This window comes from Bos javanicus, chromosome 6, assembly GCF_032452875.1.
Source record: "Bos javanicus breed banteng chromosome 6, ARS-OSU_banteng_1.0, whole genome shotgun sequence".
NCBI classification, from domain to species: Eukaryota; Metazoa; Chordata; class Mammalia; order Artiodactyla; family Bovidae; genus Bos; species Bos javanicus.
In genome coordinates this window covers 1-67,714 of record NC_083873.1, presented here as the reverse complement: position 1 = coordinate 67,714, position 67,714 = coordinate 1, and the positions used below count along the sequence as shown (strand labels likewise).

Sequence of the window (67,714 nt, the reverse complement as noted above, 5' to 3'; positions counted from 1 at the left end):
GTACTAGATATTCAAAAGACTCGTATCAAATGAAAATGATTTCAGTGGGTCTCAAAATAACTTGTCTTTAAAAACCATTGGTGCCATTTTAAGTAGATATTAGGTTTCCATTTTCTCATCAATGATTCGTTTCATTGGTTTTGTCATTTCAGATAACTTTCTTGAACATCAGATCATGGAAGATAGAAATAATGTTACTGAATTTATCCTCTTAGAACTTTCTATGGCCAAGAAAGTCCAGATCCTCTGCTTTTTATTTTTCTTATTCTGTTACCTGGCTATTTGGTTGGGGAATTTGATCATTGTGATTTCTATTACACACAGTCAGCTAATCATCCAGCCCATGTACTTCTTCCTTAACTGCCTTGCACTCTCAGATCTCTTCTACACCTCCACTGTGACACCCAAACTCATGACTGACTTACTGATGGAGAAAAAGGCCATTTCCTATAAAAACTGCATGACACAGCTTTTCACCACCCACTTCTTTGGAGGGGGATTGAGGTCTTCATCCTCACAGGGATGGCCTGTGACCGCTATGCGGCCGTCAGCAAACGTCTCCACAACGCCATCACCATGAACAGGCAAAAACGTCACTCAATTCTCATAGCATCGTGTGCAGGGGGACTTCTTCATTCTCTTGGTCTCTTTCTTCTTGCGATTGTTTTACCTTTCTGTGGCCCCAGTGAAATAGATCACTATTTCTGTGATGCATATCTTTTGTTGAAACTAGCCTGCAATGATACACACAAAATTGGCTTTTTTGTCATTGCCAATTCTGGCTTGATGGGACTGGTGCTCTTTGTGGTTTTGATGGCCTCCTACATTTTGATTCTGTATAATGTGTGCAAATATTCTGCAGAAAGCCACCATAAAGCACTTTCAACCTGTAGTTCCCACATCACAGTCCATGATCTTCTTTTTCACACCTGTCATCTTTGTTTACATTAGACCTGCCACAACATTACCAGAAGATAAAGTGTTTACGCTCTTCTACACAATTATTGTCCCCATGCTCAACCCGCTTATCTACACACTTAGAAACATGGAGATGAAAAATTCCATAAGAAGAGGTTGGTGCAATAAAAGGTTCTGGGAAGGGAGGTTAATGATTTGAAGGTCATTCGTCTCTGACGCCAGTGACTGTCTTCTCATCACTCCCTCTGTTGCTGATTCTCTCCTGCTAATGGGAAAATCAGTCAGAATGCGTAAAAGCCAAGCCTCCAACAACAGCTTGCCTTCAGTGGTTCCTTCTTTATTTTCCTCTCAATGCGTTTTCCTTGATTTCACTTTTCACTAATAATCTCCTTTGTTTAAAAAAAAAAAAAAAAAGAAAACTTTTTACAGAGTAAAAACACACTGAAAAATCTGGAGGGAGAGTGATCCTGCCTGTATTGAAGGCTAAACCTGGGGGAGACCTAGCTCTCAAAATACTTGGCCTCAAGGTATAAAAGGTAATAATATGTTAAAAAGTAAAAGACAGTTAAAGAATCCACCTGCTAATGCAGGAGACACAGGTTCAATCCTTGGGCCAGGAAGATCCTCTGGAGAAGGAAATGGCTACCCACTCCAGTGTTTTTGCCTGGGAAATCCCATGGAGAGAGGAATCTGGTGGGCTACAGCCCATGGGGATGCAAAACAGCTGGACATGATTCAGCGACTAAACAAAAACAAAAAGGCAGTTATAGGAAAATAAGAACAATCACATACTGCAAACTCCTTTCAGAACTATATACCTAGCCTCGTATCCTACAACTCTAGATTTCTTTTAATCAAGTACCTAGAGATTTTTTTTTGTGTATTTGTGAACTGCTATTATTTTACTTAAGTGAAAAGAATATATAGATCTAAATACAACATAGTGTAAAGTCCAGCCTTATAGTCTACATGGCAAGTCTTACAGTCTGAAAAGCAAGTCACTGTGTGATCTGTTTGTGAAGTAACATTGTAAGTATTGGGGAAAACATATGTGTTTATATATATATACAAACTCATGCTATTTTAACTGGGTTTGACATTAAGTATATATGATCAAGGAATAAATAAACTACAACTGATTTTGCTACAAAAAAGAAGAAAATATAAATCCTTTAGTTCCTCAAAATAGATGATTTATCTCAAAGTAAAAGACTTTCACTTACTATCTAAATTCAAGTGTAGAATAATCCTAAAATAATATTTGACAAAATATAGATCAGACTCAGTGATGGGAATATATATACATATTCTGCTGCTGTGCTTAGGTGTTTCTGACTCTGTGGCCACATGGACTGTAGCCCACCAGGCTTCTCTATCCATGGAGATTCTCCAGGCACAAATATCAGAGTGGGTTGCCATGTTCTCCTCCAGGGGATCTTCCCAAGCCAGGGACTGAACCCAGGTCTCCCACATTGCAGGCAGACTCTTTACCAACTGAGCCATCAGGGAAGCCCAAGTATACTGGAGTGGGTAGCCTATCTCTTCTCCAGGGGATTTTCCTGACCCATGAATCAACCAGGGGTCTCCCATTGCAGGTGGATTCTTTACCAGTTGAGCTACCAGGGAAGTCTAATGTGTATACATCCATACCTATAGGATTTTCATGATTTTTATAATGCAAAGTATACATTTTGTTTGAAATACATTTTTGATTGCTGCATTTTCTTATGAAAATGTGCATAATTTTGGATATAAAATGTAACTATTAATAGTATAGATTTGTATTCTATATAATGAGTTAAACTATATTTAATATTATAGATTTATTTTAGGTAATAGGATATTTTCTAATGTTTCTCTCTCAAATAATGTAATATTTTTTAGAATTAATAGGACAGATTATGAATTTTAAAGAATCATATTATTAATATGTCATAAAAATGTTGTTAACTGTTCTCCACACAAAGATAGGCCATATTAATATTTGGCTATATTATGTGTGTGTCTCCTTCAGAATTTTCCACAGTTTATTGTGATCCACACAGTCAAAGGCTATGGCATAGTCAATAAAGCAGAAATAGAAGTTTTTCTGGAACTCTCTTGCTTTTTCGATGGTCCAGCAGATGTTGGCAATTTGATCTCTGGTTCCTCTGCCTTTTCTAAAACCAGCTTGAACATCTGGAAGTTCATGGTGCACGTATTGCTGAAGCCTGGCTTGGAGAATTTTGAGCATTACTTTACTAGTAACAAAGATCTGTCCAGTCAAAGCTATAGTTTTTCCAGCAGTCATGTATGGATGTGAGAGCTGGACTATAAAGAAAGCTGAGTGCCAAAGAATTGATGCTTTTGAACTATGGTGTTGGAGAAGACTCTTGAGAGTCCCTTGGACTGCAAGGAGATCCAACTAGTCCATCCTAAAGGAGATCAGTCCTGGGTGTTCATTGGAAGGACTGATGTTGAAGCTAAAACTCCAATACTTTGGCCACCTGATGAGAAGAGCTGACACATTTGAAAAGACCCTGATGCTTGGAAAGGTTGAGGGGAGGAGGAGAAGGGGACAACAGAGGATGAGATGGCTGGATGGCATCACTGACTCAATGAACATGGGTTTGGGTGGATTCCGGGAGTTGCTGATGGACGGGGAGGCCTGGTGTGCTGCAGTACATGGGGTCTCAAAGAGTCAGACACGACTGAGGGGCTGAACTGAACTGAATATGTATGTGTCTTATTTTTGTACTTGCAAGATACTTTGCAAATATTATTTTGCATATTTTGCTTAATATTTAAATGTCAAAAAAGAATGGTGTTTCAGAATTGTAAATAATAATCTTAAGGAGGCAGAAGTTATCAAAGTAACTGAAAGAATATGTTGTAAATAATGTAAATTAACCAAATCTTACTTATTTTCCCAATTGAATTATCTCCTCAAGTGGATCAGTTGTTTGGAGTTACATTTTCATAAAGATCATCCATTAAACTTCCCAGATAGTTGCAAATATCTGGTAATAACTGATATTTTTCAATATCCCCATCTCTGTGTTTGCTTATAGTGTTTAATAGCCTTCCATAGAGACCTCAGCTCTGCCTTCATGTGTAAATTAAGCATAAACTATAATCCATGACCTTCAGCCATGAACTAGAGTTTAATACCAGATATTTTGAGTGAGGAATTTTTTAAAAAGATGCTTACAATATATGCCATTCTTATCTCTCTTGTTAATAAATACAAGTACTAGGAAATAAAGAGGCCAGAACATATTGCTTCATTTCACAGAGACATGATTCATACAAATCTCTCTCTCTCTGAATGAGGCTTAAAATAAGACATTATTCTGCCTGCCTTATTCAGTCTGGATTCATGAGCAATTCAGGTTGTGGGGTGGTGGTTGCTTTTCGGTAGTAAATCACACTGTATGAGAAAACTCATATATTGATTTTAATTCCTATTACGTGGGGATTTCTTATGTTATGTCAGTTCAGTTCAGTTCAGTCGCTCAGTCGTGTCTGATTCTGTGCGACCCCATGAATCGCAGCATGCCAGGCCTCCCTGTCCAGCACCAACTCCTGGACTTCACTCAGACTCACGTCCATCAAGTCAGTGATGCCATCCAGCCATCTCATCCTCTGTTGTCCCCTTCTCCTCTTGCCCCCAATCCCTCCCAGCATCAGAGTCTTTTCCAATGAGTCAACTCTTCGCATGAGGAGGCCAAAGTACTGCAGTTTCAGCTTTAGCATCATTCGTTCCAAAGAAATCCCAGGGCTGATCTCCTTTAGAATGGACTAGTTGGATCTCCTTGCAGTCCAAGGGACTCTCAGGTGTCTTCTCCAACACCACAGTTCAAAAGCATCAATGCTTCGGTGCTCAGCCTTCTTCACAGTCCAACTCTCACATCCATACATGACTACAGGAAAAACCATAGCCTTGACTAGATGGACCTTTGTTGGCAAAGTAATGTCTCTGCTTTTCAATATGCTATCTAGGTTGGTCATAACTTTTCTTCCAAGGAGTAAGTGTCTTTTTAATTTCATGGCTGCAGTCACCATCTGCAGTGATTTTGGAGCCCCCAAAAATAAAGTCTGACACTGCTTTCACTGTTTCCCCATCTATTTCCCATGAAGTGATGGGACCAGATGCCATGATCTTCATTTTCTGAATGTTGAGTTTTAAGCCAACTTTTTCACTCTCTTCTTTCACCTTCATCAAGAGGCTTTATAGTTCCTCTTCACTTTCTGCCATAAGGGTGGTGTCATCTGCATATCTGAGGTTATTAATATTTCTCCCGGCAATCTTGATTCCAGTTTGTGCTTCTTCCAACCCAACGTTTCTCATGATGTACTCTGCATAGAAGTTAAATAAGCAGAGTGACAATATACAGCCTTGAAGTACTCCTTTTCCTATTTGGAACCAGTCTGTTGTTCCATGTCCAGTTCTAACTGTTGCTTCCTGACCTGCATACAGGTTTCTCAAGAGGCAGGTCAGGTGGTCTGGTATTCCCATCTCTTTCAGAATTTTCCACAGTTTATTGTGATCCACACAGTCAAAGGCTTTGGCATAGTCAATAAAGCAGAAATAGATGTTTTTCTGTAGCTCTCTTGCTTTTTCGATGATCAGGTGGATGTTGGCAATTTGATCTCTGGTTCCTCTGCCTTTTCTAAAACCAGCTTGAACATCAGGAAGTTCACCGTACACATATTGCTGAAGCCTGGCTTGGAGAATTTTGAGCATTACTTTACTAGCGTGTGAGATGAGTGCAACTGTGCAGTAGTTTGAGCATTCTTTGACATTGCCTTTCTTTGGGATTGGAATGAAAACTGACCTTTTCCAGTCCTGTGGCCACTGCTGAGTTTTCCACATTTGCTGGCTTATTGAGTGCAGCACTTTCACAGCATCATCTTTCAGGATTTGAAGTAGCTCCTCTGGAATTCCATCACCTCCACTAGCTTTGTTTGTGGTGATGCTTTCTAAGGCCCACTTGACTTCACATTCCAGGATGTCTGGCTCTAGGTCAGTGATCACACCATCGTGATTATCTGGGTCGTGAAGATCTTTTTGTACAGTTCTTCTGTGTATTCTTGCCATCTCTTCTTAATATCTGCTGCTTCTGTTAGGTCCATACCATTTCTGTCCTTTATGGAGCCCATCTTTGCATGAAATGTCCCCTTGGTATCTCTAATTTTCTTGAAGAGATCTCTAGTCTTCCCCATTCTGTTGTTTTCCTCTATTTCTTTGCATTTGTCACTGAGGAAGGCTATCTTATCTCTTCTTGCTATTCTTTGGAACTCTGCATTCAGATGCTTATATCTTTCCTTATCTCCTTTGCTTTTCACTTCTCTTCTTTTTACAGCTAAGTCATACAGTGACTCACTTAGTGGCTCAGTCACACACTTGATAATGTAAGGAACACACTTCTTGAAACAGGCAATATAGAAAACAATACAGTTAGCAGTAATAGTAGAATCATAAGTAAGAACTTAAGTCAAGAACTTCTATTAGGTGTAGCCCAGTGACATCTCCATGTCATCTGACTTAGTTTGCTAAATGACTATAGCTTGCTGTTGATCTCCTGGTTGTAGATCCTGAGCATCTGATCTTTATTCAAAGACTGGTTATTGAGATAAGCTTTAGAAACAAACTCAGAATGTCCTTTTTAACAACTTAATTAAACCTCTTAGCAATGTAACATAACCACAAGGAACTATCTAAGGAGTGAGTCTTAGTAAATACAGACCTTATTTAAAAAAACTGGAACTTAATATTCAATGTAACATAATAGATGCCATAGGCCTGACATCAGTTAGGTGGATTTTTTTTTTAGAGCTCCCCAGTATATGTTGAGATTTCTGTATATGTCGGGAGACAGTCTTTTTATTTACCTGATAAGGCTGTTCAGAACCCAAGTGTCTCCAGTTTCTGGAGGGATGAGGCAGAGAGAAAAAAGGTATAATTTTACCCATAGGAGTAAATCACTAGATTGTTTTAAATGATCAGTAACTCGGGGAGAAGTGCTTCTTTATATCTGAAAACACAGATTAAAAGTCAATATGTCAGACAAAAAGTCATGAAAATTGTGGTCATATTTAGCAGTCTACTCCATCCCATGCAATTGATCCCTTTATTCTGCTGTCCTTGCCCAATGACCAAGGACATCAGTGAAAGCAATAGTCTCGAAGAAACTCATGAAGTTTTTGTGAATGTCTGTATGACCTGTCCAGCAAAGTGGGTGCCCTGATCACTGGAGATTGTGGAAAGCACCTTTTAACCATTTTTTCTATTCTGAGATATTAATCCTGAAGCCAGGAAAGACATTATCAAATAAAAATGAGGTTTGTCAGGGAGCCAGGAAAAGCCAAGCAGCCATCTTGGACCTCTCATAGCCCCAACTCTTTGGTTTATGGCCATTTTTAATCCATTTTAAATTCCCTGAAGAGGTGTTAACTTTTGTAGAAGCAGAATGAGCTTTGTTCATATGTGCTGTAGTCTGTTATCAAAAGCCACATTCCAAGAAAACTTTGTTCTTTTAATCAGTGAGAGAAAACCAAATTCCAGTTTGGTAACAGCTTATATTCACTGTGAAACAATAGTTATTCACTTAGTCATAGTAACAATAAGACTTCAAAGGCAGTTTAATGTCTTAACAAACTTGTACCATGTACAAAACTCTTCTTTCACTTGCAACACACCTTTTTACACTTTCTGTATTCACCACTTCATTTGTCCATTTAGAGGACAGCCACCTGTACGTTTAGACTTACTTTGCTTTTCCTTAATACAATGTAATTCCATTCCTTATTACTTTTTATTAAAAACACACATCTTACTTTTCTTCAGAAACCATGACTTGTACTTTACATCATCATTCTGTAGATTGGTAAGGATAAATCATCCAAAGTTATGTCATTTATAAAAGTATCTTCACAATGTGTCTGTTAATTAGATCAATAAACAAACATCAATATCATGTATCAATTCAATAATGATTATTTCCCAGTTCACACAAGCCTCAAATTCATTTACTTTAATTTTCTTGAATTTAGAATTGTTTGATTTGTAAGCACTGACTTCTCTTTAGACCAATTAATTAGAGCTCATTGAACCACTTAGCCTTTAGCAATTTTTTCCAAGGATGGAGACATACACCGAGACACACACAAATCTGGACAGACAGAAACCTCACAGTTTTCCGCCTGAAATTTAAAATATCTCTTTGTCCCTTTTATTTTCTTGGCTTGAGTTCCAGCTCATGGCTGGAGTCCCAGATAGAGTGGGCTGTGTATCTCAAGGACATGATAAGAGTTAACTCAGGTTTTTCCCCAGGCATGTTTCTGTTTCTCAGGCAGGATCAGAGCTCCCCAAAAGAGTCCTTTCACAAGTCAAACTTTTAGTAATTACATGTGCAAAAAGAACCAGTTTTGCAATTTCAAAAAGATTCCATTTTAACTAGTTTTCTCTGGAGTCTAAAGAATACACATGGCCATTCAGGGTTTAAAATGTCATTTCTCCTTCATGTAGTCATAGCTTCATAGCTAAAATTTAAACCAGAGAGTGCTCAAATTGGCTCTGATGACAGGGGTAGACTGATTGATAAGATGTCCCAGCAGGGATTATCTCTGGGCAGGTGAGGTCTTCTCTTAAAGCAAAGAAACCCCGTATATAAGGGATTTTTAGGCCTTGAGGATCAAAATTATCCCAGTTTTTCAAGATATTATTCAAGGGGGGTGGTTCTGGACTGTTAGGCCCCATCTGTAAGAGAGAAAAAAGCAGTGCCCAGTGCCATGGCTTTTTTCTACCAGAGGTGTCTGCCCCTGCTCTAGACGGGGTTGGAGACTGATTTTCCACCTAAGCTTCCTTCCCTGGATAGAGCTAACCTGTCTCTTATAGATGAAGGTGTCCTACTCCCAACCTGCCTCGTTCTACCACCCAGGCATGGTGGAGATGCACCAGGGTTAGACCTGATGGCATCCCAGATTGATGTCCAGGTCCTCACCATTAAAACCTTGGTTTGATTTCCCTTTTATTCTGGCACCACCTGGGGTGGAACAGAGTAGTTTTCCGGATGCTTGCCGAGCCAAGACCACTAGGGGAAGCACCCAACTTCTGTGTACCAGCGCACATTCCTCATAACAGTATACATGGCAAGTCATAAAGGGATGAACAGAAAACCCAAGACATCCTCCTGAGAGTGGCCATACGAGTCTATTTAATAACAAAGGAGGCGATGGAGGGACTGCCTGCGAGAGAAAACTAATCCTTCATATTCATGGAGTGCCAACATCATCCTTTTTATTCCTGTCCATCAGACTGTACAAAAAGAATACCTAAGGAGTTGAGACAAGAGCCACTGGAGGGCTTTGTCTGCTCTTCTAAGAGCTAGCACTACTAAGTAAAGAAGCCCAATGCATTTTCAATCTACCCAAATCTGGGGTGTCCCAATTTGTGTCCTCAGGAATCTCATGCTCACCAGCAATGCCTCAATCCATATAGTCCAGAGGCATAGCCATGACAAGAACTTGCCTGTGTGTCTGTGGGGTCAGGATGGTGATTTCTAGTCTGAGAGATGACCCTGGAGCTAAAGCTCCAGCTAGATCCCTAAAGTGCTCCTGTCTGCAGTGTCCTGTAAAACTTGGAATGGGGGCCTGGCTAGAAAAACCCAATAACAGCATGGATTGCAAGTCCCTTGAAAGTCTACAATCCAGCACACAAAGTTAATAACTTTAATTCCCCAAGCAGATATGAAATGGTCAGAGGGACCAGGAAAAGCTGACTGGGGAAAAAAATTTCAATCCACATGCTTCTGATTTAGTAAAGTAGCTGCTGCTGCTGCTGCTGCTAAGTCGCTTCAGTCATGTCTGACTCTGTGAGACCCCAGAGTTGGCAGCTCACCAGGCTCCCCCACCCCTAGGATTCTCCAGGCAAGAGTACTGTAGTGGGTTGCCCTTTCCTTCTCCAATGCATGAAAGTGAAAAGGGAAAGTGAAGTCACTCAGTCGTGTCCAACTCTTAATGACCCCACAGACTGCAGCCTACCAGGCTCCTCTGCCCATGGGATTTTCCAGGCAAGAGTACTGGAGTGGGGTGCCATTGCCTTCTCCGTAGTAAAGTAGAGACCACAGTAAAAGAGCAAAAGAATCTCAACTCTGAGTGTTCTTACCTTGTCTTGAAGATCTTGGACAAGCCCCCAAGATGATAACCTAGCAGTCAACGGTGACCTATGCCACTGGATTCATGGTGTCTGAAGAAGAAGATATTACTCTGGGGCCAAAGACAGTCTCAGTCACTCAGAGCTTTGTGTATATTTTATTTAAAGTGAAGGTGACAGAAAAAGCTTCTGACAGACATCAGAAGCGGGTAGGAGTATACCCACCTCACTAATTTAAATGGGGCCATATATACTTCTCAACTAGCCTCTGAGAATAGACAAAAAACATCTCAAGGATGTGAGCATTTTGCTCAGACCCTTTCCTATATAACATACATCCAAAGCTCAAAAAGAGGAATGTCCTTGAACCTGAGATACTGCTCCCTACAATGCCTACTTGTCTTAGGCAAAAGAATGTGAAAAAGAAAGCAAGCTTGCCTCCTCCTTAAAGGGGCTTTAGGCTTGGATTCTTTATCAACCTGCTGGGACAGGTAAGTATACAGTTAAAATCAGAAAATTCTAATGTTGTAATGGTGGTGAGTAAAGCATTTGTATAACATACCACTGATAACTCATATAAGTATATCACTTATAAATTCAGTATGAAGGTCAAAAGATAAAATATCAAAATAATGATAACTACAAAATGAAATAATGGAACCATGTTTGAAGAATTAGATGAAAGTATGATACTAAGTCAACAAACAGAAAGACTCAATGAAGAGCTACAGATTATTTTTTTTTAAAGGAAACTAACATAAATTCTGGATTTGAAAACTAAAATAATTGAAATGAAAAATTGATAGGTTCAGTAGCACATTTGAGATGCTGGCAGAAATAATCCATGAACTTGAAGATGAATTCATAGAAATCAATGTAAAAATAAAGAGGAAATAATGTTGAGGGAAAATGATCTAAGGCATCCATTCATTACACCAAAACAAGTATGGAAGGAGAGAGACTCTCAGAAAGCAGGAAGAGAAAGGGGAGGGAGTAAAATTACTTGTAGACAGAATGGCTGACCGGCAGGTCAGAGCGAAAGGGAGGCGCAGCACAGGGCTCTTAGGGTGCCGGGCGGCAGCAGCCTCCATCTAAGGCCATAAGCACCCTGAACGCGCCCTATCTCGTCTGATCTCGGAAGCTAAGCAGGGTCGGGCCTGGTTAGTACTTGGGTGGGAGACCGCCTGGGAATACCGGGTGCTGTAGGCTCTTTGCCTTCCCTCTCCTTTAGCCCCCGCCCCACGTCCCAACTCTTGGGTTGCCGCAGCCCCAGCCCCTCCTGGGGGGTGGGTGGCTGGGGCACCGACTCCCGCTGCAGACCCGGGTTGCCTCCACGCGGCCCGGGAGCCCCTCCGCATTTAGCTTCCAGGAAACCAGAAGACCATCCCGCGGGTCTCCATCTGGGGCTCCCTTGGCGTGCCTCAGGCAATCCCGGGGGCTGCACCAGCTCCAGCCCCAGCCCCAGCCCCAGCCCCAGCCCTACCCCCAGCCCCACCCCAACGCCCCATCTTCTCAGGCGAACGCCCGAGCTCGAGCGCACCCGGGCGCACACACAGATATATGTGCACAGACGGTGCATGTATCTTGTTCAGTTATACTTTTGGTGGGTATATGCCTGGGAGTGGGACTGCTGAATCATATGGTACTTCTAGTTTTAGTTCCTTCAGGAACCTCCATACTCTTTTCCATAGTGGCTCTACCAACTCACATTCCTACTAACGGTGGAGGCGAGTTCCCTTTTCTCCACATCCTCTCCAGCGTTTGTTATCTACAGACTTTTCCATGAGGACCATTCTGACTAATGTGAAGTGGTACCTCGTTGTAGTTTGGAGTTGAGTCTGTCCAATCATGAGTGATGTTGAGAAAGATGACCTTTTTAAAATGCAGATCCAATTCTATCACCTCCCTGCTCCAACTGCTCTTGTATTTTCCCATCATAGTGAAGATAGGACCAAATCCCTTCATTGCTTGGTCCCCACTTTCTTCTCTGATTTCTTTTCACTGGAATGCCCTCTGCACTCTTTTGGTTCCATCCCATAGGGCATTTTTCATTTCTTGAATGTACTAAGGTTCCCTTGTCATGTAGCCTTCCAAGATGCTGTTTTACCTGCCTGAAATTCTTCCTGCATCTCAACCTATGGATCTCAACTCAATTATTAGTCTGAAAAGCCTTCTCTGACACCCAGTTTTTGATGAGGGAAGAGGCCCCTATAGAAGTTCTCAAAGTATCTGCCTGTTATTTATCATTAGATTAGTCTCAGTGAAAGAAGGAATTGTGTGTCTTCTTCTCTCAGGATTCTATTTCCAGAAACATATTACATGCCTACTCGCTTATAGTAGGTGCTCAATATTTATTCAGTGTGTGAAAGACAGAAAAGTTCTGTGAAGCCTCAACTTTTCACTTGGCTCAGCACATTTGATCTCTTTGTATCTTTGTCGATTCAGTTCTTTTCTTTCTTCTGTTGATGTGCACACTATATTCAAGGCACGATCTAAGGCATGAAGACATATCAATAAATATAGGTTCTTGCTTTCCAGGAACTCATACATCAGATTTCTGTAATTTAGGGTTTTTTTTTTTTAATGCTCTAGAACAATGTGAACTTTTAGTATTATCCATTTTCATTTCAAAGAAAGATCATTTTACTTACATAGCAAAGGTGGAGACCTTCCAACTTTCAGTCCAATACTTATACCTTTACCATTTCAGGTAACTCTTGTGGTTCCTTCTGTAGGTGTGTGGCTCTTCCAGAAATGTGAAGATCTTCCATAGTCCTCAGACTTTGGTGTGATTTGGAATCATCAAGAAAGTTTCCAGGTATAGGTTCCAGACCACCACCTCAAAGAGTCAGTAGCGAATGGAGTGGATTCCAGGAATATGCATTGTTAACCAGCATCACTGGTGATTCTGTTGCTACAGACTCAATGCAGTGGGCAGGGCCTGGACTGTCCACTGGGTCTGATGTGGAATGGAAAGAAGGGCTTCCCCCCTCCACTGTTTCTAGCCTTGTGACTAGAAACGGTCCCCAAACAAAAATCAGACAAACAAGATAATCCCAGATCGTAGTCCATGAGATGAAGGAACTAAGCAGCTGGTTGAGATGGAGCCAAGGGGAAAGGTTGCTCTTTTTTTCTCCACCTCTACTCCTTTCTTCCTTGATGCCTTAGTGATTCATCATGGAGATTTGAAATAAAGTTCACAAGAGTCATATTTGTTGAATAAAGATTTTGCCTTGAACCAACTCTAAAAAATGAAGAAAGTTTCACTTGCCACATGTTTCTTTTAAAAAGTCAATTGCTTTTCAACTCTGGGATTTCTTGATTGCCTTGTTCAAGTAGCCTTAATCGTAAAAATAAAATAAAACTAAATAAAGATTCAAATATACCAACAAAGGAAAGCTTCCGTTTCTTAAATTATCTTTCCACTTAGTAGAACATTAGCTCTTTTCTTTGTATTTTGTCTAGGCAATTAGTTGTATCGTGGCTCAGATGGGAAGGCATCTGCCTGCAGGAGACTCAGGTTTGATCCCTGGGTCGGGAAGATCCCCTGGAGAAAGAAATGGCAACCCACTCCAGTATTCTTGACTGGGAAATGCCACGGACAGAGGAGCCTGACGGGCCACAGTCCATGGGTAGCATAAAAGTTGGGCACAACTGAGCAACTAAGAACAGAAGTATTTCCAAGGACCACATTCAAGAGATTTGGAACTCTTGCTTGACTCCCTCATGTTGACCATGTTGACTAGGCAGCAGATAGAAGCTGATTCATCTGTACAATTAAAAAAGAATGTGTCATTCTGTTCTATACTTTTCTGTACTGTAGGAAGAGACTGTACAGAGCAGATGTCTGGACTTGTACAGGACTTTTGGTCCTTTAGAGGATTACAGTTGCACCATCAATGCTTGCCAGAGGTGGCAGGAAGGCGGCCCTGAAAGTTTGAGTCCAGACATGTCCAGTGTTTTAGGATATATCAGATGAGTAAGAGTGCATTTACCCTTCACTATGTCTTCATAGAAAGTTGCTTTGGGTTTGGAGGAACACACACACACACACACACACACACACCCTGCCGCCGAGACAGGTCAAGAGCTAGAAACCACAGGTAAGGGAGACGGAGAAAGAGGGAGAGAGAGACAGCAAGAGGACAAGCAAGCTTCCCAACCCCCAGCCTCCACACCCTCCCCCCTCCACTCTGGGTATCCACCCGGCCCCAAGTCGACCCGACCCCACCCTCACCCACCGACACACTCACACACACACTCACCCTCTGGCCTGGGGGTGGGGGCTGGGTCTCGCCTTAGGTAGCCAGCCCGAAGGGGACCTTTGAGACCTCGGCTTCGAGGAAGTCTTGGGGTCCCCACGGGTGACTGCCAGCCCCAGAGCACCGCGTTCAGCTGGGGCCCGGCCCAAGGCTGACGCCCCCTCCCTTGGGGAAGCTGCTTCTTCCGCGTGGCCTTCCTCTGAGGTGCGTCACCGTCTGTGCCAGTGTGTCTGTCTCAGCTCTGATGCCATCCTCTCTCCCCTGCCTCCTGTTTGCTGTCTCCCTGTCACTCGTTCTGTATCTCCTTCTGTCTCTGCCTCCGTGTGTGTGTGTGTGTGTGTGTGTGTGTGTGTGGACACGTGCGCACGCGCATCTGTCTGTATCTCCCTCTCTCAGTCTTGGAGTCTGTCTCTGAACTTTCATCTCTTTCTGCCTCTGTCTCTCCTGACACCCGGCGGCCCATCCGTTCCTCTGGCCCCGGCCTCTCACAGGTGCTATGGCTCTGGCTGACGAGCTTGCGACGGCGGGCTGTCGACTGTCTGTGTGTCTGTCCGTGTGCCTGCCTGTCGCTCGTCTGCTCTCTCAGGAAGGTCGTGTGCTTGGTGGGCGGCGTCGGGGAAAGGTGGTGGGGCTCGGTAGGGCGAAGGGGCGGGGCTGAGGTGCTCGGGTGGACTGCGCTTCCTTGGCTCCCGGTGGGTTTGGGCACTGGGCAGGTGTTGGGCAGGATGGGCGCTCAGGGCCCTGGCTGGGCTGCGCCTAGGCCCGCAGGAGGCTCAGAGGCCCGCGGGCCGTGCGGGGGGCGGGCGGCGGCAGGGCCGAAAGCCAGACACCTCCGGGCCGCATGGCCCTGAGCTGCGAACGGGATCGGGGGAGGCCCGGCTCGCGGAGCGCCGCAGGGCCTGGAGAGGCTAGGGGTGGGAGGGCGCGGACACCTCCGCGCCCCTCAGCCCACCCCCCAGGCCCGGTGCCCACGCACGCCGGGCATGCTGCTGGGGGTCCCGGAAGCCCTCCGGGCTGCCGAACCTGGCCAGGCGTTTGCTGGCCGCGGGGTGGCGGTGTTCGGGGGCGTGGCGGCATTGGCCGGCCGGAGTCTGGTCGCGGGTCGTTCGGCTCAAGTACAGCGCGCGCCCCCGTCGAGAGGCGCGGCCCGCTGGCCGGACCCGCAGGTCAGAGCGAAAGGGAGGCGCAGCGCAGGGCTCTTAGGGCGCCCGGCAGCAGCCGCCTCCTTCTATGGCCATACCACCCTGAACGCGCCTGATCTCATCTGATCTCGAGGTCTCACATTTGATGGTGGTCTTGTCATCTCGTACCTCTTTCTCCTAAAGCTGGCAGCTGAGGGAATGAGGTAAGTGTAAAATTCAATAACAATAGACTGTGTGGAATCTGTGAATCTGGAGCTCTGTGAATCCGTAGGTCTAAGGAGAGACTGGCAGCTGCTGACGTGGAGTATCTGTCCCCATGATGGCGTTTACGTCATCAAATGTGCCACTGACCGCCCTCCCCCCACCCCGGGTGGCAGGGACCCCCACGTGGCAGCCCCCAGGCTCGCTCTCTCCAGCTCATCCACCTTCTAGAAGTTTCCCCAGACCCTCAGTAGGAGTGGGTGCTGCTGCGGGTGTGCGTTGTGTGTCCTCGTGCCCCGTGTGACGTTGCACGACTAACCGCATTCTGTGTTTGCACCCTTCCTCCCGCGCTCATGGGACCAGGCAGCGTGGCGGGAACGCAGGGGCTGGATTCCGCTACAGTCAGGACTTGCTCCTGATGAGCTTTGGGGTGATTACAGGCCGGCCTGGTCCCGCGGGGGCACGGAGCCCACACCCCAGGGAGTGGAGGGTCAGTGGGTCTCCGGAGGTTAGCCTGGGAGAGCCCTCACAGCATAGAACGTGACCCTGGCGCCCCACTGCCGCTGGAGTGGTCAGAGCATGGCCTAGGCCCCTGGCATAGGGACACATGGGTATCCCTCCCACAGTAGCAGTGCTGCCGGCCACGCCCTGCATGCACGTTCTCGGAGGGAACAGGGCCCAGAGCTTCAGGGTTCACGAGGCTGCCCTGCCCTGGGCCTCTCCGTGCCAGCGTTTCACACGGAGGTGCACTGGCATCTGGAGCTCGGCCACCGCTGAGGGGCCACCCTCCCTTGCAGGTGCTGCTCTGGGTGGTCCTCTGGTGGGTCCCGCCCTGGGGCCCAGCCCTGCTCCAGCGGCTCTGAGGGCAGGAGGCTGTCTGCTCTGTCCTGTTCACATCTCAGCTAGAAAGCTGGATTGGGCTTTTGAGTTTTTTTTACCAGCAGCTTTTAGCTATATGTCAGAATAGTCAGCCACAGAGTTCTCTCCTTGATCTGCTTGGTCCTCCATGTTTCTCTGAATTCTCAAAGCAGCTGAAGCCCCGAATGGGGTAGGGGGTGGGGGTGTCAGGAGGGGCAGGGGCTGGGGCACCAGCTGCCAACCCAGGACTGACTTGTCTGTGTGTTTGTTTCCAGTTTACCTGCACTAATTCTCCAGATGTTTATACAGCATCCAGTATACAACAAAGACTACATTTTGAACTCAGTGTAATCTTTACTCTGTTAATACTTGTTACATGGACCCGAAGATATTACAGGGTTTTTAATTAGTGAAAAATTCATGAATACCATAGAGAAAATATTTTAGAATTTAATGTTTCTGATATTTATGTAAACTTATGACTTCATTTATATAATTACTTCCTTTTTCTTGTATATTCAGGCTATGAATATCCTTTCAGATCAATTCATGTTCTGATACATGATTTCAGTCTTTCAAATGAATGTACTGTAGTGCTTGTCTGTATAAATCCTATGAACAAACACACAGCTTTTGTAAATGATGCATTTATTGTAATTATTCTTGTTTAATTTTTAAATGTTAAACCATGAGAGAAGGGGTTTTCCTGCGATTGTAAAATCATCATGACATGGTGTACATTATTATCCTTCCAGAATGTAACCAAGCTCTCCAACAATCACTCTGAAATAAGCAAACTTAATTTCAACCAATTGTTGTTGGATGTTAACGACTGGCCTAAACTGTACTTTTTCTAGCAAGAAATGCTTTTTGTCCACAGCGTGAAGTGATTTAAAAGTACTGGGTGTTAAACGTGAGCTAATGAAATTTGGGCTGAAAGGATGACTAGAAGAAGACTATGAAAATCTCTCCTGTAACCTAGTCTCGTGTGGACCCAGATCCCTCCTCTCTGGTGAGACTCTTTGGGGACCAATCGCGATGCCCTGCACCAGCTGTACAGCCATCGAGCTGGACAGTGAAGGTGTCACTTCCCAGACAGACAGGGTAGTGCAGCTCTGACAAAGGCCTTATTTTTATGTAAATCATCTTTTTACATCTGTTTGTAAACATGTTTAAAAAATGGACCTAAGCATACATTTTTAGATTGTGATGACATAGCCATTCTGGATTGTATAAGTAGCAAATGTAATTTTTACTTTTTCAGCGGCACATTAAAAAAGCCAGCAAGAGATGCGTTCAGGTCACAGTGTGATATTTATTATACAGCTGGTATCTTGGTAGACAGAGACAGCATGTCTCTTTACATGTGGGTTTCGCCTTTAATTGTACAATTCATTGTTATCATTCTATTTTCCTATTAATCTTTTGTGAACTTCCCGAATATGTGACAAAGTCTGTACAGTCTACTTTTGAACTATTTTTATCACAGTATTATTTATTGCTTTCTTTCAATAAAGTACTGAAGCAAAATTTCCCAGGGCCAATAAAGAGTGCAGAAGGTAAGCTGTACTCTCACTGAGAACAGGCCAGAGCTGGTAATGGGAGCCTGTGTCATCACATGGACATTCTGTTAAGAGAAACGGATGGATACAATGGAAAGGCCAGAAGGCGGAAGCATAGGTGTCCCTAGAGGATGACCGACGGTGTGTTCATGCCCTTGGCTCTGGAGACAAGAGGCTCCATCACTTCAGCATCTGCGGGGACAGGGACCCTCTGCTGCTGAGGTGTGGGCAGCGGGCCGAGGGTGGGAACAAAGTGCAGGTGTCAAGGCTCGTTTTCGGTCACAGGGCGGGGTGTCCGAGGGCAACCCTGACGGCGACCCGAATGATGCACCCTAGTCCAGCATCAGGTCCTCCCCCAGCATCAGACCCTAGTCCAGCATCAGACCCCAGTCCAGCATCACGGCCCTAGTCCAGCATCAGGCCCTCCCCAACCCTCAGACCCTCCCCCTACCTCCGACCCTTCCCCAGTATCAGGCCCCCCACCTCCAGTATGAGGTGTGGCAGCCCGACTTATCTGATACTGCTGAGCACACTCAGGCAGCCCCAGAGCAGCAGGACAATAGCTCTGGCAGGAGGTGCATCTTTAGGAATCACCTGCGGAGCAGCAGCAGCTGGGGTTTGTTTCAGGTCAAAGAGAGGCAAAGAAAAGGCACTTGTGCAGGAGGCAGTGGAGGCTGTGGGCACGTTCCCCAGTTCTGCTTCCTCCCCATGGGGGCTTTGCTCTCCTGCTCTCTCACAGGCCCCAGGGTGGTGTCCTTCCAGATTCATGGTCTCCTTGATATCTCAAGCCCAAGTCCTGAGTTGCGTCCCAGTCCGGTGTGGCAGAGGGCTGGGAACACCCAAGCTCAAGGGCTGAAAGGATCCCAGGGGGACAGCCGGGCCCCAGCAAGTGGCAGGGCAGGGGATGAGGGTGGCCGCCCACAGAGGGCGCCGGAGCAGCACTAGAAGGAGAGCAGTGATGCCTTAGCTCACTCAGGGACGCTGCCCGGCCTGGCACTCAGAGATGTTACTGCCAGCAGCTCTGGGGATACAGGAAGCCTGGTGAGTGACACCACGCCACCCAGGCCGTGTGGTGGGCACTGCTGACCATGGCCTCGGTTTTCATTCTGGTTCCAACTGTCCCTCCAAGGGCTGACGGGCTCCTCTTCCGAATGGCACAGATATTTTCTTTATGTGGGTGAACACATCCCTTGTTTCTGTTGGCGCTGTTGTCGCTCATCATGTGTTTTCCTCTTTACAACCTGTGCTTGCTGCTCTTCCAGTTTAACTTAGGAGCAGCCCTTATTTTCTGCATTTCTAGTTGTCAGCATTCACTGGGGCTTTCCAGGTGGTGCTAGGGGTAAAGATCCTGCCTGCCAATGCAATAGATAATGAGAGATGTGGGTTCGATCCCTGGGTTGAGAAGATGCCCTGGAAGAGAACATGGCAACCCACTCCAGTCTTCTTGCCTGGAGAATCCCATGGACAGAGGAGCTAGTGGGCTACAGTTCCTGGGGTCGCAGAGTCAGACACAACTGAAACAGGTTAGCACACACTCAGGTTTTAGTTCAGTCGCTCAGTTGTGTCCGACTCTTGTCACTCCTTGGATTGCAGCACTCCAGGCTTTCCTGTCCTTCACTATCTCCTGGAGTTTGCTCCAACTCATGTCCATTGAATCATCATGCCATAGAGCCATCTCATTCCTGTTTCATCCACGAGAGAGGTGGCTGGGGCTCGGCAAAGTGTCTGGTCCCACTGGGTGGGTGTGAACCTGCCCTAACTGCTCCCTAACCACGTGACTGTCACTGTGTCCTCCTCTGTAAATCGGGAGGGGGCAGCACCTGCTTGGTAAGGGGCACACACAGCATCTGGTACATAATCAATGCACCATCCATCTCAGCATTGTATTTACTACTAATAGGGATAGCATTTAATAATCTGCTCCTTTTTCTCTCTTGTCACTTAACTGTGCTCCAGACCACATCTGCTTTACTTACCCCTGTAAATCCCACACCCAGCACAAACGAGACTCAACACATTTGTGGCTGAAGAGGCAGGAACATACGCTGTCCTCAAGGAGAGGAAGCTGAGTGATATGGGGGCCTGATGATAACCCTGTGTGATGAGGGGACCCCAGGAGGACCTGTGTGGCTGTGGGGTGGGGTGAGGGGCATGGGCAGAACCCCTGATGAGCTCCTGGGGATGGGGAAGGTGGCAGGAAAGAGGGAGGGCTGTTCCTTGTGGGGTGTCCACAGATTGTACCTCACCCCTCACTGAGGAGCACTTAGGCCATTTCCAAACACATGTCACTGTTAGGATGAAACAATCATCGCCCAGCTCCTACTCAATCAATTTCATAGAATATGTTTCTAGCACTGGAGTACAATCATCTGCTTTATTCATTCCATGCTCCGTTCATCCACCCATCCAGCCAGCCATCTGTTCATCCATCCACCATTCACTAATCAATCCATCCATCCACTCTTAATTCATCCATCCATCCAACCATCCACTCATTAACTCAGCCGATCATCTCAGACCCATTGAGAAGACAGATGCCTCCTCCACTCCTGCTCCCAGGAGGACCCCCAGCATGATTGACAGGAGCCTCATGGGGACGACAGGGGAGACACAGAAGGGAGATGCCTGCAGGCCCTCCTCCCTCTGATTGGTGAAGCACCCACCTGGTCCTAACGTCTCCTTGCTGGGGTGTTCAGGCCGGCCCTTTTCCTTCTTGCGAAACAAGCGGCTGATGGAGGACTTGATGCCCTTCTTCTTTGGGGCTTTGTGCAGCGAGCCCTGGCTGCTGGTGCTGCTGCTGGGGTTATTCCCGGGGCTGTCCTGAGAGCCTGTGGAGCTTTGGGGAGAGAAAACGACCTTTAACTGGCAGCCTTGTGCAAACACACACCCCTCCAAAAGAGCTACTGATAGAAACGGGCACCCAGCAACACCCACGCCTCAACCTCGCAGCTGACAGTTGGAGTCTCCTTCACCAACCACATTCCACACAAGCAATGCAGGCTCGCGGCATAAGACAACTGCACCGGGAAGCTGAGATTCTCTGCCTCGAGCTCTCCCGCGAGGAGGGCTTGACTCCAGGCCAGCTGGTGCAGAGGGCGCTCTGACCCTCCCTTAGGGTCGCTGCTCGGCAGGTGATGACGCTCCAGGAGAAGACGAGCTCCCCTGCTCTGGGTAGGTCCCCCCGCCTCCCACAGGGTAACCGTCCCCGGCTGTGGCAGGTCACCGTGTAGGGCTGCTGGTCAGGTGACCACACGTGCCCCCCATCGAGTGCTGCCTGGCTCAGGACGGGAGCTCAGCAAGTAGTGGTCTGAATGAGGACAGTGTCAGTCACAGGAGGGGACAGGGTCTCCTGAGAGGAGACCCCTGCAGAAAAGGGAGGGACCCTCAAGAGCGAACCCAAGAGGCATGGGGCCGTGACCGTCAGGAACGTGCCCCAGGCCAGGCAGACCTCTACCAAGAGCAGGAAGAAAGCTCCCACAGGAGTCAATCTGTAGAGATGGACGTTTTCTAAAATCACTGAGGTCACTGAGCTCTTCTTCCCCAGCACCTGAAGTTCACCACTAAACACAGGCACCGAACTCAGTGGTATTCCTTTAAAATCATCCTTGCAAGTCTTTCAAGACAAGAGGCGCAGGGCTCCTGAAACTGACGACGCACACACAGGTCGCTTACTTGTGGGCGTCCCTGAGGTCCTCATGGGTGGCTGTGTGCAGCACCCCGGTGTGCAGGCGGCCCAGCTGAAGGGACCGCGGCCAGGCGAGGGTCGAGGTTTCACATTTGATGGAGGTCTTGTCATCTCCTACCTCTTCCCGTATAGCTGGCAGCTGAGGGAGTGAGGTAAGTGTCAAATTGGCTAACAATAGACTGTTCTGAAAAAGGTAATCACACAGGCTTTACATTATAACCAGAAACTTATTTGAAGATCTATTAGCTATGCTTTCCCCCAAGTACAAAAAAACCCTTGTTATAGCTTAATGCCATCTTAAAGGACTGTCTTGTTCAAAAAATGCGGGGCTATGGGGCAGTGAGAGCATCTGACTGAGTGCAGAGACCCCGGACAGGAGCCTCCCTGCAGCCTGCCTCGGCCCTCCCTGGAATCCAGCGACCAGATGGCCCTGCGGGGCAGGACAGCAGAGCGATGCTGGCACCATGAATCCTGCACGGCATGAACTGCCCTGATGAAAGGACTGTGCTCATCACCAGATGCTGCTCAGAAGCACCACAGCTAGAGTACAAAACCTCTCAGCAAAGCCGTCCAGACCTTTCTGTTTGAAGGAGAAAAAGACACAGCTTGTGCCACCATCCAAGATCATTTGTAGTGATGATGCAGGTTACTGGAACCCATGACAACAAGAGAAACACAGAAAAGGTAACTAACCCCTCCATGCGAACACCATGTGCCTGGATCGTATTTCTCGGTGACATACAGACTGGGGACTACCCACTGAAGTACTTACATGCAGTTCGAGTGTCATTCGCTCACAGTGGTTTCCATAAGGCACCCCCAGGTCTTCACTAAGAGATGATCTTGTATCACCCTAGAGCAGTGGGAAGTTCAAAAGGGAGGAGATATATGGGTACCTACGGCTGATTCATGTTGAGGTTTGACAGAAAAGAAAATTCTGTAAAGCAATTACCTTTCAATTAAAAAATAAACTAATTAAAAAAAGAAGAAGAAGAAGAAGAAGATGATCTCTCTTGGACTCCCAGCGTTTCCGCTGGTCCTGGGTGTGAGGAAAGGAAAGACAGTGTGGGAACAGATTAACCCTGCAGGGTCCAAACAGGTCTCACTGATACATTTCGGTGTGTGGTTAAACCAGGGGAGGTTTTAGGAAACATGCATGGCATGTATTGTTATAAACAATGAGTGCGTTGTTTTGACCAACTAACCTGTGCCTCTTTGGTGGGATTCTGTAAGGAATACTGATCCCGTGCAGCCCCACAGGAGCTTGGTGACAACAAAGTAACTTAGTGCAAAATACAGCTGAACTCATTTAACAGCAGCTGGATAAACTGGGCTCCCTCCCCTGAGCTCTAACAAGAAACCTCAGACAACAGAAGGCTACAAAGGCTAGAAATTTTCCACATGGAACTGAACAGGGATCAATCTCAAAGTCAAGTAAAAATAAGCATTTATAAAAATCAGAAAACAACAACGAACAGAGCAGGGAAGTGACACACCTGGGTTGACTATGGACTCAGTGGAGACAAACACCTGCCTCAGAGTCAGGGCCAGGCCAGCACCTTCCCCCGGGCCTCCTCCTGAGGAAGGCCTCTGGGTTTGCAGCCTGGCTGCCCTCCCCCAGGATGGGAGCTGCCCCACTGGTGCCACATGTGGCTAGGAAGGGCAGTGCCATGTCCTCGCTGAACAGGAGAGCAAAGCAGGCCACAGAGCAGGCGAGCGGCACACCCAGGTCACCAACCCCAGGGGTACAGCGCTGCTCTGCTGTGCTCAGCAGAAGGTCTCCTGGGCACTGAGCTGCCTGAACTGGAGCACGGCCACCCCAGTCCTGCGGGAAGGCCCAGGAGTGCTCGGTCAGTGTGCTGGGAGCAGGAGAGGGACAAGGAAGGACAGCCCTTGGGGCACTGGACTCCAACAACAGGGGCTTATCCAAGTGACCCAAGGGAGAGGCAGAGAGCTCCCTCCTGATGCTCCCTCCATCAGGGATGCCGTGATGGACACGAGAGCCTCTAGAGGAAAGCGGGCTGGACAGCACCATGGTTAAGTGTCCAGGCTCTGATCAGACCAGTCTGCACCACGCTGCTGGGTGTGAGAGCCTGGGCAGGGTGCCCGGCCTCGCTAAGCCTCAGTGTCTATGTCTGCTGAATGGGGATAGCAGCAGCCTGGACCTCACCTGAGGATGAGATGACAGACTCGGAAAGCACGTGCCCGGCACACAGAGTCTCCTGCACACTGCTACCCACCATCATTAAATTGGCTTCCTGCAAATCTAACATCTATGGCTCTGATTCAGTCATTTCTTACATGAAAACACTAAGCAGAAATTCCATGGTGGTCCAAAGGTTAAGACTTGGCACTTTCACTGCCGGCACACTGGTCTGATCCCTGCTTGGGGAACTAAGATCCCATAAGCTGTGCAGCATGGCCAAAAACATAAGTACAGAAATTTTTAAAAATAAGAAAAAATACTATGTCTATTATAAACAAGCATGAGATGATCAGAGGCAAACAAGTGGGAGAAAGGCAAACTGTTACAATTGTCCCAACAAATGACCTATTTCCAACAGAACCATCAGCACATTTTAAGTGGTGGGTGAGTTTCATCACTTCCATTAAAACGTCAATTATTCACCAGGACATAACCACACAGTGTTCATTCACGTTAAATGATAAGGACTCTTCAATACTTCACAGAGAAACAAAGGCGTGCTACATTACTAAATAGTTTACCTTTCGACACTGCTTCCTTAAATCACTAGGCTGATAGATGCATGCAAAGAAATGAAGAGAAACCAGATTTATTGCGACTTTGAAGCTAAAATTTCAAGAATCCGTACAGGCAAATACAGTAAAGCAAAAATGATGGCAAACATGTAAGTGACATGAAGATTTAGAGAACATGTGACTGGAAACAAAACATTTTTTTTTGACCACACAAGTTAAATAAGCTATTCAAGATTTACTAGAGAAACAGTATAAATTATTACTCAGGAAGATACAATTCTATTACAACATCATGATTTATTAAAGCATAGCATTCTGTACAACAAAGGGCCTTAACCTGTGTCTATTCTCAGCCAAATTTCTCTATAAGTTAGTTTCTCTTAATCAAAAACATGTTATACTTCAAATTATTCATTTAATTGATCAGGAAGTTACCATAATATCTATTTTAACATTGAACAAATCTAACCACCTCCTGGACATTAATGTAAAATCCTGACATAGAATTTGATTTAAAACTTCTCACAATAAATTCATTAAAGCAAGTTCCCTGTGAAAATATGTAAGAATGAAAGCTAGCATAATAGCAGGTGCAGTCTTTACATTTTATTAACCATAGAAGATACTTTCTTAACGAGTCTAATAGAGACATTAACTGTGCAAAAGCTGATGAGATTTACAGTCTTAAATACAAGCACCAAGACAGAAAAGATATTGTGTCAGTTCAGTTCAGTTCAGTTCAGTTGCTCAGTCGTGTCCGACTCTTTGTGACCCCATGAATCGCAGCATGCCAGGACCCCCTGTCCATCACCAACTCTTGGAGTTCACCCAAACTCATGTCCATTGAGTTGGTGATGCCATCCAGCCATTCATCCTCTGTCGTCCCCTTCTCCTCCTTCCCCCAATTCCTCCCAGCATGAGAGTCTTTTCCAATGCGTCAACTCTTCACTTGAGGTGGCCAAAGTGCTGGAGTTTCAGCTTTAGCATCAGTCCTTCCAATGAACACCCAGGACTGATCTCCTTTAGAATGGACTGGTTGCATCTCCTTGCAGTCCAAGGGACTCACTCTCAAGAGTCTTCTTCAACAGCACAGCTCAAAAGCATCAATTCTTTGATGCTCAGCTTTCTTCACAGTCCAACTTTCATATCCATACATGACAACTGGAAAAACCATAGCCTTGACTAGATGGACCTTTGGTGGCAAAGTAATGTCTCTGCTTTTGAATACGCTATCTATGTTGGTCATAACTTTGCTTCCAAGGAGTAAGCGCCTTTTAATTTCATGGCTGCAGTCACCATCTGCAGTGATTTTGGAGCCCCCAAAAAATAAAGTCTGACACTGTTTCCCCATCTATTTCCTATGAAGTGATGGGACCAGATACCATGATCTTAGTTTTCTGAATGGTGAGCTTTAAGCCAACTTTTTCACTCTCCTCTTTCACTTTCATCAAGAGGCTTTCTAGTTCCTCTCACTTTCTGCCTTAAGGGTGATGTCATCTGCATATCTAAAAGTCCATTAATTCTACACTTAAGAGGATCATTTCTTTATGTAAGCACAATCTCATTTATGAATTACACATGATATGTAGTTTAGGATCCATCTACATATATTATGCTTATAACTGCATGCTGCTGCTGCTAAGTCGCTTCAGTTGTGTCCGACTCTGTGCAACCCCATGGACTGCAGCCTACCAGGTTCCTCCGTCCATGGGATTTTCCAGGCAAGAGTACTGGAGTGGGTTGCCATTGCCTTCTCCTGTAACTGCACAGTGATACACCAATTCGACTTACTGCTATGGGGGAAAAACACCATTTAATGAGACATGAAGACAAAGCACAAACCCGACTAAGGGGACACATGCTGTGGACCACAGCACGGCTATGACCAGAGCAAGTGAGGGGACGGGGGAGGGGAGATGGATAGATAAACTACAGCCTCGGGGGCTGGTGGGGGATCTGGATTCATGACGACTAAGCAGACAACAGGATGAGAGAGGGAATCAAAAGCAATGATGAAAGCAGACACACTGTCAGAGAACTCCAACAGCAGGGAAAACATACAGAACTGTTCTTTTCCAAATATTTGGAAAGAAATCAAGCATGAATCCGCAGAGAAATCATCAAAGAATTTTAAATATCAACTAATTAGCCAATGATGCCAATTATAAAAACAGTGTCAAAAGACCACAAAATGGACTAGTTACCACTTCACAGGCCGCTAAAATGATTCACGGTTAATTTAATTATAAGCTGACTAACAATGCAGCTAACATGAAATGGGTGGTAACAGAAAAAAGAGACAATACAAGTCCAGTTACAAAGCAGAATGTTGCACACGTGATTTCATGGGGTAAACAGCAATACACTCACAACACCTAAGCTAAACACGCAAGAAAGCTGGAACATGTGCTTTAGAGCCGCACACTCTGTCACCAAAAGCCCTAGGTCGTCATCCCAGTTTTAGACTCGGAAAAGTGAGGCAGCCCGACGTCTTCCCTGGGGCCCTGGGGCCCTGGGCTTTTAACCTGGTTTCACACGCAGAGCTGGACTGAGCACGTGGCCAGGTCCATCAGCAAGCAGACCAGTGTAGATTCTTGGTTTTGTTCCCACCGCATGCCCTGCACCCTGCAGCCAGGCATCCCCAATGGAAAATCTGCTGTACGGCTTTCCCATGCCATGAGAGCTGCCTATGGTTACTTTCACGAAGCTGTCTGCTCCCTGAGAACAGAAACTTCCCTGCAGCTGCTGTGCCCAGCACAGGCCAGGTGCAACGTTACAGAGGCAGGCTCTGGCTGAGTTCATGATGACGTGCTAAGTAGTGGTCCAAATATCAAGACTAATTTGTCGCTGTGTCATTGTGGAATGATTAAAGACTAGGCAGTTTAAAAACTTTTAGACCTCTGAGCGTAGCAAATGTACCTGAGTTTCTTCTGGGTATAAAGAGAAAAAACAAAAAACAAACAGAAAACAGCGTGCTGGGGGAAGGATGCGGCAGGGAGGAGGCAGACACATACCAGAGTCATGATGCCCAGCTGGTCTCCCTCCTGCGCCAGGCTGGGCCGCCTCCTTCTGGGGTTGGGCAGGGGCGGGTAGGAGCCAGCATGCCAGGAGGTGGGAAGCAGGTTGAGGGAGCTCACTGATTTAAAACGACGGAGGCTGCCTAAGCTCCCCCTGCCCTCCCTGCTCTCAGTCTCCTCGGCCCACTGCTCCGTGTTCTCCTTCTCTTCTTCGATCAACCTAAAATAGAATAAAATGCATCACCTGCCTTTGTCAGCAGAGGAACCTGTCTGGACAATAAATTTGGGCTGGCATTCTGTGTCATGATTAGCAAATTCCAGAAACAGTTGCTCAATGAACATCTCAGCCAAAAGGTTCTACGTTTCCTCTTTTGAATATTCTCAAACTTAGAATAACTTAGCGTTGAGTCTTACAAACTGGCCCTGATCATTCATGCTTGATTTCACTTATTTACTCTAACATTCTGAAGGGGCCCTGGTGGCAACTCTCTTTCCTGTGAAGAGATACCTCAAGTTGACAACCCTTACCTCCCCTGCTCTCAGGGCAGAGATGCACGTCAGTGCCTCAAGTCTTTTCCACTGGGAATCAGGAACTCTGTATAATCAAAACAGCAATTCACAAACAAGCTGCAGTTTCTAAACACAAGTCTCCAGACCAGATGAAGTGCTGAGTTGATCTTTTTTTTTTTTTTTTTTTTTTTAGGTTGTGTATATACAGATGCATCACTTGATGAAGTTCTCCACCAGTTTTGTCTGAGTTTCTGGATTCATGTCAATGTGCTGCATTAACCTAGAATTCAGTTTCTGCTCTTCTCCCCTAATGTGTGGTGGATGTTTTTATATAGCAGTTTAAATACATGATTATGCAAATAAAATGATTTTCAAATTAAAATACAAGATTCTTACAGGAAGTAAACTCTCCAGCTTCACTTCTACTCATACATCTGGAAAGTTTTTCACTGTTGATAACAAGTTGATGGATAGAATTGACCATTTACATCAAGTCAACTTATCGAATAAGGAAAAATCACTTTTACTTGACAACTTGCTGTAAAAATAAAAATATTAATCTATAACCGTTCCATACTTCCTGCAGGAACACGGAAAGACCATCTTTCTGAGCTCATCTGTGCTCAAACACGGCCCACAAAGCTGTCTGTCTTGGCGTCAAATGGGCAGGTGACACCACCTGCGTTTGCTGGTTGTCCCGTACACCCCCTGCCTTTCCCCCGGAGCATCCCGCTCGGCCGACAGGAACGGGCACCTCGGCCTGGGCTGACGTGGCGAGAACAGTCTGAGCAGCAGCTCTGCCTGGTCCTGTGCAGGGTCACCGGCCTGCGGCCACTCTGAACATGGACTCGGGACACGGGCATAGCTGTGAGGGTGTGGCACCAGGCAGGCCTCGGGGCCCCCAGCCACCTGGCTGCACCCAGACCCAAGGCCCCCTGCTCACCACGAGGGAGGCCTTTGGATTCTATCCTGTTTTGAAAATTGTTATAACTGCCAAGATGGTGTCTAAAGAAAACATCTTAAATATACTGATGAGATGAGAAAAACTCAAACACATGTCCTTGGACCACTGTCTTACAACAAGCCAATCTTCACACTGCATTAAGTTAAAAAGGAAAATGCAGATCTGAGTGGGAATTTGCCAACCCCAAAACCCCAGCTTTCACCAGGTGGCTTTTCACCAGAACATGGGGGGCTCTGAGGGACACAGGAGGGTCCACGGGCCACAGGGGACACTGCCTCGGCACCTCACCCACCTTGGTGCTCAGAGCTGAGGGGGGACACCCCACAACGCCTCCTGCCACCCCCACAGAGTGCTGAAACCACACCATGGACAGAACGCCCTGGCTGACCGAGCTCTGTAATCAAGGGCCATCTCAAAACTGAAAATTCTTGAAGCAGACCTGAGGTCAGGTTTCTTACTATGGAACACTCAGACATCCCTAGAAGAAGACAGCTCCTCAGAGAAACCGAGTTTCTGGTGCTGAGTTAAGGATTACCCACCGGATCTCTTCATTGATGACGTCCAGCTGCTCCTGCATCATCACGGTCAGAGTCTTGGCATTGGCCTGCCTGCTGGGCGACAGCTGAGTGGCCGAGCTGAAGAGGGTGACCCTGTCGCCCTCGTCGTCAGACATGCCCTCGTCACTCTCAAATGCCTGGGCCACATCGGCCAGCATGCTGGCTTGCTGCGTGCGCTCGCAGTCCTGCTCCTTTGGGGTCTGCACCTGGGCACGAGAGGACCACGTCTCATCAGCGACATTCAGGGCAGCTCAAGTCTATCAGGAACTGAACCCAATTTTACATGGAAGCCCTGACTCTGGATAAATGGGCCATGCTCATGAGACACTGCCATCTCTTAAGCAAACAGGACTCAAGAAACAGGCAGGGGAAGAATCCAGTTCCTAGGTGGCCTGGTGACACTCAGGTCTCAGCGTGGATGGCAGGCAATCCTATGAGGTTATTCACAAGGGTGGGCTGATGGAGTCAGAGACAGAAACTGAAAATTACAAAAATACATCCATGCCTCCATCAGCCAGGCTGGAGGAAAATAAGAAAAAAGAACCTTTCAGCTTGGCAGCCGCTGGGTCCCTATCAGCGGTCATCACTGGTACCAGTTCACCAGAGTGTGCCGTCCTCCCAGGCTCCCAGACCTCCGTTTCCCAGGCTGGTCTGAACACCCACAGACAGGAGCGAGCAGGGGCAGCCAGGAGATGGGAGGGCCAGCCCCTCCGCGGCTCTCCTCTCGGGACACAGGCCCTTGGGTTGTTCTTGGGGATGGCTCCTCGCACCGCAAGGGTGGCTCTGTCATCAGAGACACATGGGATAGTGCTTGCAGGGCCTCGTGCCGCCCTCCCGCTCTCACACCTCACACCCTTCTCTCTGAAAACATCCCCCCTGCCACACTGTCACCCAGGTCCTGCCTTCTTTCCCAGACATGACCTCAAAGGAACTGAGGGGCAGCCTCGAGGTGCTGGCTTGCTGGCTCCCTACCCCTGTGGCCAGGGCCCTGGCCTCCTATCTTCATCACGACCCTGCCACAGGGCTGGGCTACCTCCTTCGCTGGCTCCAGGACCACCTGCCATCATTCCTGCTCCGCTCCAGCGAACCAGCTGCCTATGGGTTCACCCCCATCAGCCCAGTCGGCATGTCCTCTCCCTTCTCTCGCCTTCCAATCGCACAAGGGGAACCAGCAGATTCCTCCTCCAGGGCTCCCTGCAGCGCGCACTGCGGGTCTCTGAAAGCTCCTTGGGAGTGGCCTCTACGGTCCCCCTCCCCGCCAGGTCTCCACTTCTCTGCCAGCCAGGGCACGGGGCTCAAGGCCCATGGCCCCCCAGCATGTCTCTCCCTGGGCTCCAGGCCCTGCCTTCCCTTGGGGTTATTCCTCAGTCCCTTGTGCCCCTTCTCAACCTTGGAATGCAGGATGCCCCATACCTCTACCCTTGCACCCCATCTCTCTCCACCGGCACCCACCTGGTGACTTTACTGTGCTCGTGCCTTTAAATGCCATCTGTACGCCCATGACCCCAAGTCCACCCTGAGCTGAATGAGTTCTCTCCCGGATGCAGGCCGGAACACTCAGCTGTTCTCCTGACACATCCCCGGGACACCCAATGGGCTCATCCACCTCAACAGGGCTGAGGCCCGGCTCTTAGCTCCCCGCCCTGGCAGCCCTCCTCACCTCAGGAAACAGGCTCTGGCCTCGAGCTGCTCAGGCCTGAGCCCAGGCTCCTCCTTGATGTGGCCCACTCTCTCCCTTGTCCCTGCTGGTTGACATGACCCTTTTTCTTTCTCCAAGTGGCTACTTCTCTTCCTGCCTCCAGGTCTCTGGTTCAAGGTCACCCTCCTGGTGTCACCTCACTGGCCACCCTGTTTACACACGATCGTCCCATCGTCCTTGGACAACTCAGGCACTCTGGTCTCCTTTACCTGCTCATTACTGTTCAACAGGCTGCACGGGTTTAAAAAAGGGGTCCACAAATTCTTCCATCCTCCTCCCTTCAAGAGGCAGAAGGGGCAACTCCTGCTCAGCCCCTGAGCGAGGCAGGACTTTGCAGCTCACTCTCGCAAACAGAAGTGAAGGTGTGCGGCCTCGAGACCAGGGCGTGAAAGGCCCCGGGCTAAACCCCACGCTCTCGCTATCAGAGGGTATTCCAAGGAAAGCCAGGCCATGGGAAAGCCACACGGCAGGGACCTCAGCCTGTCCCCAGCAGCCAGGTGAGTCTGAAAGCCTGCCATCCAGCCCTGGGGGGCCTTCCCGTGTCTGTGCCCTCAGGAGGCCCTGAACCAGGCCCGCCTGCTACAATGCACAGGCACTGGGGACTGTGAGCTGCTCCCTGGGAAGTCACTAAGCTTTGCAATGATTCGTTACGTAGCAGTGGATAAAGGACACACACGGTTTTTAATTCACTGCTGGAGTCCTACTTCTGACCACGTCTGGCCCAAACTAACTGCTCACTGAATGTGGAAGCTCAAAACACAGACATGTATGAACAAATACATGGCATGAATGAGGTGAAAAGATAAAGGCACTTAAAGTTCCAATGAGAATTCTTCTCACTATAAGCTGATGGATATGTGTATCCATTTACTCGTAGGACGATTTCAAAACTGCTAATTAGTACCATGCTGGGCCTCACAGTAGGCCACAAATTATCAAAATTGGTTAAGGAAAAAAAGCATGCCTTCAAAGTAAACTCTTAGCCAGAAAAAGGAAAATGAGACGACGTAAAGCGACCTATCAGCGCTTTGTTCCAAACCCACCTCAGGACCACAGTGTGAGGGGGCAGGTGCCTCACAAGGTGCCCACCAGGGACGGGAAGGGGGCGGCGGGGTCCTTGCCTCGGATGGCTCATCGTGCAGCGCTGCCAGCCGGCCTTTCTGGGGGCACCGCAGCACCGCCCCGTTGCCCAAGGAGTCTGCCGGCCGGTCCGCCACAGGGAACCTGAGGTCCGGGGCCCTGCCCAAGTGGGGTCGGCTGAAACACACGGGGAAGAAGAGTGCTGTTAGAAGAAAAGAGAGCTCACTATGTCAGACGAGCCAAAGCCTGTCCATTTGGAAGATCGGCAATTTCACAGCAAAAGGGCCCCCGGGAGGGCACTGCCCTCCTGGCTCCAATAGCAACAGGCCACCCGCTGCTCCACAGACACTCAGGGCTCATCCCCAGCAGCTGGAAAACTCCCGTATGTGGGGAAGGCAGTGCTGACGCGAGGGTGTGGAGCTGACTAGGACAGGATCGGCTGTCTGGGGTTGGGGCGTCCAGGGTCCCCCTGGAGCCCACTCTCAGGTCCCAGGGCAGGGCCTGCACCTGCTCTGCTTTCCCCTTGGCACCCCACCTCCCCTTCGGCCCACGCCTGCTCTGACCTCCCTCTCCCACGGGAAGTCCGTGGATCACAATCACCGGTCTGCCTGGAACACTGTCTGCACCACTCTCAGTGCTTTTAAAGGCGCCTCAGACAACCCGCAGCAGAAAAGCCTCAGACCCACAGCTCGGAGCTGAGCACCATTGGTGTCTCCCATTAAAGCAGAGGTGAGCGTGTCACCAGAGTCTGGGCTGAACAAGCCCCAGCACAGATGCTCAGGCCCTGAGCACTAAGGCCTGGGTCTGCAGGTGCCAGGAGCTCACTCAGCAGGGGCCTGCTGGGAGGCAGGGCAGCCCCGCCTTGACTGTGAGCCGCCTGCACTGCAGGACTGCCCGGGCTCTGCTCAGTCTTGTCTCTGGGACAAGGGTGGTGCCTCCAAGTGCAGGAGTCCCTAAACCCAGGAGACAGGGCCTTCCTCCGAGGACAGGACACCCCATACGTCTGCAGAGTGGCCAGGGCCTATCACCAGCTCAGCCTGCTCGGGGTCACACCCTGCTCTGCTCGACGGTTTTGCAAACACTGTGCTGCACAGAAGATGGAAGTCTGGAATCTCCCGGAGCCACACCTGTCTTCCCTCACATCTCCCCTCCCTCCTGACATAACTGTTCCCTTCTCTGCTCCACTTCCACCCAAGGGCCTGGGGCTAGAGCACACTTGGGAACTGAGTGGGGGGTACGACACAGTCCCACTGTGGACTGAGGACCCTCAAGGGTCCTCTGAGGGCCACAGAGGCCTCCGGGTTGGGTCGACCCCCAACCATCACCTCCCAGTCCCCTCGCAGGGTGCAGCCTCCATCTCTCTCCCCCTCCTCACCCGAAGCTCTTTCCTCCGGGAGAAGGTCTCAGAGACAAGGTGACCAATTCCTCTGGGAGGTCCCACCAAATACGCCGTGCCTGCCCTGCCTGTGAGCCAGTTTTCAGTCCCCACTCCCTCCCTCCTGAGGCAGCACAGTGCCCCCCACCCAGCCCACACTGCCCAAAAGCCCCACTCTGAGGCCCCACCTGTGCTGCTAAGTCACTGCTGTGACCCCTCCAGAGCTGCCTCCTGGAGACACCCCTCCAGAGCTGCCTCCTGGAGACACCCCTCCCTCGCACCAGCTGCTGTGGCCCACTGTCTTCAGAGCACAGCGGCTCCTCCTGCCCCGCAGCTGCTTCCTCTTCTCGTCTCTCACTCTCACTGACACACACGGGACTGGTGACCAGGCCCCAGGCTTCTCCATCTGAAGCCCCCAATTGTGTCAGGCCTCGGTTCCTGGCACCAGGTCCCTCCTCGTTACCCAAAAACCCCCAAGAGGAGGAGGCCGTGTCCACCTCCTCTTCCTCCACTGTCTACGCAGTCCTCCTCACACTCACCTCGTCCACCCCGGGAGCAGGGGTTCCCCACCTCTGACAGCCCCAGCCCCTCACCCTGGAGGAGCTCTGCCACCAAGTCCGGCCACGTCCCCTCCTGTTCTACAGGGCACGTGCTCTCCTGGAACTCCACCCGCCATGGTTTCAGACACAGGACCAGTTTCTGGCTCTGCCTTTGTCTCAAATGACATCTCCTTTTCTCTAGAAGAAGGCTGGGTGGGGGCTCTGGACTGCGAGGATCCCCTAAGCACACAAACACAGAAATATGCGTATGGGCTCCAAACTGTCTCCTAAGTCAGGATTCAAGCAGTAGTCCATTTCCTACAGATGAATGAATGTCACCAGTAAGCACTTAATAACCTTTGCTAAAGTTTATCTCTCATTTGTGACCATTTTCCGTGAAGAAGCCAAAGAAACATTTAAATACTTATTAAGAATTACCACCCCTATAACAATGAGGAAGAAAAAATCAGGATGCTCATTAATCTGCTCTCCTCATTCACAAGCCAGGTGATTCCTCCCACCGAAGTCAAAAGACTACAGGTCATTAACCTCCTGCGACTCTTCAGAAACATCAGTGTCACAGTCTGTCAGGCCCCTCAAATGAATACGCCCAAATATCAACTGGTCGGCCCCCTACTTCCAAACCTCTGCCTGTGGTTTTGAGTGTTGTCAATCCTGTGATGACCACTCTGTGGTACCAAGTTTGACCCTAAGGAACGATGCTTGTCTCTTCCCTCTTGCTGGCCACGGAGCTACAGGCTCCCTGAGGTGCGACCATGAGCAACACCCAGTCATACTGTCCACACACCAGACAAGCCCTTGTCACACTCGACAGCGCTGAGGGGAGCTGCCCAGGGGAGCAGCCTACCTGTGGTGGAAGGGAGCCCCTCACAGTCTCGTCTGGTCCACTTCGGCTCTCAGGGTTTCCAGGTTTAGAATCAGCTGGTCCTATGAAACAGCAAATGACACAGCCTGCACTGCTTGCTTTCTGGATGTAAAGTGACTTGCACCAAAATGTGCAGAACAGGTTACATCAGTAGGTATCAACTCCCAACATTTTAATTCTGAGAAAATGTTCTCTAAGAGTCCCTAGCAAATAGAAACACTCAGAACAATATTAACCCTTATAAATCATAATGAAAAGGAAGTTCCATCTCAGATGTAGAAAGGATTCTCTGGAGGAAACATGGCAAGCCATTAACAATGATGAAGTCTGTAGAGAGAAGCTGGACTTCAGGCGGGGGGTTCGGGTCAGGGGGACACGACTCACTCTATTGCCCTCCCTCCTCTCACTGCTTTAAACTGTCTCCATGGAGCTCACCTGCATTCCTCACATTCATTCCTCTACAGCCCACTTCACTTGCTCATGGGGTAAAACAAGTCAAACGGGCCAAGTCTGTGAGTCACTCAACTCAACCTAGAAGCTCTGTGCTGTCGGCCATTGCAGTCACTCGCCTCGTGCAGCCCCTGAGCACGTGAGACAGGCTGGTGCAAAGCCCGATGTGGAAATCACACAGAGGATTTCAAGACTCGTGGTGAAAGAAGGACGTCGAGTAGCCCGTTGGTTTTTAGGAAATTTTAGATTGTGTAGGTGGCTCGTATTATCTTTCTGATGCACAGCATAGTCCACGTGAATGGCTCACGTTTTGTCTGAGCTTTTGGGTGATCCCTGAAAGGACTACTCAGAATTCTGAACCACACACAACAGCCACACACTCTAAATCCATCTATAATGCAAACACAGTCAGTGTTCAAAACCAGAAGTGCTATACGTGTTATAGCAGTGGATTAGCCATAAGGAAAATGTAACTCGACTTCTGCTAAGCATCTGCTCAAACTCATGTCCACTGAGTTGGTGATGCCGTCCAACCATCTCATCCTCTGCCATTCACTCTCTTCCTGACTTCAATCTTTCCCAGCATCAGGGTCTTTTCCAATATGAAAATTCATATTAAAAAACTGGAAATAATTACCTCAAGCAATTTTTAAATGCAATAACAAAGTTGCCAAGTCTGTGTTTTATAAAATAAGCATCAATTTCAAGGTTTAAAAAGCTGTTTTAGGACCTACTGTATTAAAAAAAAATGGAGAGAAGACAAAAGAATGATCTATTTGAGATTGGCTCTGTATGAGAAATTGCTGAGACTAATTGACGGGACGGGTCATGGGTATTTATTATACTACTCCATCCACTTTTGTGCATGTTTGCAATTCTCCATCATAATACATTTAAAAAGTTTATTTTCTGTTAAAGCAGAGTCTTCTCCAGCAACACAATTCCAAAGCATCAATTCTTCAGTGCTCAGCCTTCTTTATGGTCCAACTCTCACACCCATACGGTACTACCGGAAAAACCATAGTTTTGAGTATATGGTTTGTCATATATGGTTTGAGTATATGGTTTGTCGGCAAAGTGATGTCTCTACTTTTCAATATGCTGTCTATGTTTGTCATAGCTTTCCAAGGAGCAAGCATTTTTTAATCTCATGGCTGCAGTCACCGTCTGCAGTGATTTTTGAGCCCAAGGAAACAACACCTGTCACAGCTTCCACAATAAGGCATCGGCATTCAAAGATTTTTAAAGCAAAACAAAAGTTGACTTTGAATTGGCTTAGTCTAGTCATAAACAGCATCCCGATCTCAACAGCCTCTGAGCAGCAGTTATGAAAGTAAGAAGTGCACCCCTGATCAGGAGATATTGAGCTCTCTGCCTAAGCGGGGAGGGCGCCTCACCGCGGGTCTCACGATGGGAGTCAGAACCACTGCCCCCTGGAAGCCCGCCTGTGAGGCTCTGCAGTCCAGGCCCAAGAACACAGGTATGGTGGGGACAGTACTGACATGTGAGGCTGGACCCAGGATCCCCACTCCATTTCCTGGATGATCTGTATTGCCGTGTGGCCAACCTTTCCAGGAAACCTCTCTCTGGACTCCGTGATGCGAGCCTCCACCATCACCCTTTCCTGACGCACCTTCTGTCGCAGCGCAACTGCGGTTCTCCTGTCTAGAGGAGGCCATCCTACACACGCACCATGTCTGGACCAGCGGTTTGGCATGTGGGACTCCAGCGCCACGTCCGAGGCAAGGAGGCTCCACACCTGGGCGCCATGCCTTCAGTTTCATGGGCCCCGGGCTGGCACCCCCAGGTTTGTCTGAGGGGCAGTCGTGAGGTCCACCTGTATCCCAAGCAGCTCCCCGGACTGGCTGGTCAGAGCATCAAGCAGCCTCTTTGAATGTGGGGAAGCCCTGGCTCCTGCCCACTGCCTATGGGCGACCACCTCTGGCCCTGCTCCCAAGGAGGTGGGTGCCCGGATCAGCAGATGGGGCCACACAGGCACACACTCGATGCCAGAGACGGGAGTGGTGGAGAAAGGCAGTGCTCGCCCCCACCCAAGCCACGTCTCCTGCCCAGACGCCGCCTCCCCGTCAGCACAGGCACCCGCTGCAGCTCCTTGTTCTTTTCCTCCAGTTGGGCCTCCATCTGGCACAGCCTATCCTCGATGCTGCTGTGTCTCTCTCTCCTGCCTGTCGGCCAAGAACAGCGTCAGCTCCACTCACAACAACCCTGTCCTGACAGCACGCGGGCTGTGATCGCAGGGGCAGCAAGCGGGCCATGCTCTGTGCGAACCACGGGCCCTGGGTTCACCGGGGGCACGCCCGCATGCCTGCTCACACAGCCTGCGCGGCTTCGTGTGTGACACATGGCTCACGGAGGATGCTGGTGACCAGCTCGTGACAAGGGACGTGCTCTCCGTGCCCCAGGCCCCACACCCACGGCCGCTGCGCTCCCTCCTCGGACTGCCTGTGGCGAGCCCGCGCGGGCAGCAGACAGCGGCAAACCCGAGGCACACGTTCTACCTTCCTAAGCTGGGAAGGAAGTTCGAACCGTTTAGCCTCCTGAGTGGTAGAGCTCCCGGAAGACAAAAGGTCGGACTACAAGGCCAACTGGGGATGGACAGCAGAGATGCCAGGGGAGAGGAGAAACCAAGCCTGGAGAGGAAGATCACAGGCAGAAGGGTGCCCCCTGGCGGCTGTTAGTGAGCCTGCTCTGGGAGGGTCTATGAGCACCTGACACCGGCGGCCTCCCGCGACCTGATGGCCCCTCAGGCGCTCACTGAGCTCCTGGCAAGGCTTCCGACAGCCGCGTCAGCACAGACCCGGCCCAATTCTTTATGTTCAACCAGTGCCCACCGGCAGCGCAGGGCAACACCTTTCCCATCAGAAGGACAGGGTGGCTGGCTGGCTGGCAATGGGGTTGATGCCCCCAGCAGCGCCACATCCCAAGGACATGGCCTCTCACCCGCGGGCTCCTGGGGATGGCGAGTGGGGAGTGGGGCCTCGGGTCTGCATGTGCCCTGCTGGGACTTCTTTAACAAGGGTATGGATAATGACTTAAAACTGTGTTCATTACAGAGCTGTTTTGGCCATCTCTTAAAGGAGAATGGGATTTTTTGAGGTCTCTATCCTGCTAGGCTTTGAGTGGCTGACTGAACTCTGAGCAGCAGTCACTAGGAGCTGAAGCGTCCTAGGCATACACACAACTCGGGACAAAACTGGAGGGAAATTAACGTAGGGATGACGCAGAAGTGGGGCCTGCCTGACACTCAGGGAGCGCTCCCATCTCAGACGGGCAGCACGACCCCCGCGTCTGCGCTCCTGTGTGGACTGAGCAGCACGGGCAGGGGCGCGGTGGGAGAGCAGGGGAACAGGCCCTCCCTGCGCCCGCGCCCCAGGGACCCAGAGCAGCACCTTGGAGAGCGAGGCCACCCTCTGCGCCTGCTCCGCCTCCACCTCGGGCAGCGTCTCTGCCCTCTGCAGTCTCTGCTGCAGCTTCTCTACCAGCTCCAGGCGCTCCTGCAACTGGCGGTTCTTATCCTCTGTCTACAAAGGGAGAGCACAGGATCAACACAGGCCGAGAGGTGTAGCCACTGTCGCCTTAAGTAAGCTGAGACAAAACCTAAATGCACGTGTCTAGTGGATTCATTCTGTTTCAGAAGCTCCATCAGGGTAAATTTTCTCTCAGTGTTCCTGGGCTTGGTCTCAGTGAGCAGAACACCTCCTGCCAGAGTATTTGCTTTTCCTAAGCATTCCCCAAGGACATTTTAAAAGAAAAAAAAAAGTTCTTATATATTAAAGAAGATCTGTAGAATCTTATTCATTCTTATTGACAAGTTAAGGGAAGAAGGGTTCACTATGGACCCTTCTTAAAACATCACCAGAATCATCATTTAGAGGGAACCCTACCGACCACAGTTGGCTATGGGCATGTAAGCCAAAATATGGCTTTCATCTCCTCTGAAATACAGACCTGATAAGAGCATGCCTGGTGAAATGCCAGTCAACTAGTATTTGTAAATGCACGATTATTCTTTTAACAGATCTTCTTACTCTGAAAAACTTTCAATGTAGAACATTTAGACAGATTCTTTTTTTTTTTAATTTTAGCTTTAACATATATTTTTCTAATTTTATTTTATTTTTAAACTTTACATAATTGTATTAGTTTTGCCAAATATCAAAATGAATCCACCACAGGTATACATGTGTTCCCCATCCCGAACCCTCCTCCCTCCTCCCTCCCCATACCATCCCTCTGGGCCGTCCCAGTGCACCAGCCCCAAGCATCCAGCATCGTGCATCGAACCTGGACTGGCAACTCGTTTCCTACATGATATTTTACATGTTTCAATGCCACTCTCCCAAATCTTCCCACCCTCTCCCTCTCCCACAGAGTCCATAAGACTGTTCTATACATCAGTGTCTCTTTTGCTGTCTCGTACACTGGGTTATTGTTACCATCTTTCTAAATTCCATATATATGCGTTAGTATACTGTATTTATGTTTTTCCTTCTGGCTTACTTCACTCTGTATAATAGGCTCCAGTTTCATCCACCTCATTAGAACTGCTTCACATGTACTCTTTTTAATGGCTGAGTAATACTCCATTGTGTATATGTACCACTGCTTTCTTATCCATTCATCTGCTGATGGGCATCTAGGTTGCTTCCATGTCCTGGCTATTATAAACAGTGCTGCGATGAACATTGGGGTACACGTGTCTCTTTCCCTTCTGGTTTCCTCAGTGTGTATGCCCAGCAGTGGGATTGCTGGATCATAAGGCAGTTCTATTTCCAGTTTTTTAAGGAATCTCCACACTGTTCTCCATAGTGGCTGTACTAGTTTGCATTCCCACCAACAGTGTAAGAGGGTTCCCTTTTCTCCACACCCTCTCCAGCATTTATTATTTGTAGACTTTTGGATCGCAGCCATTCTGACTGGCGTGAAATGGTACCTCATAGTGGTTTTGATTTGCATTTCTCTGATAATGAGTGATGTTGAGCATCTTTTCATGTGTTTGTTAGCCATCTGTATGTCTTCTTTGGAGAAATGTCTATTTAGTGCTTTGGCCCATTTTTTGATTGGGTCGTTTATTTTTCTGGAGTTGAGCTGTAGGAGTTGCTTGTATATTTTTGAGATTAGTTGTTTGTCGGTTGCTTCATTTGCTATTATTTTCTCCCATTCTGAAGGCTGTCTTTTCACCTTGCTAATAGTTTCCTTTGATGTGCAGAAGCTTTTAAGGTTAATTAGGTCCCATTTGTTTATTTTTGCTTTTATTTCCAATATTCTGGGAGGTGGGTCATAGAGGATCCTGCTGTGATGTATGTCGGAGAGTGTTTTGCCTATGTTCTCCTCTAGGAGTTTTATAGTTTCTGGTCTTACGTTGAGATCTTTAATCCATTTTGAGTTTATTTTTGTGTATGGTGTTAGAAAGTGGTCTAGAAGAACCCCAGGGTTAGTAGAAGGAAAGAAATCTTAAAAATTAGAGCAGAAATAATGCAAAAGAAACAAAAGAGACCATAGCAAAAATCAACAAAACCAAAAGCTGGTTCTTTGAAAGGATAAATAAAATTGACAAACCATTTGCCAGACTCATCAAGAAACAAAAGGAGAAAAATCAAATCAACAAAATTAGAAATGAAAATGGAGAGATCACAACAGACAACACAGAAATACAAAGGATCATAAGAGACTACTATCAACAATTATATGCCAATAAAATGGACAACGTGGAAGAAATGGACAAATTCTTAGAAAAGTACAACTTTCCAAAACTCGACCAGGAAGAAATAGAAAATCTTAACAGACCCATCACAAGCATGGAAATTGAAACTGTAATCAAAAATCTTCCAGCAAACAAAAGCCCCAGTCCAGACAGCTTCACAGCTGAATTCTACCAAAAATTTAGAGAACAGCTAACACCTATCCTGCTCAAACTCTTCCAGAAAATTGCAGAGGAAAGTAAACTTCCAAACTCATTCTATGAGGCCACCATCACCCTAATACCAAAACCTGACAAAGATCCCACAAAAAAAGAAAACTACAGGCCAATATCACTTATGAACATAGATGCAAAAATCCTTAACAAAATTCTAGCAATCAGAATCCAACAACACATTAAAAAGATCATACACCATGATCAAGTGGGCTTTATCCCAGGGATGCAAGGATTCTTCAATATCCGCAAATCAATCAATGTAATACACCACATTAACAAATTGAAAAATAAAAACCATATGATTATCTCAATAGATGCAGAGAAAGCCTTTGACAAAATTCAACATCCATTTATGATAAAAACTCTCCAGAAAGCAGGAATAGAAGGAACATACCTCAACATAATAAAAGCTATATATGACAAACCCACAGCAAACATTATCCTCAATGGTGAAAAATTGAAAGCATTTCCTCTAAAGTCAGGAACAAGACAAGGGTGCCCACTTTCACCATTACTATTCAACATAGTTTTGGAAGTTTTGGCCACAGCAATCAGAGCAGAAAAAGAAATAAAAGGAATCCAAATTGGAAAAGAAGAAGTAAAACTCTCCCTATTTGCAGATTGTATGATCCTCTACATAGAAAACCCTAAAGACTCCACCAGAAAATTACTAGAAATAATCAATGACTATAGTAAAGTTGCAGGATATAAAATCAACACACAGAAATCCCTTGCATTCCTATACACTAATAATGAGAAAACAGAAAGAGAAATTAAGGAAACAATTCCATTCACCATTGCAACGGAAAGAATAAAATACTTAGGAATATATCTACCTAAAGAAACTAAAGACCTATATATAGAAAACTATAAAACACTGGTGAAAGAAATCAAAGAGGACACTAATAGATGGAGAAATATACCATGTTCATGGATTGGAAGAATCAATATAGTGAAAATGAGTATACTGCCCAAAGCAATTTATAGATTCAACGCAATCCCTATCAAGCTACCAACAGTATTCTTCACAGAGCTAGAACAAATAATTTCACAATTTGTATGGAAATACAAAAAACCTCGAATAGCCAAAGCGATATTGAGAAAGAAGAATGGAACTGGAGGAATCAATCTACCTGACTTCAGGCTCTACTACAAAGCCACAGTCATCAAGACAGTATGGTACTGGCACAAAGACAGAAATATTGATCAATGGAATAAAATAGAAAGCCCAGAGATAAATCCACGCACATATGGACACCTTATCTTTGACAAAGGAGGCAAGAATATACAATGGATTAAAGACAATCTCTTTAACAAGTGGTGCTGGAAAATCTGGTCAACCACTTGTAAAAGAATGAAACTAGACCACTTTCTAACACCATACACAAAGATTCTTTTTTTAAAAAAGAAAAAAATTAAAGTATCTATAAGCTCAGGTTCCTGAGAGGTTAGCATTTGTTTCTAAGCAGCTTTCTTACTTTTTCTGTGTGCGTATTCCTCTATGTACGTACACAAACAATATGCTATGCTTTAAAACCATCAGAAAACAGTAGCATATGGTACACAGTATTTTCTGATCTGCCTTTTACAGCCATTATTTTGTATATCGTGATGCTTTTAATTAGCATTCCCCATCATACTTTTCAATGGCTTACTAGTATTTTATTTTTGGGGTGGGGACAATGATACACTTTGGCACACACCAGACTGACTCACTTTGTTTTGGAGAAGCCAGATTTGGTTTTCCTGGTTAAATCCTGATTACCTGAGACCACTCGGGAACAGGAGCAAGTAAGGCTCACCAAACCACAGGAAGTACAAACCCTAATCAGACCGGAGCTCTAACCCTGCCTTTTGTCACAGTGACCCCAGTTCCCAACAGGCAGCCAGCTGCCGTGAAGTTCCCTGCTGCTCTCTACTCTTTCGGTAAAAACTCTAACAAACCAACAGATTCACGTTCAAGTAAAACAAAAGAGTCAGGAATGGAATTCCACAAAATGGTTAAACCAAGTCCCAAATAATTCAAACCTGTAAGTTGTAGTCACCCGCAATTTTTTAAAAATGTATTTCCTTCCAGTACAGCTGATTTACCATGATGTACATCCACACTTTTGAACACAGTATTTTAGGGTCATAAGAACTTTACACTGGGACTTGATTTCCAATGTGGGAGTCACATGAAAAGATCTTTACCTTCCTTCCTCAGTAATTCACTACTATAAAAGTCAGACACAGTTCATAAAAGCCATTACCTGTCGATGCCTAGAATCCTTATTTGCAATTTCATATTCAAGTTTATTATGGATGTCGTCCTAAGATTCAAATCGATGTCGTCCTAAGTTTCAAATCAAACATAAAGTTAACGTCCTCAGAATAAAAGTCCTAGACACGGCAGTTTTCTCAGACGTGAGCAAAAATGCGCCTATCCCAAAGGTCACGTTGGCTATGATTGGCATTCATCTGTCTTAACATTCTGTCCAGCCACTTGGTTTACCAAGCTTCTTTTCTACATAATAAACCCAAACAGCAAACGAAAACTATACTAAACTCCCCTGTTATTGCAAGAATTCCAGGAGGGAAGGTATCTGGCATGAAGTCAGGACTTCTGTCTGCTACACCATACAGGCGGGCTTGACCCAGAACAGGGAGGGACCTTCAACAGATCCAACAGGGAGCTCTGAGGCTCGTTTCCTCGAGTAAAAGTTGGAAAAGTCTCATGCAATTTCCTCAGAATTAAAGTAGAATATTAACGAGTGGAAACAGAAGTCAAACTGTACACAACTGGGAGCAGCCTTCTCAAGCCTAGTTCTTCAAAAGCAGAATTACACCACATGGATGAAACGCTCAAACCAGGACCAGAACTTGCTGCTGGTGCAACTCCTGTCCACCACTTCAAAATCCACTTCAGGTCCCTCCCTGGGCACTAAGTAACCAATGTGGGCAAAGTCCTAACTTTAAAAGTGAAAGGTCTTGAAAATGCTTTTTCTAGAATTCTATATGTATTAAACTCTGCCACCTAATCTCCTGTTGCCAAAGAGTAGTGTGAATAGCTTATGCAAACCTGTGCAAATATTTCTGTTTTGAGTTCTCACACAGAATTACTCACACCAAGCTACTAAACAAGGACACTTGCTGTACCACATGTTGGAGGGGTTCTCTCTGAGACGGTCTCACGGGGGAGGGGTGGGCTGGGTGGGTGCTGTCTGTCTGTGCACAGAGGAGAGGCGAGGCTCACAGGAAGAGGCCTGAGTCCCCAGCACTCTTCTGTTTTCTCAGTGACTGCTAGGGAGGTTCTCATAAATCATGACACCCGCAGACATGACCGCCAGAGACATCACGATTCCACATGGTTACACAGCTCGGGCCTGAGGATCTGAGGGTGAGCAAACACCACTCAACATGTCTGACTGCCGGTATCACTGTCACACATCCCTTCAAGAAGCGGAACCTCAGAAAACTCGAGAAGATGGCCAGGTAAGCTGCCTCAGCAGAGCCCACACAGCATGCTGCCATCTCTCCGAGAGAACAGGCTCCACAGGTGTCACCAGACTCGCCTGAGTGAATCAGAAGCAAATTTCAGCATTATCAGGAACACATTCGACAGGCAGTTGTGGGGGGGGGAGGGGGGGCGGGGATGAACCGGGAGACTCAGGTTGACATAAATACAGCACTGATACTACATGTACAGCACAGGGAAGTCTGCTCAGTGCTCTGTGGTGAAGCAAATGGGCAGGAAATCTAAAAGAGAGACAGATACGTAAATAGATAGATAGATAGATGACTGATTCACTTTGCTGTACAGCAGAAATTGACACAGCAGTGTAAAGCAACTATACGCCAATAAATGAATGAATGGATGAATGAATTTTTAAAAAAGGAACACAGTGGGCCCCCCAGAACTTGTGGAAATGAGGAGTCCACACCCAGGGTGCAGCACAGCGTCAGGGCTGCCCTCATGTTGGTCCACTGCCAACGGACCGCCTGGACCAGGCCTCTTCTACTCCAGAGACCTCGACGCAGAGGCAGGGAGGCAGCCAGTTGTGGTCTCTCCAGTGATCTGCTCTTACTCACGCAGCCATCCCAAGGCAGAGATCCCCGGGAGAACAAGAAACCCACATTCCACCTCAGGACAACAGACACAGCTGCAGTCACTCACTTCGCGGACGTCCTGCTCAAGTTTTCTGTTCATGTCCTTGGACTTGAGGAGGTCCTTCCTGGCCGTGTCCAGGTCCTCCTCCAGATGTTTCACGTGGGCAGAGAGGGCTGCCAGGCACTCCTACATATGGCTCTGCTCCTGCAACTGCCTCTCTATGATTTCCTGGAGCTCCATCTTCTTAGCCATGTCTTCCTTGTGGCTTAGAGAGCCGTCGGAGGGTCTCTAAGGGGGAAAGGAAGCCTTACACAGCCTGGTTTTGGGAGGGAGGGAACACAGTACTTCCGGGCAATCTGTGAGGTCAAAACTGCCTTCTGCGCTCTGGGAGCTCACAGGACCCTCATGGCCACTCAAACCTACATGGTGCATCGGTGAGAGGTCCCAACAGCCCCGCACAGACTGGATGGTAAGATGAGAACCAGACAGAGAGTGAGACCAAGGACTTGCCTTTCCATTGGCGCTTGGCATGTTTTCTTGCTCATGATGTACATCAAGCACCCTGTCCGTTAGTATCTTTTCCTGGTTATTCTCCTCTGAAAGAATCATCTGCTAAAACCAAAAAAAAATTGAATCAGAGTAAAGAAATAAGTAAAGACAGCCAAACTCCACCTGGAAAACTCAACTCTAAACTGAAAACACAACATAAAAAGAAAATACATGGTGATGCTATCCATCCCGAATACCACCAGGTGATTAGAGTCAGCATTTGTCTTCTACTGGACAAAGGGGTACTTAAGAGATCCTGCAACTCTGAGCCACAAGTCTAGTTTACTAGTCATTAAAATAACCCTGGTGGGCGGGTCCTCAATCAGAAAGATAAATAACATCTGATGCCCACCACTACAGCCTTCATTCTTTTTTAAAATGAAAGGATTCAAATGACAAACCCTTCACGGATATTACACAAAGACTGATCAAACTTACCTCTTTATGTGTGGCACCTAATTCTTCTTCTAACAAACTACACCTTTTGAGTGCTACTCGTAATCACGCTCTCAACTCAAATAAAAGGGGCCGAGTCACTGTGTGTTGATGCGTGTATATATGTTAGTACACTTCTTAGTGTATACTCACCCTAATACATGGATACTGTCACAGAATACCTTTAATGTCTCTCATTGATCTTAACGTCAAGAGAATCTGCTTGTTAACAGCTTTAAATTATAAGTTTGAGAGAACAAAATGTTATCCTAAATTAATTATTACCCAGTTTTTAACTGCAAATTGATATACAGAATATAATAAATCTTGAGACATTCATGCCAACTAATACTTTTTAACTGGGGGCTTCCCAGGTGGCTCAGTGGTAAAGAATCCGCCTGCCAATGCAAGAGGGCAGGTTCGATCCCTGGGTCAGGAAGATTCCCTGGAGTAGAAGATGGCCACCCACTCCAGTATTCATGACTGGGAAGCCCCATGAAGAGAGGAGCATGGTGGGCTACAGTCCACCGGGTTGCAAAGATTCGGACATGACTGAGCATGTACGCAGGCAACGCTTTTTAACCATATAAAACTCTGACTTCTTACAGAAAAAAATGTATATACAAGAATTCAAGACGCTCAAAAGTCAACCAGTTACATAAATATGTGCATCATCCACCTAACAAGGCAGCAAGTGTACGAATCCAGGACGGCCGGATGGCTGGTACCTTCTCGTCCAGGGCCTTGTGGTGTTCAAAGAGCCATTTCAGTGCCCTGAGCACCTCCACCTCACTCCTCATGCCGGCTGGGGACTGCGCCTGCCGCTTGCCTGCTGTCATCCCGACGGGTGGAATATATCGTGAAACCAGGCACTCCAGGTGCTCCAGCAGCAGCTGCAGGGCAGGGCCAAAGGAACACCTTCAACCTCATGCTCGAATTCTGGGCTGATAACTCCTCTCAGCCTCACGCTATAGCCGGAAACATGCTAAGGCACGTTGGAATTCTGCCAGTTCAGTCGAAAGTTAGAGTGGACTTCCCCAGGGGTCCAGTAGTTAAGACTCGACACTTCTTCAAGGATCATGGGTTTTAACCCCTGGTTGGGGAACTAAGATCCCACACAAACTGTAGCGTGGACAAAAATGTAAGTTAAGAGAACTCCCCCCTCATATGTACTAAAATTACATTAGCTCTCACCAGAAATTTGAAGCAAGGTATGAGAACCCAGAGCTGATCCACCCTGGTCTGTTCAGTGGGAAGATGTGGAAAATGACTTGAAAATCAGACAAAGTTTAAAGACAGCACACGGAGGCCAGCAGTGACCCCCGTGGGGCAAATGTCAACACGTGAGAATCCCCCTACTGACCCTGGTATTGTTTCTTTCAGCTTTTAGCTGAGCGATTTCCTCTTTGCTTTTACAAAGCTGCTCCCTGTATGTGTATTCTTCAAGAGTTGGAAATTCCTAGAAAACAGTTAAATGAGAAACTAAATGCAAACATAAATTAAAAAGAGAGCGAGACTGTGAAGACTGACCCTGTCAAGTCTCTCCAGGCTCCACACAAAGGATCTCCATGCCCCTCCAGAGAAGAGGGGTCCACTGACCCCAGGACCACACAGACCACAACAACTCAGACCGGCCTTCAGCCTCCACCTCGACCTGGCAGGCATGCGGCAGGAGAGAACCTGGCATCCAAGCCTGCCTTCTCAAGACCCAGGGACATTTGAGAAACTTTCCAAAACGTAAACCTAACAACAAAGTGGATAAAGAGATTCTTAAATGACACACAGACCAGTGACCTAGAGCCACTGGGGAGAGTGAAGAAAAAAAGGAAGGTCTACAAGGCCATGAGGCTTTGGAGTGTTTCTCTGGGAAAAAGGCAGATGGCACCTTAAAGCCATCTGTTACCCTGACTCCACAGAAGCCACCCAGTCATTCAATCAACTGGTTAAAATGTTAAATTTATGTTATATGTACTTTACCACAATTTGCGTGCATGCAGGGCCGTCCATGTGGTGAACTTGCTCAAACTGAACCACACGGAGTCTTTCGTTCTTCTATTTTTCTTTGCAGAAATTAAAAAAATCCTGGGCTACGTATCCCCTACTACATACTGAGTGTTCAGCACCCAGAACAGTGCCCAGCACTTGTAAGAGGCATGTAGTAGACATGTGTAGCTATGAGGGTGTATGTCGTACATGTAAGCAGTAGGTACCTGTCATTAAAATACTGGACACACTGGTCTGTGCTTTGTAACATGGGAGACATTAACGGGCTTAGCCTTTCTGCTTCAAGGACTGACTCTCTAGCTCGATCCTCATGCCCCAGAGATTCCTCCAGCCCGTATATCCTTTCTTTGCAAGAAGGGAGACATTAAGGGGCTTAGCCTTTCTGCTTCAAGGACTGACTCTATAGCTCAGTCCATGTGCCCCAGTGACTTCTCCAGCCAGTGTTTCCCTTCTTGTGGGGCCCCCGCCCATCCTCCACGCAGCAACTGCACAACCTCTTACAAGGTAAACCTGCTGGGGTCGATCCTGCCCACTAAGGCCAGAACGCCCTGGCCGGCAGGGCCCACAACCATGCTAACAAAGTGAAACACAACCCCAGTGCTTCGCCGGGTGAGGGCCAATCTGACGGGCCCAGCCCCCGGCTGCTCTCACCTCAGGCCGCTCTGCTTCCAGGACGTGGGCCGAGGCCAAGTCTTTCCTAGGCTTCGTCTTTGCCTTGGGGTTGCAGCGCTGGAATAACGCCCAAAGGCAGGCCCTTCTGCGACCCATCCTCGCGGATGGGGGCAGCCCCCCACTTGGGGGCAACCACTGTTTCACGGTAGGATACCTCGGCTACCGAGCTATCACCACCAATCTCACACTACGACCACCACTCTCACACACACTTCTCTCACACACCACTCTCACACACACCGTTCTCACACTATGACCACTGCTCTCACACTATGACCACCAAATTGCATGAAGGCTCTGCCTCCAGCACATCTCCCAGGAGCCCAGAACTGGAACCCACTCGGTCACAAGGGGCTCCGTGGCAACAGGGGGGCTGGGCTCAGGCCCACTCTCAAGGGTGCAGAGAGGGGGGAGGGGCTGCCAAAAAGACAACAATTGAGTGTGGAGTGCAGGAGAAGGCAGGCTGTGCCCATGGCTCAGGCCCCCTGTCAAACATGACCCTGCAAGGTACTGGGTCACAGTCGAACCAACCAGTATAAACTCCTTCAGAAACCACCACCCCTGGGAATGAGCACGTCTTCTAAGTGGGCTTCTGCCCCCTCTACCCCCCAAACAGGCCTCCAGTGAGGCTACTGAAAGGGCAGCCCTGAACTCAAGGGCGTCCCCAGAACCCACCCAGCTGAGGAGGACTCACCACGCTAGCTGCCCCTCACTCTCACCCTGAGCTCGGTCCTCCCTGTTGGACTCCCTCACTCGAGCTCAGCAAGGGCTTGACCAACCTCACTCCAGGCACTTAAAATGAACCCACAGTGGGTACAGGGGTTCATTCAACCTGCTGCGAACTTGCCCTCTTAACTTCGACCCTTGGCTGCCAGACGACTCTGCCCCGTGGGGAATGCATGGTGGAGGTTCAGGGGTGTCCCTGCCTCGAGCCGCGACAGCCAGCACCTCCCAGACCCCGCCTGAGTCTCCCACCCCTCTCCTGGCTCCACTCCCACCCTCGTGGCTCTCCACTCGCCAGGGCACAGGCCACTTGCTCCTGGCTCAGCCCGGACCTCTGCTGTCATTTGAGGACCTCGGTCCCCAGGATGCTTGGGATCCTATATCCACCCATCTCAGCAATTACGCACTCTGGGAGAGACAGGGTACAGTTTGGGGTCCCGCCCGCAGTTCACCCTGAACACGTTCTCTTTTTTTAGCTTTATCTACTGGAGTTCTCTGAGATGTGTTCTTAAAACATCAACTGTTGCTTTCAAAAAGACTGTAAGGTCACTGTGCTCAACTATACGAATAAAATCTTCATTTTCCACCTTAAAGTGAAACTGGAGGGAAGACTAAAAGCAGTCATTTTTTCAAACTGAAAAAGAAAACCCACATGTGACCATGTCACAGAATACAGGTCACGTAACCCCTCCCTCCTCAGCCTTGGCCTCCACCACCAGCAGCCCGGCATTGCACAGCCTGCCCTGGGCCGCCAGGGGCAAGGGCAGAGGGGAGACTGGCTCCTCTGTCTCCAGGCCATGTGGGCCGCCTGCTCCACCTCCTTCCCAAGTTCACGTGGCACTGAAACAGCCCGGGCAAGCTGGGGATTCTGACCAGAAACACAACCATGGGTACCAAGCAAGGACCCCTGGTTCTTGTTTTCCCTGGTATCAAATAAACTTGATCAAGACAATTACTGTGACTGTTACATGTGGCTTCAGATGACAGAAGACCCCCCAGGGTGTCTCCACTTCCAGTGACAGACGCTAGCATCTTGTAGGTCAGCCTACCAAGAGCTACAAAAGCTAAATAAGGTTTAAAAGAGGTCCTTAGGCAGCCACAATCCAAGATTTCAAACAAAAGCGAAGCTCAGTGAGGGAGCTGGAGACTGAGAGGGCTGCTCCTTCCCTCCTGGCATCTGCGCAAAGCTGACTCTGTGAAGAAAAGGAAGGGAAAAAGTCAAGCAGAGGGGGCTGGCTAACACAGCTCTGGAGGGTTCCTTGGGCTGTGGAGACAAAAAGTCGAGCGCAGGCCTGACAAGTCAGTCTGGATGTCAGAAAACGTACCCAACACTCTGCCCAAACCGGCTGAACGCTGACTATCAGTCACCTTGTGGTGCTCAGGAGAGACAGTGGGCTTCAGGACCTGCCGAGAAGGGGGGGCCCTGGGAGGCACCCCAGGCTTCCAGACACTGGAGACGCTGGAAAGCTCCCTGGGGTCGGGGGGGAAGGTGGGTGAAGGCTGCTGAGACTGAGCTTAAAAGGATCCAAGCCTCAAGTCCCTCAGGCCCTGAGTGAACAGACAGCTCTGTCCCCACTGGAGGTCTGCGTCAGAGGAAACTCTGGAGAAGGCAGCATCACTCAGAACCTCTAGGGTTTTCCAAACATAATGTCCAACATGCAACCAAAGAAGCAAAAGAGGGTGTAACAACAAACAGGACCAAGAGAAAAAGAGTTGAACCAGATCCAGAGGTATGAGATATATATCAGCATATCAGAGGTATGCTAGAGGTATCAGATGCAAATGTCACCTGTTCAAAAATATACTTGACGAAAGGAAAAATTTCTGAGAATCAAAACCAATCTAGAACTTTACAATAACAGTGACTGAATTTAAGAACTCAGTCTCTGGGCTTAACATCAGATTGGACGTAGCTGAAGAGAGGATCAGTGAACTGAAGGACGGATCAGTTACAATATATATATAAGAGGGAAAAAGGATAGAATGTATTGAAGGAGTCTGTTGTTAAACTATGTTGTTAAAAACTATAAATGGGGACCCTCATGGTGGAGAAAAGACAGAAAGGGGAATAAGAAATGCCTCCAGGTGAAACTAAAGAGCCTCTTAATGAAAGTGAAAGTGGAGAGTGAAAAATCTGGCATAAAACTCAACATTCAAAAAATGAAGATCATAGCATCCAGCCCCATCACTTCATGGCAAATAAATGGGGGAACAGTGGAAACAGTGACACACTTTATTTTCTTGGGCTCCAAAATTACTGCAGATGGTGAAATTAAAAGATGCTTGCTCCTTGGAAGGAAACCTATGACAAATCTAGACAGCATATTAAAAAGCAGAGACATTACTCTGCCAACAAAGGTTCATTTAGTCAAAGCTATGGTTTTTCCAGTAGTCATGTATGGATGTGAGAGTTGGCCCATGAAGAAGGCTGAAGGCCAAAGAATCAATGCTTCTGAACTGGGGAGTTGGAGAAGACTCTTGAGAGCCCCATGGACTACTAGGAGATCCAATCAGTCAGTCAATCCTAATGCAAATCAGTCCTGAATATTCATTGGAAAGACTGATGCTGAAGCTCCAATACTTTGGCCACCTGATGCAAAGAACTGACTCATTGGAAAAGAACCTGATGATGGGGAAGACTGAAGGCAGGAGGAGAAGGGGACGACAGAGGATGAGCTGGTTGGATGGCATCACCGACTTGATGGACATGAGCTTGAGCAAGCTCCAGGAGTTGGTGATGGACAGGGAAGCCTGGCATGCTGCAGCCCATGGGGTTGCAACGGGTCAGACACAGAGTGACTGAACTGACTGACAGGGACAGTGGAAATAGTTGGTTCAAGAATCAGACCATTGAGCCAAAAATGAAAACCACACATTGGTTTCAGCAGCTCTGCGGGTGCCTAAGGCAAGAAGAAAATGTTCAAGTGCTCAGAGGAAAAAGGGTGTGGCTTTTAACGGCACAACAACACTGAGAACTGACTTTCCAAGAACAAGGAAGTCAGAAGATAATGGACTGGCATCTGTAAAATGCTGAAAAACAAATAACCACCAACCTGGAATTCTATATCCAACAAAAACTCTCTTCGAAAGTGAAAGCAAAATAGAGACTTTGAGGGCAAATGGAAATGAGACAACTCATCCCCCACACACATGACCTAAAAAAAATATTAAGGCAGTGCTTTGGGAAAAAGAAAAGTAGTCTCTGACAGAAATATAAAAAACAAGTAGAGACCAACAATGAGGTAACTGTGAGGGTAAATACTAACTCTACAAAACAGTGATGTTAATGCCAAAAATATATCTAACAGTTTAAAGTGTGACAGTGACAGTAGCAAACAGTCGTGTCAGGGAGGCAGTAAGAGTACTAAGTTAGACTTGAATGTAAAACACACGCTGTGTCTGCGAATGTGCACCCAACAACCTGACAGAGGAGCACAGAACTAGAGAAACACTTCATACTTCTAAAAGAAGGCAAGAGCAAAGAACACAGACTAGGTGGGACAAAGAGAAAACACACAGCAACATGGTGTCTACACACTGAATATCAACATTATAAACAGAGCCAATACTCAAACTGATTCCAGTGAAAACTATACACTATTCAGAGGTACATGTTAAGATGGAAGGTCTTTTAGACAGGTGAAACTAAAAGATACCCAGGCTAACACGGACAGAAAAATGATATGGCAATATCACTGTCAAATAGTGTCTAAAGAAAGAAGCATTACTAGCAATAAAAAAGAACATCTCATACTGATACAAGTTCAGTCTAGCAAGAAGATGAGGATTCTAAACTTGAATGTACCTAATAACATAACCTCAAAATATCAATACATAAAAACTGACAGAAATAGAAAAGGAGTAACAGCCAAGTTCATAATCCCAGTGGGAGATGTTAAAGACACATCTCTCGTGGAACTGGGCTCCCTGGTACGTAGTCACCTGCAACCATGAAGTACCTGAAATGTGGCTGGCTCTACAATGAGATGTGCTGCAAGCCTGCAACACACGCTGGATTTTAAAGACTTAGCATGAAAAAAAGAACGTGAACTATTTCATTAGGTTTTATCATGTTGATTACACACTGAAATGATAATATTTGGGGTGTGTTAAAATAAAATATATTACAGGTAATTTCACCTAATTCTGCTTTTATTCAACGTGGCTACTGGAATCTGAATTACATGAGTGACAAACCTGATGTAACTGATACACACGGAACACTGCATTCCCACTGATACATATTATTTTCAAGAGCCCAACGAACATATAACAAAAAGAACATGTATTGGGCTATTAGGAAGGCTCGGATTATTTCAAAAGACTGAAATAATGCAGAGTATACTTAGGGACTGCAATGGGCTGACAGTTTATGGGCCCTCAAACTTCACCCCGCAGGTGGTGATGATCCTAGGAGGCAGGCACTCTGGGAGGGGTCAGGCCAGGAAGGAATGGGCTCCAGTGCTGCAAGGACAGGGAGAAGCAGCAGGCAGTCTAGGAACCAGGAAACATGACTCACCAGACGTGGCACCTGCTGATGATCTTGGGACTCCCCAGCCTCCAGGACTACAAGAAACAACTTTCTGTTGTTTATCAGCTAGTCTACGGGATTTACAACAGTAGCCCAAAAAGACAGGGCTCTTTGATAGTGAAAAAGACAGGGCTCTTTGATAGTGAAGGACAGGGAAGCCTGGCATGCTGCAGTTCATGGGTCACAAAGAGTCGGACATGACTTAACGAATGACCACCACCACCACCACCACCACCAGTTGATCTGAGTTAAGACTAAAACGGAACTCATGGCTTAGGCTATTTAGTCTGTTTCACACAGGCCAAAATGACTCATATATTTTAAAGTATTTATCCAAAAGTGCCCCTTGATAGCATTTTACAGCCTGTACATAATAGGATGAATACTTTTAAAATAAATTTACTAGTCTATACTTCTAAAATATAATATTTCAAAATATTTTCCTATAAGAGACTTCGAATATTTTTTCAGTAACTCTCCCTCTTTCCCTCTATTACAGGCACTGAACAATGTTGAGGAAAAATCAGTTTGGTGCTAGGAAGTCACAGGCAGGATACTTACCAACTTGAAAGATTAGTAGCAGAAAAAAAAAAAAGATTAGTAGTATATACTATATATTCATAGAGAATTACTTGCTGTCATTAATGTTGGAAGAGCAAAACATACCCATTTCCTTATGGTCCTTTCATAAACAATGCTTCTCTAGTTTGTCTTTTAAACACATAAACAGTGTTTCTCTAGTTCTGTGCTCCTCTGTCAGGTCCTTCTGTTATTGTCTGGTGAAGGGGAAACACTGTTATCAGAAAATGAAACTAAAATTATAAGTTAGATATGATGTTATTGTTCTACTTTTGTATGTTTCTGAATCAAGATTAGATAAACAACAGATGGGCTGCCTTCTGTGGCTGAAAATAGAAATAATGGGTTGTTTGTTTTCTACACAAATAATTTTTTTTAATTCTACAAATGGCTCTAAGGTGAACTTGACAGTCTTGGCTAAGCTGCTTCTATTATGGTAACACATTTCTATTATTGAAACACAGGTTCTAGTATCAAAATTCCTTGGGACATAGATAATTGGATTAGATGGATGAAAGAGAAAAAAATGAAGGGGGAAACTTTAGGAAAGGAAACATGTTCTTTTGAAAATCAATGTTTAAAAGACAAAATGATGATTCTAATACAGAATATAAGAACAATTCTTTTTTAAACCTCAGGAATTATGTACTTGCCACAACAGAATAATGAAATTTTTCTTTGTGTATGTCTTACTCTTTGTAGTAAGAGGCTTAACTTTACTTTCTCATTTAATCTTCACAGCCACCTATGAGGTAGATATTACTGTATTTAACATATTACTCCCTATATTTCTATGAGGAAACTGAGACTCAAAGTGTTACAGATGGGACTGTAAACCCCATGTTTTTAATAAATATGTTACATGTGAATGGCTTTCTAGAAATATCAACAAACTTTGAAATGTGTAACTCTTTCATAAAATGCTTTGAGCCTCTTAGAAGCCCCTAAATAAATAGGAAGATGTGGGAAAACAGAAATGAATATTCTCTGTAAAAACAAAAAATAATGCCTTAAGAGACATATAAAATACAAAATAACTATGTGTAATAATAAAATGATAAAGACAGGAGTCAGAGGAACACTAATGGGAGAGTGATCCAAGTTATTATTTGTATTAGAATACTGTAAGTCAAGAGTACATATCATAATTTCTGGGGTAAGCAATAAAAGAATGCACAACTAACTAGGTAATCAGAGAGAGAAATACAATAATACAAAAGAAGTCAAGACAGGAGAGAGAAAAAGAAAAACAGTTTGGAAAAACTGAAATCGAATAATAAGATGGCAGATATTAACCCAAGTACATCACCAATTGCATTATATATAAATGAACTATCGACTACATAAGAGAGTAAGATTGCTGGACTAGGTACAAAAAAAATTTGCTGATAGGAATGTAAAATGAGGCAACCACTATGGAGAACAGTCTGGTGACTATTCAAGCAGTTAAACATAAAACTGCCACGTGAATCAGAATTCCACTCCTAGGAATATACCCCAAATAATTTTAAATCATGTCTAAGCAAAAATAATCCTGCTTATTTAACTTCTATGCAAAGTACATCATGTGAAATGCCAGACTGGACAAAACACAAGCCGGAATCAAGATTGCTGGGAGAAATATCAATAACCTCAGATGTGCAGATGACACGACCCTTACGGCAGAAAGCAAAGAAGGACCAAAGAGCCTCTGGATGAAAAGTGAAAGAGGAGAGTGAAAAAGTGGGCTTACAACTCAACATTCAGAAAACTAAGATCACGGCATCCAGTCCCATCACTTCATGGCAAATAGACAGGAAAACAATGGAAACAGTGACAGACTATTTTGGGGGCCTCCAAAATCACTGCAGATGCTGACTGCATCCATGATATTAAAAGACACTTGCTCCTTGGAAGAAAAGTTATGATCATCTTAGACGGCATATTAAAAAGCAGAGACATTACTTACCAACAAAGGTCCGTCTCATCAAAGCTGTAGTTTTTCCAGTAGTCATGTATGGATGTGAGAATTGAGCTATAAAGAAAGCTGAGTGCCAAAGAATTGAGGCTTTTGAACTGTGGTGTTGAAGAAGACTCTTGAGTCCCTTGGATGGCAAGGAGATCAAACCGCTCTATCATAAAGGAAATCAGTCCTGAATATTCATTGGAAGGACTGATGCTGAAGCTGAAACTCCAATACTGTGGCCACCTAATGGGAAGAACTGATTCACTGGGAAAGACCTTGATGCTGGGAAAGATTGAAGACGGGACGAGAAGGGGACAACAGAGGATGAGATGGTTGGATGGCATCACCGACTAAATGGACAGAAGTTTGAGCAAGCTCTGGCAGTTGGTGATGGACAGGGAGGCCTGGCATGCTACAGTCCATGCGGTCGCAGAGAGTTGGACATGGCTGAGCGACTGACCTGAACTGAAGCAAAAATGTGCATATGAATGTTCATAACAGAGCAGTGTTATTCATAATAACCATAAAGAGCAAAATAAAGCAAAAGCAAGCAAAGGAAAGGAAATAACAAAGAAGAGAAGTCAATGACACTGAAATCAGAAAATCAATTTTTTTAAAAAAAATCACACAACCCAAGAGCTGGTTCTTTGAAAACTTTAGTACAATTGATAAGGTTCTAGTACAAATGATTTAAAACGACAGAGAAACACAACTTAACCAATATCAAGAATGAAAAAGAGGGTATCACTAGAGACTGTACCGACATTAAAAATATAATAAGGAAGGACTTCCCTAGTGGCCCAGTGGTTAAGAATCTGCCTGCCAATGCAGGGGACATGGGTTCGATCCATGGTCCAGGAAATTCCCTCATGCTTCAGAGTGACATGCCCATGTGCCACAACTACTGAAGCCCACACACTCTGCAGCCCAGGCTCCGCAACAAGAGAAGCCACCACAATGAAAAGCCTAAAACAAAGAGTAGCCCCCACACTCTGCAACTAGGGAAAGACTGCACACAGCAATGAAAACCCAGCACAACCAAAACTAACTTTCACTTTCCAATAAAAATGTTAAAAATACCTAAGTAATATTACAAACAACTCTATGCATATAAACCAGACAATTTAGATGAAGTAGACCAATTCCTCAGACTGCCAAAACTCACCCAAGATGAAACTGATAATATGAACAGTCCTGTAACGATTCAACAAATTGAATTTGTAGTTTAAAATCTCCTGAACAAAGATGTTCAGGCCTGATGCTTTCATTGGTAAAATCTAACAATTTTAAAGGGATACCAATTCTACACAATCTCTTCCAGAAAACAGCAGAGAACTAATCCAAACAAATTCTATGAAGTCCGGATTACTTAATATTCAGTTCAGTTCAGTTGCTCAGTCATGTCCAACTCTTTGAGACCCCGTGGATTGCAGCAAGCCAGGTATCCCTGTCCATCAGCAACTCCCAGAGTTTACTCAAACTCATGTCCATTGAGTTGCTGATGCCATCCAACCGTCTCATCCTCTGTGGTCCCCCATCTCCTCCTGCCCCCCAATCCTTCCCAGCATCAGAGTCTTTTCAAATGAGTCAACTCTTCGCATGAGGTGGCCAAAGTATTGGAGTTACATCTTTAGCATCATTCCTTCCAAAGAACACCCAGGACTGATCTCCTTTAGAATGGACTGGTTGCATCTCCTTGCAGTCCAAGGGACTCTCAAGAGTCTTCTCCAACAGCACAGTTCAAAAGCATCAATTCTTTGGCACCCCAAAAATCAAAACACTGTGGTATTGGTGGTGAAATAGGCACAAAGATCAACAAGACAGAATAGAGAACCCAAATATAAATCTATACAAGGACAGATAACTGATTTTTGAGGAAGAAGCAAAAGCAGTTCAATGGTGGAAGGACAGATAGCCTTCCCAACAAATGGTGCTTAAGCTATTGGATATTCACAGGCAAAAAAATGAAACTCACTTGATACAAGTTAACTCAAAATTGATCATAGATTTAAATGTGAGACATAAAGCTATAAAACTTCAGAGAATTTGCAGACCCACTGAAGAATTCTTAGAAACGACACCAAAAATGCAGTCCCTAAAAGGAAAAAAAACTTGGTAAACTGGACTTTTTTAAAATTTAAGACTTCTAGTCTCCTAGACTTTGTTAAAAGGCTGAAAAAGCAAGCTATAGACTAGAATACACTATTTACAAACTGTATTTCCAACAAAGGATTTGTATCTAGAATCTATAAAGAACTCTCAAAGCTCAAAAGTAAAAAGCAATTCAACTGAAAATGAACAATAGACATGAACATACATTTTATCAAAGAAGATACATGAATGGCACATGAAGATGTTCAATATTATTAGTCATAAGGGAAATGCAAATTGAAATCATGTAAGATATCACATCATCTGAGAAAAGCTGAATAAAAAATAGTGAAAATACCAAACGGTGGTAAGAATGCTGAGAACATACGTCTCTCATACACTGCTGGTAGAATGTAAAATGGTAGAACTTCTATGGAAAATAGCTGAGTAGTTTCTTAAAAATTCAAATACATGCTTATCCTGCAACCCAGCAATCACACTCCTGGGCATTTATTTACATGAAATGAAAATTTACGTCTGCACAGAAACCTGTACATGAATGTTCAGAGCAGCTTTATTTGCAATAGCAAAAAGCTGGAAACAACTCAGTATCCTTCAGTGGATGATTAAACAAACTGCAGAACATCTCTGTAACGGAATACTTCTCAGCAATTAAAAACAGTCACTACTGGTACATGAAGCAACTTGGATGGGTCTCAAGGTATTATGCTAAACGAAAAAAGTCAATCTCAAAAGATTATACACTGTATGAATCTATTTATATAACATTCTTGACAAAATTATAGGGACAGAGAACAAATTAGTGGTTGCCTGGGAACAGGAAAGAGTGGTAGGGAGAAAGGAAGCACAAGAAAGATGTGGTGATAAAAACAGTTCTGTATCATTTTGGGGTTTTGTTTTCTTTTTGCCACGCTGGGGGTCTTGTGGGATCTCAGTTCCCCAACCAGGGATCTGAACTCGTGCCCCCTGCAGTGGAAGCACAGAATCCTAACCACTGGATTGCCAGGGAATTTCCACAGTATCTTAACCAAAGTGATGGCTCCATGAACTTATACATGTGATACAAATGCAAAGACAATAAAAATACATGGACATGTGCATATACAGACACAAAAATGAGTACATGTAAAAACGGGTGAAATATGATAACGGGCTAAAGAGTATACCTATGATAACTTTCCTTTTTTTTTTTTTTTTTTAGATCACCTGTGCCTTTAAAACTTTTTATTTATTTATTTGGCTGTGCTGGGTCTTCACTGCTGAGTGCAGGCTTTCTCTAGCTGCAGTGAGTGGGGGCTACTCTCTAGTTGCAGTGTGCAGGCTTCTCATTTGCAGCGGCTTCTCTTGTTGCAGAACACAGACTCTAGGGAATAGAGGCTTCAGTAGTTGTGGTACCTGGGCTCAGCTGTCCCGAAGCATGTGGGATCTTTCTGGATCAGGGATCAAACTGGTGCCCCCAGTATCAAACTGGCAGGAGGATTCTTAACCACTCGACCACTAGGGAAGTCCAAGGTCCCAGTTTTGATACTAATGGCTACATAAGATATCAAGGCACAGTTCCCCAGCCCCCCGCCCCCAGTGAAACTAGCTACAGTATATAGAATTTCTACACTCCTTTAATTTCCTGAGCTGCTGCTGTTGCTAAGTTGCTTCAGTCGTGTCCGACCCTGTGTGACCCCATAGATGGCAGCTCACCAGACTCCCCTGTCCCTGGGATTCTCCAGGCAAGAACACTGGAGTGGGTTGCCATTTCCTTCTCCAATGCATGAAAGTGAAAAGTGAAAAGTGAAAGTGAGGTCGCTCAGTCATGTCTGACTTTTAGCCAGCCCATGGCCTGCAGCCTACCAGGCTCCTCCATCCATGGGATTTTCCAGGCAAGAGTACTGGAGTGGGTTGCCATTGCCTTCTCCCTGTGAGTCTATAACTATTTTCAAGTTTAGGGATTCCCTGGTGGTCCAGTGGTTAAGAATCCACCTTGTAATGCAAGGGACACCAGTTCAGTCCCTGGTCTGGGAAGATCCCACATGCCACAGGGCAACTGAGCCAGTGGGCCACAACTAGTGAGCCCGAGCTCTGGAGCCTGCAAGTTGCAACTATTAAGCCCATGCTCCATGACTACTGAAGCCTATGCACTTTCGAGCCTGTGCCCTGAAACAAGAGAAGCCCCTGCAACGGAGAAGCTCTTAAACCACAACTAGAGAAAGACTGTGCACAGCAACAAAGACCCAGTGCCACCAAAAAAAAAAAAAAATTCAAAGCTTAAAAATGCATTATATTCACATGCTGATGTATGTATAGACATCATACATACAAGCATATGTATGCCTTAAGTAAGTCGCAAACTTGCTTAGTCCTCAACTATACAATACCAACTAATCTGATATTGATATGTTACCATGTTAGTAAAACCTGCATTTGTGAGCCCCATCATGAATTATAAAACTGACTTGAATCACCATTTTGTGCTGTTTGCACTGAGTATAAGGCTTTAAGTGTATGCTTCTGTCACTCACTAGCTGTAAGTATCTTGTGCTGTGGCTCAGCTAGCATTGATGGACACTCACTACAGGCTGGGCAGTGCTGTAAGTGCTTCACACACCTAACTTAATCTTCTCAACAATCCCATAAGGCAGGTACTATCATTAATCATACCATTTGATAATAAATGTGAAGAAAAGAAGACACAGAAAGCTAAGTAGCTCACCGAAGATCACAGAGCTACAAAGACAGTCCCAAGAGTTCAACCTTGGCATTCTTGTCCAGAGCCCTTGAGCTTATTAACCAGTTTGTTCTCTGTAACCTCTCTAAATTTCAGCTTTTCCTCTATAAAATGGTGTTAATATATATAGAAGTATTAAGGAGATCAAACCAGTCCAGTCAATCCTAAAGGGAATCAACCCTGAATATTCACTGCAAGGACTGATGCTGAAGCTCCAATACTTTGGCCACCTGATGTGAAGAGCCGACTCACTAGAAAAGACCCTGATGCTGGGAAAGACTGAGGGCAGGAGGACAAGGAGATGACAGAGGATGAGATGACTGGATGGCATCACAGACTCAATGGAGATGAGTTTGAGCAAATTCCGGGAGATGGTGAAGGACAGGGAAGCCTGGCATGCTGCAGTCCATGGGGTTGCAAAGAGTCGGACACAACTTAGCGACCGAACAACAACAACATATACAAATAAGAATATATAAAATAGGATACAGCTCCTAGTAAATGACAGCTTAAAAACAGATTAGGAAAGAGTTACAAATTAATAAAGCTGCAGAAGGCCTATTTGATGGGCACCAGGAACCCTGCTCAATTCCCTGTGCGCAATCAACTACCAAGTGAAAAAGTCAATTGTCAACTGGAATGGTGTTTTTAAAAAGCAAAATAAAACATGCATTAAAATCTAAATCCCAATTCTGGGTGAAAGAAACCAGACATAAAAAAGTACATTCATATAAAACTCTAGAAAATGAACACACTAATCCACAGTGACAGAAAGCAGATCAGTGGCTGTTTCCGCAGGGAGTCAACTCAGAGGGGTGGACTACAATGGGCACAGGGAAGCTTTTGCAGCGTAGTAGTGTCAGTTGCCTGGAGAATCCCAGGGACGGGAAGCCTGGTGGGCTGCCGTCGATGGAGTCACACAGAGTCGGACATGACTGAAGCGACCTAGCAGCAGCAGCAGTGTTAGTCGCTCAGTAGTGTTGAACTCTGTGCGACCCCACGGACTGTGGCCCACCAGGCTCCTCTGTCCATGGGATTCTCCACGCAACAATACTGGAGTGGATTGCCATTCCCTTCTCCAGAGGATCTTCCCAATCCAGGAATCAAACCTGGGTCTCCTGCATTGCAGGCAGATTCTTTAGTGTCTGAGCCACAGGGAAGATCCCTAGGAAGCTTTTGAGGTGATGGAAAAGTATGATATCTTGATAGTGATGATGGTTTCACAGATATATACTTCTGTCAAAACTCAAGCTGAACACTGTTCAATGGGTACAGTTAACTGTATACAAATCATACCTCAATACAATTATGTCAAAACAAAAAACATTAATATTTTTCAAATAAGCAAATTGCCCTGATTATAACTCTTAACAATTTTTAACTTCATCAAAGTAAAAATTAAATGTTAGCCAGCATACTGCCAAGTTGAGAATATATATAAGGAACACAGACTATCAAAGCTCTATAAAGGAGGAAAAAAGAATCTTCAGCTGATAAAGTTTTTAGAAGATTCTTACTGAGTACTCCTCTAAGCAGCAGAACTTTTATTCACTAAATTAAGACCAGGGTATATGAAGTTTACAAACTCAAAAGTAACTTTCTAATATTAAATTTCTGGTTTCTTCAACAAAGGTGCAAGACAGGGAACCTTCTATTTTTTTGTTCAAATTCAAATCAACCAAGCCTTTGTGCTCCTATTCTCTTTCTTCTTTGAAATTTCCATTCCTGTTACCATAGGAACCTGCTAGCTGACAAGCCTTCAAGCATAGCAACAGCCCAAGCTTAGCAAGGAGTGTGAAAGGGGAACAGAGTCAAAGGCCAAAATTTGACTCGTGAGATTCAGAATTCCAATCTCTGTCACTCTACAAAGGGTCTGAGAACCACAGAAACTGTATCCTACTGGGTTTGGGAATATTATGACTAAATTTACTAAATGTGAAACCAAATGTGGAACGGCCTTGAAAATTCAAAAATGGTATTCATTCTATTTTAGATCCAAATTAGAGTAAGAAATTATTTTAAACAATTTTTTAGAATAATTTTAAGTGATGTAAAATAAGACCTTTGAAAACGTTTTTGTAAGAATAAAATTCTAAAGAGAAAAGGTCTAAAACTTTAAGAATTACTTTATATAGAATATATATAAAATTCTATGTTTGTAAAATACCTTTAGTCCCATAGATTTGCTTTTCTTTTACAAATTTATTTTGTTAATGTCTTATGACAGCATATTAAGTACTTTCCAATATTAGTTCAGTGAGCTAGTTTGCAGAAATATGACTTTATCACAGGAGTATATTTATCTTAAGTCAAAGGGGAGCTCCTGGAGCAGCCCATAAAATCTGACTTTTCTTCAGGAAGTACTTTTAACATTTCAAGTATCATGAATGGTTGTGAATTATAGTCTGACTCAAAAGATAAAACTTTACAAACCAAATTCATCACAATTAATACTTTAAAATAAGCATTTTAAGGCATTCTTTTAAAGTGATCTAAAATGCAAGATAATCAATTAAAATTTTAAAAGCTTATTTTTTCTTAAAGTCAGAAATCACTAAATGCAATTAATTCTCCACTACTTGTGTATTTTCCACACTTTTCGATTCAGAAGTTTCCTAATTCCTGGCTGCTTTCCCTATCACACAATAGGCTCTTCAATCCACTTCACCAGGCTGTTGTTTGCTTAGGGAAAACCACCGTAATAATACTAACCCAAATAGAAGATAATAAGTCAGTCTGCTGGATAATGCACGTATCCTAAAAATATAAGCCATGAGTTTAAAGAATAAATACAATCAAAGAAATTTCATTTCCTCAAATGCCTATCCACAAAATGTTAATCATGGGTACAAAGAGGTATTAAATTATAGTATCCTCTTAAAAACAAAACAACAGAAAACTCTGTCTTTCAAGGTCAATTCAAACATCATCTGCAACTGATCCTTTCCACACATGATCCTTTTCTTTCTCTTTGAATCCTCTCAGCACTATATGCCTATTTATGGCATTTACCAAGTTCTTCCTTAAGTTTCAGTCATTCAGATAAAAACATATTTAATAAAAGTTACTAAGTCTTAGACACTGCAACTGGGAGCTAGACAAAAAAGGACAGCTGGGATTTTTAAAAATAAAGTTTCTGTACTAATTTTACTATTTTAAAAATACAATGTGTTTCTTACAAAAAACAAAACAGAAAACACAAACATTAAATGAAAAACACAGAAAACACAATAAACTGTGCTAATTCAAGAACAATCACTGTTGGTCTTGACAAAAATCTTTCCAGATCACTTACACTACATGAACATGAATACGCTTCTTTTCTTCAACAAAAACAGGATGATACCATATATAGTATTTTATTATCTCTTCCTATTTTTTCCTATTAATTAATGTATCAGATTTGGCTTCCCTGGTGGCTCAGTAGTAAAGAATCCACCTGCCAAGCAGGAGACTCTGGTTCAATCCCTGGCTCAGGGAGATTCCCTGGAGGAGGAAATGGCAAAGCCACTCCAGGATTCTTGCCTGGGAAATCCCACTGACAGAGAAGCCTGGAGGGATCCATCAAGTATAACCATTAGAATTTGACAGGCAAAGATGGAGATGAGATGATTATTTAGGCAGAAAGAGAATGAAAGGTCTAGAGATAAGAAAGCGGGTTTGTTTTAGTCCTTTACTTTACTATACTACTTACAAGTGTAAACACATACTGTCGAAAGCTTCAAGTCACTTTGACCTTTCCCTGCTCCAAAAAAAAAAAAAAAGGGCCAAGTAAAACACTGGTGTTCACAGAAAAGTGGTATCTCTGGTACTCCTGTCAGGACTACCATTACTAACCCCAACAAACTCACAGCTACTTACAATTCCAGGAGATCATGTGCTTGGGTACAGCTCTACAACCTCTACACGACTACCACCACCTCTTCTGGAATTCACAGTTGATGAAGTTCATTAACTCTCTCAAACATTTATTTAGCAGTTACCTATGACTGGTTCCAAATAGGAAAAGGAGCTCGTCAAGGCTGTTTATTGTCACCCGGTTTATTTAACTTATATGCAGAGTACATCATGAGAAACGCTGGACTGGAAGACACACAAGCTGGAATCAAGATTTCCGGGAGAAATATCAATAACCTCAGATATGCAGATGACACCACCCTTATGGCAGAAAGTGAAGAGGAACTAAAAGCCTCTTGATGAGAGTGAAAGAGAGTGAAAAAGTTGGCTTAAAGCTCAACATTCAGAAAATGAAGATCATGGCATCCGGTCCCAACACTTCATGGGAAATAGATGGGGAAACAGTGTCAGACTTTATTTTTCTGGGCTCCAAAATCACTGCAGATGATGACTGCAGCCATGAAATTAAAAGACACTTACTCCTTGGAAGGAAAGTTACGACCAACCTAGATAGCGTATTCAAAAGCAGAGACATTACTTTACCAACAAAGGTTCGTCCAGTCAAGGCTATGGTTTTTCCTGTGGTCATGTATGGATGTGAGAGTTGGACTGTGAAGAAAGCTGAGCGCTGAAGAATTGATGCTTTTGAACTGTGGTGTTGGAGAAGATTCTTCAGAGTCCCTTGGACTACAAGGAGATCCAACCAGTCCATTCTAAAGGAGATCTGCCCTGGGATTTCTTTTTTTTGAATTTTTTTTAAGCACAGAAAGAGGTTTTTTGGCCACCTTTTTTGAAGTTTAATTCCACAAATCATTTACTTTGTTGCAAGTATAGGAGTCAATGCACATTTTGCCATTTAAGAGGAAAGAATGTGTGGATATCTGAGGGAACATATTTGTGGCTTGTTTCCATGATATCTCAGAACTCCCTACCCTGCCTGCCTAAAGATCAGCCCTGGGATTTCTTTGGAAGGAATGATGCTAAAGCTGAAACTCAGTACTTTGGCCACCTCATGTGAAGAGTTGACTCATTGGAAAAGACTGATGCTGGGAGGGATTGGGGGCAGGAGGAGAAGGGGACGACAGAGGATGAGATGGCTGGATGGCATCACTGATTCGATGGACATGAGTCTGAGTGAACTCCGGGAGTTGGTGATGGACAGGGAGGCCTGGTGTGCTGTGATTCATGGGGTTGCAAAGAGTCGCACACGACTGAGTGACTGATCTGACCTCATCTGATCTGATGTGTTAGGTACTATGTTACCTGCTGGCCCTACAAAGATGAATAAGGACCTCAATAGCAAGTTCTGCTTTCAAAAGCAAGTGTCCTGCAGTAGGACCTGAACTAAAAAATGAGGACAAGTTCGTACCCAATACAATGGCTATTATTCCAAAACAAAAACCCAGAAAATAACTAGTGTTGGAGAGGATACAGAGATACTGGAACCCTTGTGCATCGCTAGCAAAAATGTAGAATGGAGCAGCTGCTATACAAAACAGTTTGGAGGGTCCTCAAAAAATTAAACAGAATTATCATGCTATCCTAAAATTTCACTTCTGAGAATAACCAAAAAAATTTAAAGCAATGTCTGGAACAAATATTTATGCATCTGTATTCATAGCAGCTATATTCATAATAGCCAAAAAGTGGAAGGAACTCAATTGTCTGATGCATGAATGATTAAACTAAACGTTGGGCATAAATATGCAACAAAATATTATTCAGTCTTAAAAAGGAAGGAAATTCTGACACTTGTTACGACATACATGAATCTTGAAGACATTGTACAAAGTGAAATAAGCCAATCACAAAAGGACAAATATTTTATGATTTCACTTAAATGAGGTACTGGAGTAGTCAAATTCAGAGAGAAAGAAAAAAAGTAGAATGGTGGTTGCCAAAGGTTGAGGGGAGGGGAGAACAGGGAATTAGTGTTTAATAGGTAGTGTTTCAGTTTC

The 67,714-nt window shown here is 45.7% G+C and overlaps 2 protein-coding genes and 2 pseudogenes across 3 annotated transcripts; 2 read left to right on the top strand and 2 right to left on the bottom strand.

Annotated features, from left to right (window-relative positions):
* The first annotated feature begins 86 nt into the window (after positions 1 to 86).
* LOC133250049 (olfactory receptor 4P4-like) lies at positions 87 to 1,677 on the top strand (annotated as a pseudogene).
* Positions 1,678 to 11,143: 9,466 nt separating this feature from the next.
* LOC133250122 (5S ribosomal RNA) lies at positions 11,144 to 11,263 on the top strand (annotated as a pseudogene).
* Positions 11,264 to 17,812: 6,549 nt separating this feature from the next.
* LOC133250018 (liprin-alpha-1-like) lies at positions 17,813 to 45,689 on the bottom strand. Its single transcript, XM_061421197.1, is given in 13 exon segments — positions 17,813 to 19,431; positions 20,743 to 20,915; positions 21,752 to 21,903; positions 22,537 to 22,617; positions 27,500 to 27,722; positions 29,516 to 29,739; positions 32,354 to 32,489; positions 35,095 to 35,174; positions 37,130 to 37,242; positions 37,614 to 37,748; positions 37,934 to 38,090; positions 38,826 to 39,104; positions 45,657 to 45,689. Coding segments are annotated over 13 exon segments (1,842 nt in total). The 3' UTR covers positions 17,813 to 19,375.
* Positions 35,100 to 47,540, bottom strand: LOC133249186 (liprin-alpha-1-like). 2 transcript variants are annotated; one of them, XM_061419249.1, is made up of 4 exons: positions 47,303 to 47,540; positions 46,101 to 46,202; positions 45,657 to 45,878; positions 35,100 to 35,174 (listed from the first exon to the last, which is right to left on the bottom strand). In XM_061419249.1, the coding sequence occupies exons 1-3, from the start codon at positions 47,411 to 47,413 to the stop codon at positions 45,777 to 45,779; spliced, it is 315 nt and encodes a 104-aa protein (XP_061275233.1). In that variant the 5' UTR covers positions 47,414 to 47,540; the 3' UTR covers positions 35,100 to 35,174; positions 45,657 to 45,776. The 2 variants fall into 2 exon arrangements, with proteins under 2 accessions (XP_061275233.1, XP_061275232.1); XM_061419248.1 differs by lacking the exon at positions 35,100 to 35,174 and adding an exon at positions 38,980 to 39,104.
* Between the last annotated feature and the right edge of the window lie 20,174 nt (positions 47,541 to 67,714).

What these genes read in the sequence shown, in the direction of transcription:
- LOC133249186 (XM_061419249.1), bottom strand. Translation starts at nt 47,413, where the DNA reads ATGACAGCAGGCAAGCGGCAGGCGCAGTCCCCAGCCGGCATGAGGAGT. An exon ending in ACAAGGCCCTGGACGAGAAG is followed by an intron (nt 46,203 to 47,302) that starts GTACCAGCCATC and finishes TTTTGGTTTTAG; the next exon opens with CAGATGATTCTTTCAGAGGA. An exon ending in TGCCAAGCGCCAATGGAAAG is followed by an intron (nt 45,879 to 46,100) that starts GCAAGTCCTTGG and finishes TTTCCCCCTTAG; the next exon opens with AGACCCTCCGACGGCTCTCT.